Source organism: Nerophis ophidion, linkage group LG04 (genome assembly GCF_033978795.1).
Source record: "Nerophis ophidion isolate RoL-2023_Sa linkage group LG04, RoL_Noph_v1.0, whole genome shotgun sequence".
NCBI classification, from domain to species: Eukaryota; Metazoa; Chordata; class Actinopteri; order Syngnathiformes; family Syngnathidae; genus Nerophis; species Nerophis ophidion.
In genome coordinates this window covers 76,142,213-76,198,986 of record NC_084614.1, presented here as the reverse complement: position 1 = coordinate 76,198,986, position 56,774 = coordinate 76,142,213, and the positions used below count along the sequence as shown (strand labels likewise).

The 56,774-nt window shown below is 39.3% G+C and overlaps 1 protein-coding gene across 1 annotated transcript; it reads left to right on the top strand.

The window, feature by feature from the left end:
- Positions 1-2,445: 2,445 nt before the first annotated feature.
- LOC133550459 (fibroblast growth factor receptor 4-like) lies at positions 2,446-47,091 on the top strand. Its single transcript, XM_061896442.1, has 19 exons — positions 2,446-2,584; positions 5,182-5,357; positions 5,433-5,601; positions 11,089-11,358; positions 14,814-14,903; positions 14,987-15,153; positions 19,185-19,308; positions 21,670-21,860; positions 23,493-23,631; positions 23,716-23,909; positions 28,172-28,317; positions 30,370-30,491; positions 32,000-32,110; positions 32,198-32,388; positions 33,159-33,281; positions 38,394-38,464; positions 38,529-38,666; positions 38,734-38,839; positions 43,562-47,091. Exons 1-19 carry the CDS (start codon positions 2,446-2,448, stop codon positions 43,703-43,705), a joined length of 2,811 nt encoding a protein of 936 aa, XP_061752426.1. The 3' UTR covers positions 43,706-47,091.
- Positions 47,092-56,774: the final 9,683 nt, after the last annotated feature.

Genomic DNA, 56,774 nt, shown 5'->3' with positions numbered 1-56,774 from the left:
GGATTTGCTACAATGAACAGCTTTTCGAAGCAGGCATTATCCCAGCAGGCTCAAAACTTTGAAACAACGTTGAAAACTTGGGGCGGTATAGCTCGGTTGGTAGAGCGCCCGTGCCAGCAACTTGAGGGTTCCAGGTTCGATCTCCGCTTCTGCCAACCTAGTCACTGCCGTTGTGTCCTTGGGCAAGACACTTTTACCCGCCTGCTCCCAGTGCCACCCACACTGGTTTGAAAAATGTAACTTAGATATTGGGTTTCAGGCTTGAGGTGAAGGTTAATTAGCTTTTAGCATTTTGGGACGGCGTGGCGCAGTGGGAGACTGGCTGTGCGCAACCCGAGGGTCCCTGGTTCAATCCCCACCTAGTACCAACCTCGTCACGTCCGTTGTGTCCTGAGCAAGACACTTCACCCTTGCTCCTGATGGGTGCTGGTTGGCGCCTTGCATGGCAGCTCCCTCCATCAGTGTGTGAATGTGTGTGTGAATGGGTGAATGTGGAAGTAGTGTCAAAGCGCTTTGAGTACCTTGAAGGTAGAAAAGCGCTATACAAGTACAACCCATTTATCATTTAACGTTAGCTCATTTTGCAGGGTGTGTGTGAATGTGTGTATGTGTGTGTGTGTGTTTTACGGACAGAAACGCTTTGAATGGCAGCGTCCCTGCTATCACATGTTGATAAAGATATAACATATACATAATAAAAGTCAACTGCAGGCTTCCCAAATGCTGTGATAAATTAAACATGATGAGTTGACTTGAAACTGTTTAATGTTGCACTTTTTATATGTAGAAGACATTTTTTGTCATTTTATTTAATCTGAGCAACAATTTGAAGCAGTTTTATGTTGATTAATGTGGGCAGAGTTATTATAGTGTTCCCAATGTTAAAAGGATAAAGCCATTGTTTACAAATTTGGTAAATAAATAACCAAAATATTTATATTTTGTTGTTTTCTTTCTGTACCTAAAATGAACCAAACCGTGACCTCTAAACCGAGGTACGTACCGAACCAACATTTTTGTGTACCGTTACACTCCTATTATTAGTAGATCATTAGTCTGTGCCGGACCGAGAGGCCGCCGACGTCCACGGGGGAACGTTTTGGCAAGGAGTTAAAATCATTTCATGTCTTAATCAAAAGAGACGTTATCCTGCCAAAGACTCTTCAATGCTGTGCTGGCATATTTGGAAAGGGGGGGGGGGGGGGGCATGCTGGTGGTCAACGCATTCAGCGAGACCACGGAGAGGGCGGGCAGCTCGACTTCAAAGCCGCTCTCCTGACGCAGATTGATCTGACGCTCGGCGGTCTCCACATTTGAATTCATGCACAATTTGGTTCTTTCAGCTTGTGCCGCTCTGACCGGGCCAGACAAGCGCCTTGTTTGTGTTGTGCTTGTTTGTGTTTGCCCCCTCGCCTCGGGGGGTGACGATTCACACTCTGCCGCGAGTTCAACGGCGGGGCATGTCCGTCTCTGTCCCGCTCGCAAGTTCATTAGCACCGGTCCTCGGACTGCAGACAGGTTTTCTAAGCGGTCCCGTTTTTTTTTGTTTTTTTTTGTCTCTCTCGTCTCCAGACTCAATGTTGCAATTGTGCGTTCGTTCCTGAGCGTATGAACGGTTTGTGTACTTTGGGGCAGTTACTGAAAGAAAAATGCAGCACTTCACTCCCGACAGGGGAACAGATTGCCTTTTCACTAAGCGCTCGCAGGAAGCAATCAAACCGAAAATTGCCCTGGAAAATTGCTGGTTCTGAGTGACTGAGCGGTAATGGAGGTCCCCAAACATATGCTGCTCGTAGAGCGAGTGGGCGAGCCCATGAATGGGCGAGCGACCCAATGAATGGAGGCCACTGTGGCCCACGGTGACATGATAGCCGCCAGGTTATCTGGGCATTCATCGCCATTTCCTGAAACGGTCTAGGAACAAGATGTTCGATGTTCCAGGATGTGTTAGTGTAACCCGCGTGGTTAAGTCCCTTTTTCCGGTCCTGCATGAGAGACGCGCATGCCAGCTACCATGCTAAAAGCCCGGGCTATCGAACCCGATCAGGGAGTGACGTTTACCAACGTACACACGGCCCTGCTCTGTTACAAACACCCCACTAAACCTCCCTCTCATCCGGGTCACGGCACCACAGTAACCCGTCTGGTTCAGTCTTGTGTTCCGCCTGGGACTCAAAACTTGAGATGTTCGGCTTGAGAGAAGATTGTGCAAGCTACTGAGCTAAAATTTTAGCCTGTGCTAGCAACACGACACTGTTCATGAAATTGTCAGGGAATGAGGTTTACCAACAAGATTGATTGGTTGATTGATTTAGACTTTTATTAGTAGATTGCACAGTACAGTACATATTCCGTACAATTGACCACTAAATGGTAAATCCCGAATAAGTTTTTCAACTTGTTTAAGTCGGGGTCCACGTTAATCAATTCATGGTAAACGTACACATGGGTTTGGCCTCCGTTACAAACACCCCAGTAAACCTCACTCTCATCCGGGTCACGGCACCACTGTTACCCGTCTGGTTCGGTCTTCTGTTCCGCCTGGAACTCAAACTTGAGATGTTGGGCATGAAGGAAGAAGAGCGTGCTTACTCCCGAGCTAAAAGCCTGTGCTAGAAACACGATACTGTTCACGAAATTGTCAGGGAGGGAGGTTAACCAACGTTTTTGATTGATTTATTGAGACTTTTATTAGTAGATTGCACGGTATAGTACATTTTCCGTACAATTGACCACTAAATGGTATGACCCGGATACATTTTTGAACTTGTTTAAGTCGGGGTCCACGTTAATCAATTCATGGTAAACGTACACATGGGTCTGGTCTCCGTTACAAAGACCCCAGTAAACCTCACTCTCATCCGGGTCACGGCACCACTTTAAACCGTCTGGTTCAGTCTTCTGTTCCGCCTGGAACTCAAAACTTGAGATGTTCGGCTTAAGAAAAGATTGTGCAAGCTACTGAGCTAAAAGCCTGTGCTAGCTACATGATACTGTTCATGAAATTGTCAGGGAGTGAGGTTAAGAAACGTTTTGGATTGATTGATTGATTGAGACTTTTATTAGTAGATTGCACAGTACAGTACATATTCCATACAATTGACCACTAAATGGTAAGACCCGAATACGTTTTTCAACTCGTTTAAGTCGAGGTCTACGTTAATCAATTCATGGTAAACGTACACATGGGTCTGGCCTCCGTTACAAACACCCCAGTAAACCTCCCTCTCATCCGGGTCACGGCACCACTGTTACCCGTCTGGTTCGGTCTTCTGTTCCGCCTGGGACTCAAAACTTCAGATGTTCGGCTTTAGAGAAAATTGTGCAAGCTACTGAGCTAAAAGCCTGTGCTTGCAACACAATACTGTTCATGAAATTGTCAGGGAGTGAGGTTAACCAACGTTTTTGATTGATTGATTGATTGGTTTATTGATTGACACTTTTATTAGTAGATTGCACAGTTCAGTACATATTCCGTACAATTGACCACTAAATGGTAAGACCTGAATAAGTTTTTCAACATGTTTAAGTCGGGGTCCACGTTAATCAATTCATGGTAAACGTACACATAGGTTTGGCCTCTGTTACAAACACCCCAGTAAACCTCACTCTCATCCGGGTCACGGCACCACTGTTACCCGTCTGGTTCGGTCTTCTGTTCCGCCTGGAACTCAAACTTGAGATGTTGGGCATGAAGGAAGAAGAGCGTGCTTACTCCCGAGCTAAAAGCCCATGCTAGAAACACGATACTGTTCATGAAATTGTCAGGGAGGGAGGTTAACCAACGTTTTTGATTGATTGATTGAGACTTTTATTAGTAGATTGCACAGTTCAGTACATATTCCATACAATTGACCACTAAATGGTAAACCCGAATAAGTTTTTCAACTTGTTTAAGTCGGGGTCCACGTTAATCAATTCATTGTAAACGTACACATGGGTCTGGCCTCCGTTACAAACACCCCAGTAAACCTCACTCTCATCCGGGTCACGGCACCACTGTAACCCATCTGGTTCGGTCTTCTGTTCCGCCTAGGACTCAAAACTTGAGATGTTCGGCTTGAGAGAAGATTGTGCAAGCTACTGAGCTAAAAGCCGGTGCTAGCAACATGATACTGTTCATGAAATTGTCAGGGAGTAAGGTTAACCAATGTTTTGGATTGATTGATTGATTGACACTTTTATTAGTAGATTGCACAGTACAGTACATATTCCGTACAATTGACCACTAAATGGTAACACCCGAATAAGTTTTTCAACATGTTTAAGTCGGGGTCCACGTTAATCAATTCATGGTAAACGTACACGTGGGTCTGGCCTCCGTTACAAACACCCCGCTAAACTTCACTCTCATCCTGGTCACGGCACCACTGTAACCCATCTGGTTCGGTCTTCTGTTCCGCCTGGGACTCAAAACTTGAGATGTTCGGCTTGAGAGAAGATTGTGCAAGCTACTGAGCTAAAAGCCAGTGCTAGCAACATGATACTGTTCATGAAATTGTCAGGGAGTAAGGTTAACCAATGTTTTGGATTGATTGATTGATTGAGACTTTTATTAGTAGATTGCACAGTACAGTACATATTCCGTACAATCAACCACTAAATGGTAAGACCCGAATAAGTTTTTCAACTTGTTTAAGTCGGGGTCCACGTTAATCAATTCATGGTAAACGTACACATGGGTCTGGCCTCCGTTACAAACACCCCAGTAAACCTCACTCTCATCCGGGTCACGGCACCATTGTAACCTGTCTGGTTCGGTCTTCTGTTCTGCCTGGGACTCAAAACTTGAGAAGTTCGGCTTGAGAGAAGATGGTGCAAGCTACTGAGCTAAAAGCCGGTGCTAGCAACATGATACTGTTCATGAAATTGTCAGGGAGTAAAGTTTATCAACGTACACATGGGTCTGGCTTTCGTTACAAACACCGCAGGAAACTTCAGTCTCATCCGGGTCATTGCACCACTGTAGCCCGTCAGGTTCGGTCTTCTGTTCCGCCTGGGACTCAAACTGTACGGCACTAGAGAATTTTGTGCAAGCTACTGAGCTAAAAGCCTGTGCTATCGTTAAGTTGTCGGTGAGGTTTACTAACTTACACATGCCCCAGCCACCGTCTGGCCTCTGTAACGCCAGGATTGTTCTGCTTTTGTTAACTCCACTCTCCTCTCCGTTTGTCCTTGCAGATCTCCGAGCCTCCAAGCCTCTGATCGCGCCTGGTTACCCAGAAAACGTCACGGCGCTGGTTTACAGTCAGGCGACGCTGTTGTGTAAAGTCCACCGGCCGGCGTCCACCAAAGTGCAGTGGCTGAAGGCGGAGCTGGGAGAGCCCGGAGGAAGTCCACACTTCAGAGCTCTAACGGTAGCGCCTTAAAGTCCCGGAAAAAACGTTACTCTTTTGTCAAGTCGACTGGCTAAACGTCTACGTTGTGCGCAGGCATTGCAGACCAACGCCTCGAAGGTGAACACCCTGCATCTGTCCAACATCAGTCAGGAGGATGGCGGCGAGTACATCTGCATGGCGGAGCGAACGCACGGCGGAAAAACTGTACAAGCCATGCAGTCGGCGTGGCTGGACGTCCTTCCAGGAACCATCCTTGCCTCAGGTCTACTTTCAAACCTTTTTCCCAATGCCGAGCACAATGGTCGCCAATGAGCTTAAGTGTAAGCTGATACTGTCGTTAGAAACCTGAGAAGAGGGCCAGAAAGTGAGCTCCTCTCCTCCGTCCACCGTCACATGTTCATTAACTCGCCACCTCCCGAGGTCCTCCTCGGGTTTTGTTGGCTCTGCTTGATCACTTTGTCTGACAATCATCCATCAAAGGGACGGCAAAATGAAACAGCTCAGGGGAGGCGAGGGTGTGTGCGGAGGAGGGTCAGTCCTGCTGGTCTCCATGGGGATGTCATTGTTCACGTGAAACATAAAGGAGTGGGGGGTGCATTTAGCATGTTGGATGAAGAAGTGCCCTGATGACCGCTCTCTTAGGTTCAAACACAATCCGAGGAAAGACATTCCTGGCTTGGATGGACAGCGACTTGGTCTAGGGGTGTCCTCATTCATTTCTGTCATTTCAGGGCATTCAGTCCATCGCAACTGTTCAGTTGGTCTTAGCAGATAGTTGAGGCTCATAGACTATAACACAGGTGTACGGCAAGCCAAAACGTAGAAAAATTGGACCAAAAATACAAGAAAAACGATCAGTCTGGAGCCGCAAAAAATGAAAAGCCGTACATTAATCTTATATTGAAGGCAACACATGACATAACTGTCTATATTAGAGCTTTAGTAGCCTACTATCATGAATTGATTAACGTGGACCCCGACTTAAACAAGTTGAAAAACTTATTCGGGTGTTACCATTTAGTGGTCAATTGTACGGAATATGTACTGAACTGTGCAATCTACTAATAAAAGTATCAATCAATCAAATCAAAATGACTACGCAGGCTGAAGCAAATCTTCGTTGACGTAAATGTTGAAATGTAACATTTACTCTACACATTTTTACAACATTAGAAATGGTTTAATCAATGTCGGGTTGTTACGTTGATTTGACCATTGAAATTTGGTCATTTCCCCAACCAATATTCTACAACACAAATACAATGTTGAATTTTGAAACATGCTTTTTGACGGTTTTCATTTAATGTCAGGTTTTGACGTTGATAAGACCATTGAAGTTTGGTAATTTCCCTAACCAATACTCTACAACACAAACCTACCGTTGAAACAACATGCTTATTGACAATGTTTTAATCAATGTCGGGCTCTGACGTTGATTTTACCATTGAAATTTAGTCATTTCCCTGACCAATATTCTATAACCCAAACCTAACGTTGAAACAACATGCTTTTTGGCTATGTTTTAATCAATGTCGGGTTCTGACGTTGATTTGACCATTGAATTTTGGTCATTTTCCCAACCAATATTCTACAACACAAATACAATGTTGGAACAACATGCTTTCTGACGACGTTTAATCAATGTCGGGTTCTGACGTTGATTTGACCATTATAAATTTGGTCATTTCCCCAACCAATATTCTACAACACAAATACAATGTTGGAACAACATGCTTTCTGACAACGTTGATTTGACCATTGAAATTTGGTAATTTCCCCAACCAATATTGTACAACATAAATACAATGTTGAATTTTGAAACAACATGCTTTTTGACGGTTTTCATTTAATGTCAGGATCTGACGTTGATAAGACCATTGAAGTTTGGTCATTTCCCTAACAAATATTCCACAACACAAACCTACCGTTGAAACAACATGCTTTCTGACAAGGTTTAATCAATGTTGGATTCTGGCGTTGATTTGACCATTGAAATTTGGTCATTTCCCCAACCAATATTCTACAACACAAATACAATGTTGAATTTTGAAACATGCTTTTTGACGGTTTTCATTTATTGTCAGGTTTTGACGTTGATAAGACCATTGAAGTTTGGTAATTTCCCTAACCAATATTCTACAACACAAACCTACCGTTGAAACAACATGCTTATTGGCAATGTTTTAATCAATGTCGGGCTCTGACGTTGATTTTACCATTGAAATTTAGTCATTTCCCTGACCAAAATTCTATAACCCAAATCTAACGTTGAAACAACATGCTTTTTGGCTATGTTTTAATCAATGTCGGGTTCTGACGTTGATTTGACCATTGAATTTTGGTCATTTTCCCAACCAATATTCTACAACACAAATACAATGTTGGAACAACATGCTTTCTGACGACGTTTAATCAATGTCGGGTTCTGACATTGATTTGACCATTGAAATTTGGTCATTTCCCCAACAAATATTCTACAACACAAATACAATGTTGAATTTTGAAACATGCTTTTTGACGGTTTTCATTTAATGTCAGGTTTTGACGTTGATAAGACCATTGAAGTTTGGTAATTTCCCTAACCAATACTCTACAACACAAACATAACGTTGAAACAACACGCTTTTTGACAACGTTTAATCAATGTCAGGTTCTGACGTTGATTTGACCATTGACATTTTGGTCATTTCCCCAACCAATATTCAACAAAACAAATCTAACGTTGAAACAACATGCTTTTTGACAACGTTTAATCAATGTCGGGCTCTGACGTTGATTTGACCATTGAAAATTGGTCATTTTCCCAACTAATATTCTACAACACAAACCTAACGTTGGAACAACATGCTTTCTGACAAGGTTTAATCAATGTCGGATTCTGGCGTTGATTTGACCATTGAAATTTGGTCATTTCCCCAACCAATATTCTACAACACAAATACAATGTTGAATTTTGAAACATGCTTTTTGACGGTTTTCATTTAATGTCAGGTTTTGACGTTGATAAGACCATTGAAGTTTGGTAATTTCCCTAACCAATATTCTACAACACAAACATAACGTTGAAACAACATGCTTTTTGACAACGTTTAATCAATGTCAGGTTCTGACGTTGATTTGACCATTGACATTTTGGTCATTTCCCCAACCAATATTCCACAAAACAAATCTAACGTTGAAACAACATGCTTTTTGATGATGTTCAATCAATGTCGGGTTCTGACGTTGATTTGACCATTGAAAATTGGTCATTTTCCCAACTAATATTCTACAACACAAACCTAACGTTGGAACAACATGCTTTCTGACAAGGTTTAATCAATGTCGGATTCTGGCGTTGATTTGACCATTGAAATTTGGTCATTTCCCCAACCAATATTCTACAACACAAATACAATGTTGAATTTTGAAACATGCTTTTTGACGGTTTTCATTTAATGTCAGGTTTTGACGTTGATAAGACCATTGAAATTTGGTAATTTCCCTAACCAATATTCTACAACACAAACATAACGTTGAAACAACATGCTTTTTGACAACGTTTAATCAATGTCAGGTTCTGACGTTGATTTGACCATTGACATTTTGGTCATTTCCCCAACCAATATTCAACAAAACAAATCTAACGTTGAAACAACATGCTTTTTGATGATGTTCAATCAATGTCGGGTTCTGACGTTGATTTGACCATTGAAAATTGGTCATTTTCCCAACTAATATTCTACAACACAAATCTAACATTGAAACAACATGCTTTTTGATGATGTTCAATCAATGTCGGATTCTGGCGTTGATTTGACCATTGAAATTTGTTCATTTCCCCAACCAATATTCTACAACACAAATACAATGTTGAATTTTGAAACATGCTTTTTGACGGTTTTCATTTAATGTCAGGTTTTGACGTTGATAAGACCATTGAAATTTGGTAATTTCCCTAACCAATACTCTACAACACAAACATAACGTTGAAACAACACGCTTTTTGACAACGTTTAATCAATGTCAGGTTCTGACGTTGATTTGACCATTGACATTTTGGTCATTTCCCCAACCAATATTCAACAAAACAAATCTAACGTTGAAACAACATGCTTTTTGACAACGTTTAATCAATGTCGGGCTCTGACGTTGATTTGACCATTGAAAATTGGTCATTTTCCCAACTAATATTCTACAACACAAACCTAACGTTGGAACAACATGCTTTCTGACAAGGTTTAATCAATGTCGGATTCTGGCGTTGATTTGACCATTGAAATTTGGTCATTTCCCCAACCAATATTCTACAACACAAATACAATGTTGAATTTTGAAACATGCTTTTTGACGGTTTTCATTTAATGTCAGGTTTTGACGTTGATAAGACCATTGAAATTTGGTAATTTCCCTAACCAATATTCTACAACACAAACATAACGTTGAAACAACATGCTTTTTGACAACGTTTAATCAATGTCAGGTTCTGACGTTGATTTGACCATTGACATTTTGGTCATTTCCCCAACCAATATTCAACAAAACAAATCTAACGTTGAAACAACATGCTTTTTGATGATGTTCAATCAATGTCGGGTTCTGACGTTGATTTGACCATTGAAAATTGGTCATTTTCCCAACTAATATTCTACAACACAAATCTAACATTGAAACAACATGCTTTTTGATGATGTTCAATCAATGTCGGATTCTGGCGTTGATTTGACCATTGAAATTTGTTCATTTCCCCAACCAATATTCTACAACACAAATACAATGTTGAATTTTGAAACATGCTTTTTGACGGTTTTCATTTAATGTCAGGTTTTGACGTTGATAAGACCATTGAAGTTTGGTAATTTCCCTAACCAATACTCTACAACACAAACATAACGTTGAAACAACACGCTTTTTGACAACGTTTAATCAATGTCAGGTTCTGACGTTGATTTGACCATTGACATTTTGGTCATTTCCCCAACCAATATTCAACAAAACAAATCTAACGTTGAAACAACATGCTTATTGACAACGTTTAATTAATGTCGGGCTCTGACGTTGATTTGACCATTGAAAATTGGTCATTTTCCCAACTAATATTCTACAACACAAACCTAACGTTGGAACAACATGCTTTCTGACAAGGTTTAATCAATGTCGGATTCTGGCGTTGATTTGACCATTGAAATTTGGTCATTTCCCCAAACAATATTCTACAACACAAATACAATGTTGAATTTTGAAACATGCTTTTTGACGGTTTTCATTTAATGTCAGGTTTTGACGTTGATAAGACCATTGAAATTTGGTAATTTCCCTAACCAATACTCTACAACACAAACATAACGTTGAAACAACACGCTTTTTGACAACGTTTAATCAATGTCGGGCTCTGACGTTGCTTTGACCATTGACATTTTGTTCATTTTCCCAACCAGCAACGTGGATCCAACGTTAGACATCAGCGTTGTCTCATTTTACCAATACAACTATTTTGCAACGTGCGCAATAATTCCATCCAGAAGATATTAACTTTGATTGTGCAAAATACTTGAAGTAGCCACAATTGCTCCAGGACTGAGATCTACGAGAATCGTAGCCATGTTAACTTCCGTAAACACAGGGCAGGTTTTTTTTTTTTTTTATGTGAACGACTACATAAAAAGGTGGGATTTGACCAAAAACTCCGACCCTGCAGTGTGAACGTAGCCTTCGATTGGTCGCCTCTGGATGACGATTTCAAGCATTTCTACTTTTTTGCCCCCAATAGACGTTCGTGAGGACCCCAGCAAGGAGACGGTGGAAAATCTCTTCGTAGACTTTGGCAACGTCCTGAACCTTCGCTGCGATGCCAGCGCTCGCCCCGGCATGGCGGTTGTCTGGTACAAGGAAGGAAGCCGGTTGGCGGCCACACCCCGCACCCACATCCATGGCGCCGTCATAGAGATCAAAGACGTTACGGAGGAGGATTCGGGGGTTTATGTGTGCGTTCTTCGTGGAACTCGAGAAGTTTTGAGGAACTTTACCGTCACGGTGACCGGTAAGGATGCAATACGACAGGGGTGTCCAAAGTGCGGGCCGGTGGCCCATCCTAAAAACACTATTATAAAGACAAATATAACAATTGGAATGAAAAAGCAAACAGGTGTAATGTAATCAGAAAATGTTGCAATATTGAGAAAAATAACTATTATTGCTCCCAAAAATATATTTATTTATTTTATTTTATTTATGTATTTATTTGACAGGGACTGTACAAGAAAACTTAGCTTCCCATAGGTAACTGATGTCAAAGTACATAATCCACAGGTTGATTTGCAACCCTTGTCCTTGGTTAGGCTTTTAAAGAAGAGTTGAAAAAAGTGTAAAATACATACAAAAAGGTTTAAGACAAGTACAAAAATAAATATACATTGAAAATAATTGGCCCCATTTGTCCATTACTGCACCAAGTTCTAGTGCTCACACTTCAGTTTTGTGGAGAAAAGTTTAATGTCCGACTGTGACTTTAACTCCATTAAAAAAATGTTTTTATCAATGGATTGATCGGAAGTTGGTCTAGAAATATAAGCGTTGAAAGTAAAAGTAAAATATATTGATATACCATTCATTTTTAGTACTTTTATGATCAGGTGCGTTTCGGATCCCCAAGAACTTTGGTCTGATTTTTTTTAAGCTGCCATTGTTCAAAAAATAATAATGTATCAAAAGCAATGTTGTTATGAATTTTTTATCTATTTTAAGGCTCCAATTAAATATTCCATTTCGAAAAATATTTGGTGAAAGATATGACATATTTTGTGTTTTTGCCATTAAAAAATAAAAAAAAAAATCCCCAAAAAAGGCAAAAAACATTTTTTGAAAATGTATATTGATATTTAACACTTTTATGATTCGGGGTTTTTTGGATCCCCAGGATCTTTAGTCAGATTTTTTTTTTTAAACTGCCATTGTTCAAAAAATAATTATGTATCAAATGCAACGTTGTTATGAATTATTTATCTATGTAAGGCTACAATTAAAATATAAAATTTTTAAAAATATTTGGTGTAAAATATGGCATATTTTGTGTTTTTGCCATAAAAAAATACAAAAAAAATTCCCCCAAAAAGGCAAAAAAACATTTTTTTTTATATATATATTGATATATGACTAATTTGTTATACTTTTACCATTGGGATTTGGATCTTCAAAACCTTTACTTTCGTCAGTTTTTTTTAAAACTGCCACTGTTCAAAAAATAATAGTGTATCAAAAGCAATGTTGTTATAAATTATTTATCTATTAAGGCTCTAATTAAAATATTCCATTTTGAATATTTGGTGAAAAATATGGCATATTTTGTGTTTTTGCCATTAAAATTTTATTTAATTTTTTTCCCAAAAAAAAGGGAAAAAACATTCTTTTATATATTAATTTTTTAATACTTTTATGATTGGGGGAGTTTTGATCCACAAGACCTTGAGTCTGATTTTGTTTTTTAAACTGCCATTGTTCTAAAAATAAGTTGTTATGAATTATTTATCTATTTAAGGCTCCAATTAAAACATTACATTTTGAAAAACATTTGGTGAAAAATATAGCATATTTTGTGTTTTTGCCATACATTTTTTTTTTTTTTTTTAAAGGTGAAAAAAAAAAGTTATTTAAATTTACATTGATCCAATATATATGATACATTTTTGATACTTTAAAAATTGGCGGCATTTTGGATCCCGAAGATCTTTAGTCTGATTTTTTTTAACTGACATTATTCAAAACATAATAATGTATCAAAAGCAATGTTTTTAGGAATTATTTATCCATTTAAGGCTCCAATGAAAATATTCCAGTTTGAAAAATATTTGGTGAAAAATATGGCATGTTTTGTGTTTTTTGCTAATAAAAAAAATAAAAAAAAATCCCCAAAAAAAGGCAAAAAAACTTTTTTTTTAAATATATATAGATTTTTTTAAATACTTTTATGGTTGTGGGAGTTTTGATCCACAAGACCTTGAGTCTGATTTTTTTTTTAAACTGCCATTGTTCAAAAAATAATAAAGTATCAAAAGCAATGTTGTTATAATTTTTTTTATCTATTTAAGGCTCCAATTAAAATAATACATTTTGAAAAATATTTGGTGAAAAATCTGGCATATTTTGTGTTTTGCCATAAAAAATATTATTATTATTAATTTATTTTTTTTAAAGGCGAAAAAAAATAGTTTAATTGTATATTGATATATGGCAAATTTTTAATACTTTTACGATTGGCTGCGTTTTGGATCCCCATGACCTTTAGTCTGATTTTGTTCTTAACTGACATTGTTCAAAACATAATATTGTATCAAAAGCAATGTTGTTAGGAATTATTTATCCATTTAAGGCTTCAATGAAAATATTCCAGTTTGAAAAACATTTGGTGAAAAATATGGCATATTTTGTGTTTTTGCCATTAAAAAAATTATTTTATGAATGGGGGAGTTTTGATCCCCAAGACCTTGGGTCTGATTTTTTTTTTAACTGCCATTGTTGAAAAAATTATAATGTATCAAAAGCAATGTTGTTATGTATTATTGATCTATTTAAGGGTCCAATTAAAATATATATATTTTTTAAATGTTTGATGAAAAATATGGAATATTTTTTTGTTTTTGCCATCAAAAAATATTATTTACTTTTTTAAAAGGGGAAAAAAATGTTATTTAAATATATATTGACATATGACAAATTTTTGATACTTTTAAAATTGCCGGCGTTTTGGATCCCTAAGATCTTTAGTCTAACGTTTCTAAACTGACATTATTCAAAAACCTAAAAATGTATCAAAAGCAATGTTAGGAATTATTAATCCATTTAAGGCTTCAATGAAAATATTCCAGTTTGAAAAATATTTGGTGAAAAATATGGCATATTTTGTGTTTTTGCCATTAAAAAAAAAAAAAAAAGGCAAAAAACATTTCCTGAAAATGTATATTGATTTTTTTAATCCTTTTATGATTGGGGGAGTTTCTATCCCCAAGACCTTGGGTCTGATTTTTTTTTTTAATGGCAGTTTTAAATAGATTATTTATAAATTTAAAGCTCCAATTAAAATATTCAATTTTGAAAAATATTTCGTGAAAAATATGGCATATTTTGTGTTTTTTGCCATAACTTTACTTTTAAAAAAAAAAGGCCAATTTTTTTTTCTTTTTTAAACTTTATGGCAATGGATAGCTCTAACGATCGATGGATGGTTAATTGTTGAAAGTAAAAAATATTAAAATATATATAGATTTTTTTAACTTTAATTGCTTTAATGACGGGTCCCCGAGACCTTTAACATTCACCATAACTGAGGGGAGCCCTCATGGTTTTGATAATAATAAAATATCACAAAAGCCTCCGCATGCTTTTGCTTATTAGTGTTTGACCCTCGGTGGAAAAAGTTTGGACACCCCTGCAACAAGTTAAGAAAAACTGCATTTTTAAAGGCCCAAAAAAAAAATCAATCTGACTTTCCCCACATTGAAGACTCCTTGGGCTCGGGGGACGACGACGAGGACAACGGCTTGGAGGACTCATCATCGGAGGTGGAAAACGACCAAGTTTACATTTCCAGAGGTGTGTTGGTGGTTTGCTTTTGTAGTTTAGCAGCCAACTGGACCTGGAGGCAATGCCATACATGTCTGGTGTGGTACTCACAGGTCCCTACTGGACCCACACCCAGCGTATGGAGAAGAAGCTTTATGCCGTCCCGGCGGGCAACACGGTGAAGTTCCGCTGCCCGGCCATGGGCAGCCCGGTGCCCACCATTCGTTGGCTGAAAAACGGGCGGGACTTTCGAGGAGAGCACCGCATTGGAGGCATCAAGGTAGGAACATTTTCCAAATTCTTATTTCCTTGTTGGTGCGTTATCGAAGTGAAACAGGGACCGGACCGTGTGCACTTTGGTAAACCTCGCTTCAAGAACTGTGCTGGCTATCCAGTTGATAGCTTGGGTTTTTAGCTCGGTAGTCAACAGGCTCGGGACAGGAAAAAAAAACAAGGCAGCCGAACGAGTGAAGTACACGACCAATACAATGGTGCCGTGACCCGGATCGTAGTGAGGTTTAAGGGGGGGATGAGTGTAACGAAGCCCAGCCAGCCAGTCTGGCTGGGCTTTGTGTACGTTGGTAAACTTCACTCCCTGACAGCTTCAAGAGCATTGCTGGCTATCCAGTCGATAGCCCTGGGCTTTTAGCTCAGTGGTCAGCAGACTTGCCTCTCATGCTGGCGACACGGGTTTGAGCCAAACGGGAAAAAACGTGGCGTCGGAAAGAGTGAAGTACACGACTGTTACAATGGTGCCGTGACCCGGATCGGAGAGAGGTTTAGGGGGAGTAGGTGAGTAACAGGGCCATGTCTACGTTCATAAACCTCACTTCAAGAACAGTGCTAGCTATCCAGTTTAAGATCGGTAGTCAGTAGACTGGCCTCTCATGCCGGCGACAGGTTTGAGTGGAACAGAAAGAAAACCAGGTGCCGTGACCCGGATCGGAGAGAGGTTTAGGTAGTCAGCGGACTCGCCTGTCATGCCGGCGACACAGGTTTGAGCGAAACGGGAAAAATGGTGGCATCGGAAAGAGTGAAGTACACGACTGTTACAATGGTGCCGTGACCCGGATCGGAGAGAGGTTTAAGGGGAGTAGGTGAGTAACAGGGCCATGTCTACGTTAGTAAACCTCACTTCAAGAACAGTGCTAGCTATCCAGTTTAAGATCGGTAGTCAGTAGACTGGCCTCTCATGCCGGCGACAGGTTTGAGTGGAACAGAAAGAAAACCGGGTGCCGTGACCCGGATCGGAGAGAGGTTTAGGTAGTCAGCGGACTCGCCTGTCATGCCGGCGACACAGGTTTGAGCGAAACGGGAAAAATGGTGGCATCGGAAAGAGTGAAGTACACGACTGTTACAATGGTGCCGTGACCCGGATCGGAGAGAGGTTTAAGGGGAGTAGGTGAGTAACAGGGCCATGTCTACGTTAGTAAACTTCACTTCAAAAACAGTGCTAGCTATCCAGTTTAAGATCGGTAGTCAGCAGACTGGCCTCTCATGCCGGCGACAGGTTTGAGTGGAACAGAAAGAAAACCAGGTGCCGTGACCCGTATCGGACAGAGGTTTAGGTAGTCAGCGGACTCGCCTGTCATGCCGGCGACACAGGTTTGAGCGAAACGGGAAAAATGGTGGCATCGGAAAGAGTGAAGTACACGACTGTTACAATGGTGCCGTGACCCGGATCGGAGAGAGGTTTAAGGGGAGTAGGTGAGTAACAGGGCCATGTCTACGTTAGTAAACTTCACTTCAAAAACAGTGCTAGCTATCCAGTTTAAGATCGGTAGTCAGCAGACTGGCCTCTCATGCCGGCGACAGGTTTGAGTGGAACAGAAAGAAAACCAGGTGCCGTGACCCGGATCGGAGAGAGGTTTAGGTGGTCAGCGGACTCGCCTGTCATGCCGGCGACACAGGTTTGAGCGAAACGGGAAAAATGGTGGCATCGGAAAGAGTGAAGTACACGACTGCTACAATGGTGCCGTGACCCGGATCGGAGAGAGGTTTAGGGGGAGTAGGTGAGTAACAGGGCCATGTCTACGTTAGTAAACTTCACTTCAAGAACAGTGCTAGCTATCCAGTTTAAGATCGGTAGTCAGCAGACTGGCCTCTCATGCCGGCGACATAGGTTTGATGGGGAACAGAAATGAAAACCAACATATATGATCGCTACAAAGGTGCCGTGACCCGGATCGGAGAGAGGTTTAGGGGGAGTCTGAATAACGGGGCGATGTGTACGTTGGTAAACCTCACTTCAAGAGCAGTGCTGGCTGGCTATCCAGTTTTAGATCGGTAGTCAGGAGACTGGCCTCTCATGCCGGCGACATAGGTTTGAGTGGAACAGAAAGGAAAACCAACGTATACGACCGCTACAACGGTGCCGTGACCTAGATGAGAGAGAGGTTTAGTGGGGTTAGGTGCGTAACGGAGGCCAGCTGGTGTGGCTGGGCCAAGCTTACGTTGGTAAACTTCACTCCTTGCCACCTTAAGAGCAAGGCTGGCTATCCAGTTTTCGATCGGTAGTCAGCAGACTGGCCTCTTATGCCGGCGACATAGGTTTGAGTGGAACAGAAAAAAACAACAACATACACGACCGCTACAAAGGTGCCGTGACCCGGATCGTAGAGAGATTTAGGGGGAGTAGGTGAGTAACGGGGCCATGTGTACATTGATAAATCTTACTTCAAGAAAAGTGCTGGCTATCTAGTTTAAGATCGGTATTCAGCAGACTGGCCTCTCATGCCGGCGACATAGGTTTGAGTGGAACAGAAAGGAAAGACAACGTATACGACCGCTACAAAGGTGCCGTGACCTGGATCGGAGAGAGTTTTAGTGGGGTTAGGTAGTCAGCGGACTCTCCTTTCATGTCGGCGCCACGCGTTTGAGTAGAACGGGAAAAAATGTGGCATCGGAAAGAGTGAAGTACAAGACTGTTACAATGATGCCGTGACCCGGATCGGAGAAAGGTTTAGTGGGGTTAGGTGCGTAACGGAGGCCAGCCGGTGTGGCTGGGCCAAGCTTACGTTGGTAAACTTCACTCCTTGCCACCTTAAGAGCAAGGCTGGCAATCCAGTTTTCGATCGGTAGTCAGCAGACTGGCCTTTTATGCCGGCGACATAGGTTTGAGTGGAACAGAAAAAAACAACAACATACACGACCGGTACAAAGGTGCCGTGACCCGGATCGTAGAGAGATTTAGGGGGAGTAGGTGAGTAACGGGGCCATGTGTACGTTGGTAAACCTCACTTCAAGAACAGTGCTGGCTATCCAGTTTTCGATCGGTAGTCAGCAGACTGGCCTCTCATGCCGGCGACATAGGTTTGAGTGGAACAGAAATTAAAGACAACGTATACGACCGCTACAAAGGTGCCGTGACCTGGATCGGAGAGAGTTTTAGTGGGGTTAGGTAGTCAGCGGACTCTCCTTTCATGTCGACACAGGTTTGAGTGGAATGGGAAAAAACGTGGCATCGGAAAGAGTGAAGTACACGACTGCTACAAAGGTGCCGTGACCCGGATCGGAGAAAGGTTTAGTGGGGTTAGGTGCGTAACGGAGGCCACATGCTTACGTTGGTAAACTTCACTCCTTGCCACCTTAAGAGCAAAGCTGGCTATCCAGTTTTAGATCGGTAGTCAGCAGACTGGCCTTTTATGCTGGAACAGAAGAAAAACAACGTACACCATCGCTACAAAGGTGTCGTGACCCAGATCGGAGAGAGGTTTAGTGGGGTTAGGTGCGTAACTGAGGCCAGCCGGTGTGGCTGGGCCATGTGTACTTTGGTAAACCTCACTCCCTGACAACTTCAGGAGCAGGGCTGGCTATCCAGTTGATAGCCTGGGCTTTCAGCTCAGCTGTCAGCGGACTCGCTTCTCATGCCGGCAACGCGGGTTTGAGCGGAACCGAACCAAAAGCAGGGCAGCTGAAAGAGTGAAGTACACAACCACTACGTCAGGGGACGGCGTGGCGTGGCGGGTGGAACGACTCGAGGGATCCAGGTTGGATCCCCGTCACTGGCTATCCAAGTCCTTGGGCAAGACACTTCACCCTCGCTCCCAGTGCCGCCAACACTGGGGAATTAATAATAGGAGGTGGTCTGGCGGACCATAGCCACGCGTCCGTCAGTCTACCCCAGGGCAGCCGCGGCTACAAATGTAGCTCACCACCACCTTGTGGAGTGAATGAATAATGGATTCTCACTTCTGTGAGCGCTTTGAGGATCTTGTCGATAGAAAAGTGCTATATAAATCTAATCCATTATTATTATTATTATTATTATTATGACCGCTATATCCGTATCTGGTCTGCTTTGTTTGCCAGCTGCGACATCAGCACTGGAGCCTGGTGATGGAGAGCGTCGTGCCGTCAGACCGAGGAAACTACACCTGCGTGGTGGACAACAAACATGGCTCCATCACTCACAGCTACGTCCTCGACGTCCTGGGTAAGCCACACAAGAGTCTCCCGTCTGTTTTTAGCCCCAACCTCCAGGCTGGAAAAAACTGCACCGGGCGAGAAAAACCCAAGAGTAATAAAATCCTAAAAGTTAGAACTGAACTGAACGTGTTCGTCGGCTCTCGCGGGAAAAGCATCTCAGCTTCGAATGAAATCCTCCAGCTGGAAGGAGAGGTGGTGTAATCAGGGGGTTGAGCGAATGGTGACGGGGCGCCTGGATGTGGACGGTCCGGCGTCCAGAGCGGTTTTCTACCTGACCTGTGACTGCAGATTGAAGCTTTTTTTTTTTTTTTGTGTTCTTTTTTTTTTGGGCTGCCCGTCCACAGCGGGGTCAGTTTCCGTTCCCGATTTACAGGGAGGCTAACGAGACGGCTAACGAGATCAGAGAGCGAGAATAAGCACTGATCAAAGAGACCCCCGTGGCCGGCTGACAATAGCGACGCTGATGTAACTCATTTCTATCGGAAAATGACATTTCTTCTTTTGCCAGCATCCGTGGGACAACTGTCGGCTCCTGTAATGCTCCATAAATACTTTTTTTTTTGTATTTAGCCGGCAAATTATCAATCAATCAATCAATGTTTACCACCATAGACTTAAATATTAATTAGGTGCCACCATAATGACAGCATTAAAATACAATACTGTAGTAGACCTAAGTATTCATTAAGTACCACCATAATGACAGCATTAAAATACAATACTGTAGTGGACCTAAGTATTCATCAAGTACAACCATAATGACAACATTTAAATACAGTAGTGTAGTAGACTTAAGTATTCATTAAGTACCACCATAATGACAACATTAAAAACAATGGTGTAGTAGACCTAAATATTAATTAGGTGCCACCATAATGACAGCATTAAAATACAATACTGTAGTAGACCTAAGTATTCATTAAGTACCACCATAATGACAGCATTAAAATACAATACTGTAGTGGACCTAAGTATTCATCAAGTACAACCATAATGACAACATTTAAATACAGTAGTGTAGTAGATTTAAGTATTCATTAAGTACCACCATAATGACAACATTAAAAACAATGGTGTAGTAGACCTAAATATTAATTAGGTGCCACCATAATGACAGCATTAAAATACAATACTGTAGTAGACCTAAGTATTCATTAAGTACCACCATCATGACAGCATTAAAATACAATACTGTAGTGGACCTAAGTATTCATCAAGTACAACCATAATGACAACATTTAAATACAGTAGTGTAGTAGACTTAAGTATTCATTAAGTACCACCATAATGACAACATTAAAAACAATGGTGTAGTAGACCTAAATATTAATTAGGTGCCACCATAATGACAGCATTAAAATACAATACTGTAGTAGACCTAAGTATTCATTAAGTACCACCATAATGACAGCATTAAAATACAATACTGTAGTGGACCTAAGTATTCATCAAGTACAACCATAATGACAACATTTAAATACAGTAGTGTAGTAGACTTAAGTATTCATTAAGTACCACCATAATGACAACATTAAAAACAATGGTGTAGTAGACCTAAATATTAATTAGGTGCCACCATAATGACAGCATTAAAATACAATACTGTAGTAGACCTAAGTATTCATTAAGTACCACCATAATGACAGCATTAAAATACAATACTGTAGTGGACCTAAGTATTCATCAAGTACAACCATAATGACAACATTTAAATACAGTAGTGTAGTAGACTTAAGTATTCATTAAGTACCACCATAATGACAACATTAAAAACAATGGTGTAGTAGACCTAAATATTAATTAAGTACCACCATAATGACAACATTAAAATACAGTCATGTAGTAGACTTAAGTATTCATTAAGTACCACCATAATGACACCATTAAAATACAGTAGTGTAGTAGACTTAAGTATTCATTAAGTACCACCATAATGACACCATTAAAATACAGTAGTGTAGTAGACTTAAGTATTCATTAACTACCACCATGATGACAACATTAAAATACAGTAGTGTAGTAGACCTAAGTATTCATTAAGAACCACCATAATGACAACATTAAAACACAATAGTGTAGTAGACCTATGTATTCATTAACTACCACCATAATGACAACATTAAAATACAGTTGTGTAGTAGACTTAAGTAGTCATTTACTACCACCCAAAAAATCGCAAGTTGAAAAATAAAATCCTGACAAAAATGGCAACTTTTTCCGCATTTTTCTGAAAAAGCTGCCGTAAAGTCCGTCAGTTTAGGCCGCAACAATCACAAAAAAAATCCCGTCTTGGACTTTCAAAGAGATCAAGGATTGTGGTTTGTTCCAGAACTGTGATGACCTGCGTTCTTCCCTCCGCCCCGCACAGAGCGTTCCCCCCACAGGCCCATCCTGCAGGCCGGTCTACCCGCCAACACCACAGCCGTGGTGGGCAGCGACGTCCAGTTCCACTGTAAAGTCTACAGCGACGCTCAGCCGCACATTCAGTGGCTCAAACACGTCGTGAGGAACGGCAGCCGCTACGGTGCCGACGGGACGCCGTACGTCCAGGTTCTCAAGGTGGGTCGGATGCTGGGTCTTATCAACTACGGAACGTGGTGTCTCGTGTTCTGATGTCTTGTTTTTTTTGCTGTTTGGTGCAGACGGGCAGTTTGAACTTTAAACATCAATGATGAAATATTAAAATTGCAACACATGCCAATACGGCCGGTTTAGTTTACTAAATTGCAATTTTACATTTCGCTAAAACGTCACGGGATGATGACGTCACGCATTGTTGTGGACATTTTGGTCCAGCACCGTTTTCATCGCATAATTGCACAGTATTTCTGACATCTGTGTTGCTGAATCTTTAGCAATTTGTTCAATTAATAATGGAGACGTCAAAGAAGAAATATGTAGATGGGAAGTTGTGTATTGCGGCCGCCTTTAGCAACACAAACACAGCCGGTGTTTCCTTGTTTACATTCCCGAAAGATGATGGTGAAGCTTTACTATGGAGCAGAGCGGTCAAGCGAACATGGTTCCCTACCACATGTCAACCGGCAGGTTTCGGTGAGAAAATGGTGGTAGTAAGTCGGCTCTTACCTTAGACATGAGCGGAGAGCTTGCGTCGTCCTGCACCTGTCAAAGAGGCAGCTGCGGACTCTCTTGCCTCGTCCCACCGACCGTCGGATGCTTCCAACGTCGAGAAACGTAGCTTCCCTCGGAGACACTGGCGGTGTCCTACTTTGTAACACTTTGTGTTACTAGTGTTACAACAACACTAGTAACACAAAAAGCAGATAAGGGATTTTCCAGAATTATCCTAGTAAATTTGTCTAATAACATCTAAGGTGGGTCGGATGCTGGGTCTTATCAACTACGGAACGTGGTGTCTCGTGTTCTGATGTCTTGTTTTTTTTGCTGTTTGGTGCAGACGGGCAGTTTGAACTTTAAACATCAATGATGAAATATTAAAATTGCAACACATGCCAATACGGCCGGTTTAGTTTACTAAATTGCAATTTTACATTTCGCTAAAACATCGCGGGATGATGACGTCACGCATTGTTGTGGACATTTTGGTCCAGCACCGTTTTCATCGCATAAATCCACGGTATTTCTGACATCTGTGTTGCTGAATCTTTTGCAATTTGTTCAATTAATAATGGAGACGTCAAAGAAGAAGGTTGTAGATGGGAAGTGGTGTATTGCGGCCGCCTTTAGCAACACAAACACAGCCGGTGTTTCCTTGTTTACATTCCCGAAAGATGATGGTGAAGCTTTACTATGGAGCAGAGCGGTCAAGCGAACATGGTTCCCTACCACATGTCAACCGGCAGGTTTCGGTGAGAAAATGGTGGTAGTAAGTCGGCTCTTACCTTAGACATGAGCGGAGAGCTTGCGTCGTCCTGCACCTGTCAAAGAGGCAGCTGCGGACTCTCTTGCCTCCTCCCACCGACCGTCGGATGCTTCCAACGTCGAAACGTAGCTTCCCTCGGAGACACTGGCGGTGTCCTACTTTGTAACACTTTGTGTTACTAGTGTTACAACAACACTAGTAACACAAAAAGCAGATAAGGGATTTTCCAGAATTATCCTAGTAAATTTGTCTAATAACATCTAAGGTGGGTCGGATGCTGGGTTTGATCAACTACGGAACGTGGTGTCTCGTGTTCTAATGTCTTGTTTTTTTGCTGTTTGGTGCAGACGGGCAGTTTGAACATGACAGAGGTGGAGGTCCTCTACCTGTCCAAGATCACCATGGAGGACGCGGGACAGTACACCTGCCTTGCCGGGAACTCCATCGGCTTCGCCCACCAGTCGGCTTGGCTCATCGTCCTCTCCGGTGAAAAGAACTTCTTGACTTCGTACTGTGTGATATTTGTGGTAGTCACCTTTTGACTAAGAAAGTGGTGCCTGGTTCCTGCAGAGGAAGAGGCCTCAGACTCCCTGGACACCATGGAGACCAAGTACACCGACATCATCATCTATGCCTGTGGCTTCCTGGCGCTGATCATGGCCACCATCATCGTGGTTTTATGTCGGATGCAAGTCCACCCGAGGCGGGAGCCTTTCGATGTCCTTCCGGTTCAGAAGCTTTCCAAGTTCCCGCTGCGCAGACAGGTGCGTCTTTCTTTTAACCGATCTAGTCCGGCATTTCTTAAAGACCTACTGAAACCACACTACTACCGACCACGCAGTCGGATACTTTAAACATCAATGATGAAATATTAACATTGCAACACATGCCAATACGGCCGGTTTAATTTTACTAAATTGCAATTTTAAATTTCGCTAAAACGTCGCGGTATGATGACGTCACGCATTGTAGTGGACATTTTGGTCCAGCACCGTTTTCATCGCATAATTCCAAAGTATTTCTGACATCTGTGTTGCTGAATCTTTAGCAATTTCTTCAATTAATAATGGAGACGTCAAAGAAGAAAGATGTAGATGGGAAGTGGTGTATTGCGGCCGCCTTTAGCAACACAAACACAAGTCCGGCATTTCTTAAAGGCCTACTGAAACCACACTACTACCGACCACGCAGTCGGATACTTTAAACATCAATGATGAAATATTAACATTGCAACACATGCCAATACGGCCGGTTTAGTTTACTAAATTGCAATTTTAAATTTCGCTAAAACGTCGCGGTATGATGACGTCACGCATTGTAGTGGACATTTTGGTCCAGCACCGTTTTCATCGCATAATTCCACAGTATTTCTGACATCTGTGTTGCTGAATCTTTAGCAATTTCTTCAATTAATAATGGAGACGTCAAAGAAGAAAGATGTAGATGGGAAGTGGTGTATTGCGGCCGCCTTTAGCAACACAAACACAAGTCTGGCATTTCTTAAAGACCTACTGAAACCACACTACCACCGACCACGCAGTCTGATACTTTAAACATAAATGATGAAATATTAACATTGCAACACATGCCAATACGGCCGGTTTAGTTTACTAAATTGCAATTTCAAATTTCGCTAAAACGTCGCGGTATGATGACGTCACGCATTGTTGTGGACATTTTGGTCCAGCACCGTTTTCATCGCATAATTCCACAGTATTTCTGACATCTGTGTTGCTGAATCTTTAGCAATTTCTTCAATTAATAATGGATACGTCAAAGAAGAAAGATGTAGATGGGAAGTGGTGTATTGCGGCCGCATTTAGCAACACAAACACAAGTCCGGCATTTCTTAAAGGCCTACTGAAACCACACTACTACCGACCACGCAGTCGGATACTTTAAACATCAATGATGAAATATTAACATTGCAACACAAGCCAATACGGCCGTTTTAGTTTACTAAATTGCAATTTTAAATTTCGCTAAAACGTCGCGGCATGATGACGTCAAACATTGTAGTGGACATTTTGGTCCAGCACCGTTTTCATCGCATAATTCCACAGTATTTCTGACATCTGTGTTGCGGAATCTTTAGCAATTTCTTCAATTAATAATGGAGACGTCAAAGAAGAAAGATGTAGATGGGAAGTGGTGTATTGCGGCCGCATTTAGCAACACAAACACAAGTCCGGCATATCTTAAAGGCCTACTGAAACCACACTACCACCAACCACGCAGTCTGATACTTTAAACATCAATGATGAAATATTAACATTGCAACACATGCCAATACGGCCGGTTTAGTTTACTAAATTGCAATTTTAAATTTCGCTAAAACGTCGCGGTATGATGACGTCACGCATTGTAGTGGACATTTTGGTCCAGCACCGTTTTCATCGCATAATTCCACAGTATTTCTGACATCTGTGTTGCTGAATCTTTAGCAATTTCTTCAATTAATAATGGATACGTCAAAGAAGAAAGATGTAAATGGGAAGTGGTGTATTGCGGCCGCATTTAGCAACACAAACACAAGTCCGGCATTTCTTAAAGGCCTACTGAAACCACACTACTACCGACCACGCAGTCGGATACTTTAAACATCAATGATGAAATATTAACATTGCAACACAAGCCAATACGGCCGGTTTAATTCACTAAATTGCAATTTTAAATTTCGCTAAAACGTCGAGGTATGATGACGTCACGCATTGTAGTGGACATTTTGGTCCAGCACCGTTTTCATCGCATAATTCCACAGTATTTCTGACATATGTGTTGCTAAATCTTTAGCAATTTGTTCAATTAATAATGGGAGACGTCAAAGAAGAAAGATGTAGATGGGAAGTGGTGTATTGCGGCCGCATTTAGCAACACAAACACAAGTCCGGCATATCTTAAAGGCCTACTGAAACCACACTACCACCAACCACGCAGTCTGATACTTTAAACATCAATGATGAAATATTAACATTGCAACACATGCCAATACGGCCGGTTTAGTTTACTAAATTGCAATTTTAAATTTCGCTAAAACGTCGCGGGATGATGACGTCACGCATTGTAGTGGACATTTTGGTCCAGCACCGTTTTCATCGCATAATTCCACAGTATTTCTGACATCTGTGTTGCTGAATCTTTAGCAATTTCTTCAATTAATAATGGATACGTCAAAGAAGAAAGATGTAAATGGGAAGTGGTGTATTGCGGCCGCATTTAGCAACACAAACACAAGTCCGGCATTTCTTAAAGGCCTACTGAAACCACACTACTACCGACCACGCAGTCGGATACTTTAAACATCAATGATGAAATATTAACATTGCAACACATGCCAATACGGCCGGTTTAGTTTACTAAATTGCAATTTTAAATTTCGCTAAAACGTCGCGGGATGATGACGTCACGCATTGTAGTGGACATTTTGGTCCAGCACCGTTTTCATCGCATAATTCCACAGTATTTCTGATATCTGTGTTGCTGAATCTTTAGCAATTTCTTCAATTAATAATGGATACGTCAAAGAAGAAAGATGTAAATGGGAAGTGGTGTATTGCGGCCGCATTTAGCAACACAAACACAAGTCCGGCATTTCTTAAAGGCCTACTGAAACCACACTACTACCGACCACGCAGTCGGATACTTTAAACATCAATGATGAAATATTAACATTGCAACACAAGCCAATACGGCCGGTTTAATTCACTAAATTGCAATTTTAAATTTCGCTAAAACGTCGCGGTATGATGACGTCACGCATTGTAGTGGACATTTTGGTCCAGCGCCGTTTTCATCGCATAATTCCACAGTATTTCTGACATATGTGTTGCTAAATCTTTAGCAATTTGTTCAATTAATAATGGGAGACGTCAAAGAAGAAAGATGTAGATGGGAAGCGGTGTATTGCAGCCGCCTTTAGCAACACAAACACAGCCTGTGTTTCCTTGTTTACATTCCCGAAAGATGACGGTGAAGCTTTACTATGGAACAGAGCGGTCAAGCCAACGTGGTTCCCTACCACATGTCAACCGGCAGGTTTCGGTGAGAATAAGTCTGCTCTTACCGTAGACATGAGCGGAGAGCTTGCGTCGTCCTGCCCTGCACTTGTCAAAGAGGCAGCTGCGGACTCTCTTGCCTCCTCCCGCCGGCCACCCCCGACCGTTGGATGCTTCCAACGTCGAGAAACGTGGCTTCCCTCGGAGACACTGGCGGTGTCCTACTTTGTAACACTTTGTGTTACTAGTGTTACAAAAACACTAGTAACACAAAAAGCAGATAAGGGATTTTCCAGAATTATCCTAGTAAATTTGTCTAATAACATCTGAATCGCTCTGCCGTCTAGTTTTTTTTTTCTTTTTTTTTTTCTAGTCCTTCACTCTCTTTTTTTTTGTCCTGTCCAGCTTCTCAGGCAAATCACATAGTTGATGTAGATGCCCATATCGGCTGTTCAGATTTACTTTACAAAAGAGAAGTGTAGGATACTTCTCTTGTTGCCTTAATTGAATTTGACTTTATTAAACGTATTTATATTATCATTTGGTGCAGCCGGGCCGGAGCAGGAGGGGATAGAAAGAGAAAAAAAGGAAGACAGAGGGGGAAATTGTGGGGACAAGAGGGGGATTTTTTCTTTTTTTTTCTAGTCCTTCACTCTCACTTTCCTCATCCACGAATCTTTCATCCTCGTTAAAATAATGGGGAAATCGTCGCTCTCTCGGGCCGAATCGCTCTCGCTGCTGGTGGCCATGATTGTAAACAATGTTCAGATGTGAGGAGCCATACAACCCGTGATGTCACGCGCACATCGTCTGCTATTTCCGGTACAGGCAAGGCTTTTTTATTAGCGACCAAAAGTTGCAAACTTTATTGTGGATGTTCTCTACTAAATCCTTTCAGCAAAAATATGGCAGTATGGCGAAATGATCAACTTTGACACATAAAATGCACCTGCTATCCCCGTTTAAATAAGAACATCTCATTTCAGTAGGCGTTTAAAGACTGAATTTTTTTCCTCCATTTCTTGTTTCAGTACTCTGTGGACTCCAACTCGTCCGGGAAGTCCAGCGCGTCTTTAATGAGAGTGGCTCGTCTTTCCTCCAGCTGCTCTCCCATGCTGGCCGGAGTGATGGAGTTTGAATTGCCCTATGATCCGGACTGGGAGTTCCTCAGGGACAAGTAAGCCCACTGAAACTAAACAATCTCAGTAGATCAGGGGTGTCCAAACTTTTTCCACTGAGGGCCGCGCACTGAAAAATCAAAACAAGCGGGAGCCATTTTCATAATTTTTATTTTAAAAACCAATACAATATATGTATAAAAAATATACATTTAGGCCTCCACTCGGTTATGATCCCGGGGACCCCAAAGGGTTTTGGTCCAAAAAAATATTAAAAATGGGTCATTATTCAGTATTATTATTTTCATTACTATTCAAGTTTTAAATCTCTAAATCAGGGGTGTCAAACTCAAATACAGAGTGGGCCAAAATTAAAACTGAACAAAGCCGCGGGCCAAGGTTGAACAAATTAACCTTTTAGGTGTAGCGTCCCGGAGGAGTTAGTGCTGCAAGGGGTTCTGGGTATTTGTTCTGTTGTGTTACAATGCGAATGTTCTCCCGAAATGTGTTTGTCATTCTTGTTTGGGGTGGGTTCACAGCGTGGTGCATATTTGTAACAATGTTAAAGTTGTTTATACGGCCACCCTCAAGTGTGACCTGTATGGCTGTTGACTTGTGAGTGTGTGGAAGCCGCTTATATTATGAGGCTTGGTCGGCACGCTGTTTGTATGGAGGATAAGCGGACGTGACGACAGGTTGTAGAGAACGTTAAAGGCAGTGCCTTTAAGGCACGGCCCCCAATATTGTTGTCCGGGTGGAAATCGGGAGAATGGTTGCCCAGGGAGATTTTCGGGAGGGGCACTGAACTTCGGGAGTCTCCCGGGAAAATCGGGAGGGTTGGCATGTATGAATATTAGCGGTGAATGCAGTGTTAGAGCGGCACAGACACTGTATAATACCGGCGGGCCAGCTCTAATGTTAATTTGACATTGCCTCAAGGGCCAAAGGAAATTACATGGCGGGCCAAATTGTTTGACTCTAGATCAACTTTAGGAAAAAAATGGAAAAAACACAAAATATGCAATATTTTCACCCAATAACATTTTTTTAGGTGGAATATTTGAGATTATATAATAATTGGAGCCTTAATTTTGGATTCTGATTCATTATTATTTTATGACACTTAAAAACAAATCACATTGGGGATCCACTCATTAAAGTGTTAAAAAATAAATGATATATTTTTTTTTTACCGTTTACTTTTAGCACAATAATCTCGAGATCTACTTCAGATCCATCCGTCAATTATTAGTTTTATTGTTGTTTATGTTTTTTGTTTGTTTTGTTTGTTTGTTTTTTGTTTGTTTGTTTTCCAAAGACATGCACCTGGGGATGGGTTGATTGGCAACACTAAATTGGCCCTAGTGTGTGAATGTGAGTGTGAATGTTGTCTGTTTGTCTGTGTTGGCCCTGTGATGAGGTGGCGACTTGTCCAGGGTGTACCCCGCCTTCCGCCCGATTGTAGCTGAGATAGGCGCCAGCGCCCCCCGCGACCCCAAAAGGGAATAAGCGGTAGAAAATGGATGGTTTGTTTTAGGCCCTTCTTTAAAAAAAAAAAAAAAACACAGCTCAGTTTTTTTATATGGCAAAACACAAAATATATGCAAGATTTTCCCCCCCAAAAATATTTCAAAGTGGAATATTTAATGTGACGTAATCGGAGCCTTGAATAGGTGAATGATTCAAAATGACATTGATTTTGATTCATTATTATTTTTTAAAGAAAGAAACAGCCTGCATGGCAGCTTTGTGTTATAAGAGTAAGCATTGCAACAATTTCTTGTTACATTTCACCTGTTTGCTCTTTTATACCACTTTTTATGTTTTGAATTTTTTTCAATTCTATTCTTAAATTGTGCCGTGGGGCCGTTAAAAAATAACCCGCGGGCCGCAAATGTCCCCCAGGCCGCATTTTGGACACCCCTGTAATAGATAATCCTCAATAACAGGCCGGGTTCTTTTAAGCTTCTGTTTAGTTCCCAGGGTTGAAACATAAAACTGTATCACTCTAGTCATGCGGGAACCTAAAAAGAAACCTATGTTTGACGAAATCAGAGCCCCAAATTATGGCTGCGTATTTATTTTTAACCGACTGCCCGTACTTTCACCAGCCTAACTCTGGGGAAGCCTCTGGGCGAAGGCTGCTTCGGCCAAGTGGTTAGAGCCGAGGCCTACGGCATCAACAAGGACTCTTCAGACCAAGCCACCACCGTGGCGGTCAAGATGCTCAAAGGTAAGAATTATGCGACTTGAAACACAACCTTTAAGATGCTAATCCAGGGGTCACCAACGCGGTGCCCGTAAGGACCAGATGAGTCGCCCGCTGGCCTGTTCTAAAAATAGCTCAAATAGCAGCACTTACCAGTGAGCTGCCTCTATTTTCTAAATTGTATTTATTTACTAGCAAGCTGGTGTCGCTTTGCTCGACATTTTTAATTCTAAGAGAGACAAAACTCAAATAGAATTTGAAAATCCAAGAAAATATTTTAAAGACTTGGGCTACACTTGTTTAAATAAATTCATTTATTTTTTTACTTTGCTTCTTATGACTTTCAGAAGGACAATTTTAGAGAAAAAATACAACCTTAAAAGTGATTTTAGGATTTTTAAACACATACCTTTTAAATTCCTTCCTCTTCTTTCCTGACAATTAAAATCAATGTTCAAGTATTTTTATTTTTTTTATAATTGTGAAGTTAAGTGAATTATATTTATATAGCGCTTTTCTCTAGTGACTCAAAGCGCTTTACATAGTGAAACCCAATATCTAAGTTACATTTAAACCAGTGTGGGTGGCACTGGGAGCAGGTGGGTAAAGTGTCTTGCCCAAGGACACAACGGCAGTGACTAGGATGGTGGAAGCGGGAATCGAACCTGCGACCCTCAAGTTGCTGGCACGGCCACTCTACCAACCGAGCTATACCGCCCCCATTGTAAAGAATAATAAATACATTTTAATTTAATTCTTCATTTTAGCTTCAGTTTTTTCGACGAAGAATATTTGTGAAATATTTCTTCAAACTTATTATGATTAAAATTCAAAAAAATTATTCTGGCAAATGCAGAAAAACCTTTAGAATCAAATTTAAGTCTTTTGAATTTATTTTTAAATTTTTGTTTTGGAAAAACTAGAAGACATAATGATTTGTCTTTGTTAGAAATATAGCTTGGTCCAATTTGTTATATATTCTAAAAAAAAAAAAAGTGCAGATTGGATTTTAACCTATTTAAAACATGTCATCATAATGGTAAAATTAATCTTAATCAGGAAAAATTACTAATGATGTTCCATAAATTCTTTTTTTTTTTTTTCTTTTTAAAAGATTCAAATTAGCTAGTTTTTCCATTCATTTTTTTCGGTTGAATTTTGAATTTTAAAGAGTCAAAATTGAAGATAAACTATGTTTCAAAATTTTGATTTCATTTTTTTTCGTGTTTTCTTCCCTTTTAAACCGTTCAATTAAGTGTTTTTTTCATCATTTCTTCTCTACAAAAAACCTTCCGTAAAAGGAAAAAAAAAATGTACGACGGAATGACAGACAGAAATACCCATTTTTTATATATATATATATATAGATTTATTTATTAAAGGTAAATTGAGCAAATTGGTTATTTCTGGCAACTTATTTAAGTGTGTATCAAACTGGTAACCCTTCGCATTAATCAGTACCCAAGAAGTAGCTCTTGGTTTCAAAAAGGTTGGTGACCCCTGTACTAACCAATCCTTATTTTTTGCTGTAGACGACGCTACAGACAAAGATCTTGCGGACCTGATCTCGGAGATGGAGCTGATGAAGGTGATGGACAAACACAAGAACATAATCAACCTGCTGGGAGTCTGCACTCAGGACGGTAAGTTAGACACAGGCTTCTCGCATCGAGTCGGAAAGTTCCAAGAATCGCTGGTTGAAACAATGAACTAACCCGACTCAAAACCAGGGCCTCTGTACGTACTGGTGGAGTACGCCTCCAAAGGCAGTCTGAGGGAGTACCTGAGGGCGCGGCGGCCTCCCGGCATGGACTACACTTTCGATGTGACCAAAGTGCCCGAGGAGCAGCTCACCTTCAAGGACCTGTTGTCCTGCGCCTACCAGGTGGCTCGAGGAATGGAGTACCTGGCCTCCAAACGGGTACGTTCAGCCTCTCGACTTCAGTAAAGGATGACTTGAAATATATCGAGCACTTCCTCGGTTTCTCAGGTAAAACGATCATATTCCGTGTTGGTTTATCTGGACCGGAGACAAATTTTCCAGTTCTTGGATGTGATGAAGCCGAGTAACTGCGGTGTTGGAACCGGCAAAGTGAATATGATCAAATGTATGAATGCATGTGAAGAGGTCAATATCAACATAGTTCTGGTTTTCATGGAATTCAATTTGGTTTTACGAGCACATATAGTCCAGATGGGTCTCTTTGCGACCTCTTTTTCTTTTCTTCCCCTTTTCCCAGTGTGCTCTCTGCTCTCACTTATCAACACTCTTCTTTGTCTGGCAGCCGGCGTCTCAGACAGTCCAGCTCCAAGTCCTGTTTACTCTCCTCCATCCATCTGTCCGTCCCTTGCCGTCTCGCAGGCTTTGTCCCCTTTTAGCGCCACCGTAAATCTGTTAGCAAACAGACAGCGGAGCGGCCGTCTGGGTGAAGGCATCAGGTTTCTGGCTGCGAGGCGTCCTCGCTCTAACCCTCCATTATGGGGGGAAAGACCCGCAAAAACCAAACGCTCGGTCCGTTCAGCCCAAAGTCTATTTCGAACCAAACCAAAATGAGCTTTAATGACAGTCATTCAGTCCGGGTAAACAGACCCTAAAACATTCCCTTCCAACCTTTCTATATTTAGACCACGGACGTTTAGCTTCAGCTACGGGAATAAAGAACTTCAACGTCCCTTGTCCTTTGTTTGCAGTGCATCCACAGAGATCTGGCAGCCAGGAACGTTCTGGTGACCGAGGACAACGTCATGAAGATCGCCGATTTCGGTCTGGCCAGAGGCGTCCACCAGATCGACTACTACAAGAAAACCACCAACGTGAGCACGCTTTAAATGCCTTCGTCACATGTTCAGCTCTTGATTGGCGGGGGACTTAATGAGACGTAAATACAAACCCCGTTTCCATATGAGTTGGGAAATTGTGTTAGATGTAAATATAAACGGAATACAATGATTTCCAAATCCTTTTCAACCCATATTCAGTTGAATGCACTACAAAGACAAGATATTTGATGTTCAAACTCATAAACTTTATTTTTTTTTTTGTAAATAATATTTAACTTAGAATTTCATGGCTGCAACACGTGCCAAAGTAGTTGGGAAAGGGCATGTTCACCACTGTGTTACATCACCTTTTATTTAAACAACACTCAATAAACGTTTGGGAACTGAGGAAACTAATTGGGGCTTCACGGTGCGTCTGCCTCACAATACGAAGTTCCTGCAATTCTGGGTTCAAATCCAGGCTCGGGATCTTTCTGTGTGGAGTTTGCATGTTCTCCCCATGAATGCGTGGGTTCCCTCCGGGTACTCCGGCTTCCTCCCACTTCCAAAGACATGCACCTGGGGATAGGTTGATTGGCAACACTAAATTGGCCCTAGTGTGTGAATTTTGTCTGTCTATCTGTGTTGGCCCTGCGATGAGGTGGCGACTTGTCCAGGGTGTACCCCGCCTTCCGCCCGATTGTAGCTGAGATAGGCGCCAGCGCCCCTCGCGACCCCAAAAAAAAGGGAATAAGCGGTAGGAAAATGGATGGATGGATGGAAACAAATTGTTGAAGCTTTGAAAGTGGAATTCTTTCCCATTCTTGTTTTATGTAGAGCTTTAGTTGTTCAACAGTCTGGGGTCTCCGCTGTCGTATTTTACACTTCATAATGCGCCACACATTTTCGACGGGAGACAGGTCTGGACTGCAGGCGGGCCAGGAAAGTACCCGCACTCTTTTACTACGATGTCACGCTGTTGTAACACGTGGCTTGGCGTTGTTTTGCTGAAATAAGCAGGGGCGTCCATGATAACTTTGCTTGGATGATAACATCCATTTACTACCGCTTATTCCCTTTTTTGTGGTCGCGGAGGGGCGCTGGCCCCTATCTCAGCTACAATCGGGCGGAAGGCGGGGTACACCCTGGACAAGTCGCCACCTCATCGCAGGGCCAACACAGATAGACAGACAACATTCACACTCACATTCACACACTAGGGCCAATTTAGTGTTGCCAATCAACCTATCCCCAGGTGCATGTCTTTGGAAGTGGGAGGAAGCCGGAGTACCCGGAGGGAACCCACGCATTCACGGGGAGAACATGCAAACTCCACACAGAAAGATCCCGAGCCCGGATTTGAACCCAGGACTGCAGGAACTTCGTATTGTGAGGCAGACGCACTAACCCCTCTGCCACCGTGAAGCCGGATGATAACATATGTAATAATAATTATAATGGATTAGATTTATATCGCGCTTTTCTATTGTTAGATACTGAAAGCGCTCACAGAGAAGTGGGAACCCATCATTCATTCACACCTGGTGGTGGTAAGCTACATCTGTAGCAACAGCTGCTCTAGGGTAGACTGACGGAAGCGTGGCTGCCAGTTTGCGCCTACGGCCCCTACCACCACCACCAATCATTCAGTCATCATTCATTCACCGGTGTGAGCGGCACCGGGGGCAAGGGTGAAATGTCCTACCCAAGGACACAACGGCAGCGATTTGGATGTCAATAGGTGGGAAGCGAACCTGCAACCCTCAGGTTTCTGGCATAGCCGCTCTACCCACTACGCCATGTTGCTCCAAAACCTGTGTAGACCATACAGCATTAATGGGGCCTTGATAGATGTGTAAGTTACCCATGCCTTGGGCACTAATACACCCCCATACCATCACAGATGCTGGCTTTTGAACTTTGCGCCTATAACAATCTGGATGGTTCTTTTACTCTTTGTTCCGTAGGATACCATGTCCACAGTTTCCAAATATAATTTGAAATGTGGACTCGTCAGACCACAGAACAGTTTTCCACTTTTCATCAGTCCATCTTAGATGAGCTTGGGCCCAGCGTTCCTGGGTGTTGTTGGTAAATGGCTTTGGCTTTGCATAGTAGAGTTTTAACCTGCACTTACAGATGTAACGACCAACTGTAGTTACTGACAGTGGTTTTATGAAGTGTTCCTAAGCCCATGTGGTGATATCATTTACACACTGATGTCGTTTTTTGATGCAGTACCGCCTGAGGGATCAAAGGTCCGTTATATCATTGCTTACGTGCAGTGATTTCTCCAGATTCTTTTGATGATTTTACGGACCGTAGATGGTAATATCCCTAAATTCCTTGTAATAGCTCGTTGAGAAATGTTGTTCTAAAACTGTTCGACGATTTGCTTACAAAGTGGTGACCCTCGCCCCATCCTTGTTTGTGAATGACTTAGCATTTCACGGAAGCTGCTTTTATACCCAATCATGTCACCCACCTGTTCCCAATTAGCCTGCACACCCGTGGGATGTTCCAAATAAGTGTTTGATGAGCATTCCTCAACTTTATCAGTATTTATCGCCACCTTTCCCAACTTCTTTGTCACGTGTTGCTGCCATCAAATTCTAAAGTTAATGATTATTTGCAACAACAAAAAAAATGTTTATCAGTTTGAACATCAAATATGTTGTCTTTGTAGCATATTCAACTGAATATGGCTTGAAAATGATTCGCAAATCATTGTATTCCGTTTATATTTACATGTAACACAATTTCCCAACTCATATGGAAACAGGGTTTGAGACTCGGAGCGCGGCCGAGGGAAGGACTATGCCAGCCAGACTTTGGTCAGGAGTGGGTCCTTTAAAGGGGAACATTATCACCAGAACTAAGTAAGCGTCAATATATACCTTGATGGTGCAGAAAAAAAGACCATATGTTTTTTTAACCGATTTCCGAACTCTAAAAGGGTGAATTTGGCGATTTAAACGCCTTTCAATTCTTCGCTGTCGGAGCGATGACCTTTCATCCGTGACGTTACATCGGGAATCAATCCGCCATTTTCTCAAACACATTACACACACACAAGTCAAATCAGCTCTGTTATTTTCCGTTTTTGCGACTGTTTTCCGTACCTTGGAGACATCATGCCTCGTCGGGGTGTTGTCGGAGGGTGTAACAACACGATCAGTGACGTATTCAAGTTGACTTACGTGGAGTGTGCATCGATTAGCACGGCATGCTAATCGATGCTAACATGCTATTTGGGCTAGCTGTATGTACATATCGCATAGTTATGCCTCATTTGTAGCTATATTTGCATCCAGCCTTTCCCTCCACCCACATTTAATGCCAAACAAACACTTACCAATCGACGGATTCAAGTTGCACCAGTGTCAAAAGATGCGAAAGTCCCTCGTTTGTTCTGCATATTTTACCAACGATAGCGATGCTACGACAGAGATGTGTGGATATCCTGCGACACTCAAAGCAGATGCATTCCCAACGATAAAGTCAACAAAATCACAAAGGTGAGTTTTGTTGATGTTATTGACTTATGTGCTAATCAGACATATTTGGTCACGGCATGACTGCAAGCTAATTGATGCTAACATGCTATTTAGGCTAGCTGTATGTACATTTGTAGCTATATTTGCATCCAGCCTTTCCCTCCACCCACATTTAATGCCAAACAAACACATACCAATCGACAGATTCACGTTGCACCAGTGTCAAAAGATGCGAAAGTCGCTCGTTTGTTCTGCACATTTTACCGACGATAGCGATGCTACGATAGAGATGTGTGGATACCCTGCGACACTCAAAGCAGATGCATTTCCAACGATAAAGTCAACGAAATCACAAAGGTGAGTTTTGTTGATGTTATTGATTTACGTGCTAATCAGACATATTTGGTCACGGCATGACTGCAAGCTAATCGATGCTAACGTGCTATTTAGACTAGCTGTATGTACATTTGTAGCTATATTTGCATCCAGCCTTCCCCTCCACCCATATTTAATGCCAAACAAACGCATACCAATCGACGTATTTAAGTTGCACCAGTGTCAAAAGATGCGAAAGTCCCTCGTTTGTTCTGCACATTTTACCGACGATATCGATGCTACGACAGAGATGTGTGGATATCCTGCGACACTCAAAGCAGATGCATTCCCAACGATAAAGTCAACAAAATCACAAAGGTGAGTTTTGTTGATGTTATTGGCTTATGTGCTAATCAGACATATTTGGTCACGGCATGACTGCAAGCTAATCGCTGCTAACATGCTATTTAGGCTAGCTGTATGTACATTTGTAGCTATATTTGCATCCAGCCTTTCCCTCCACCCATATTTAATGCCAAACAAACGCATACCAATCGACGTATTTAAGTTGCACCAGTGTCAAAAGATGCGAAAGTCCCTCGTTTGTTCTGCACATTTTACCGACGATAGCGATGCTACGACAGAGATGTGTGGATATCCTGCGACACTCAAAGCAGATGCATTCCCAACGATAAAGTCAACAAAATCACAAAGGTGAGTTTTGTTGATGTTATTGACTTATGTGCTAATCAGACATATTTGGTCACGGCATGACTGCAAGCTAATTGATGCTAACATGCTATTTAGGCTAGCTGTATGTACATTTGTAGCTATATTTGCATCCAGCCTTTCCCCCCACCCACATTTAATGCCAAACAAACACTTACCAATCGACGGATTTAAGTTGCTCCAGTGGTCAAAAGATGCAATCGTTGGTTAGAAGGCTTCTTCAATTTCGTTTTCGCTATCTGCTTCCACACTCCAACCATCCGTCTCAATACATGCGTAATCTGTCGAATCGCTTAAGCCGCTGAAATCCGAGTCTGAATCCGAGCTAATGTCGCTATATCTTGCTGTGCTAACCGCCATGTTTGTTTGTATTGGCATCATTAGATGACGTCACAGGAAAATGAACGGGTGGATTTACAGATAGCGAAAATCAGGCACTTTAAAGCCTTTTTTCGGGATATTCCATGATGAGTAAAATTTTGAAAAAACTTCGGAAAATAAAACAAGCCGCTGGGAACTGATTTTTATTGGTTTTAACCCTTCTGAAATTGTGACAATGTTCCCCTTTAAACGTGTGCGACCAGAGGGGCGTGTCTCTAACCGTGTCTCCCCCCCCCCCCCGCAGGGACGGTTGCCCGTCAAGTGGATGGCGCCCGAGGCCTTGTTTGACCGAGTCTACACGCACCAGAGCGACGTGTAAGCGCAAACGCCGCCTCCGACCCGTCCGCCACCGAGCTAACCTGGACTTCCTCCCTCTCAGGTGGTCGTTTGGCGTCCTCATGTGGGAGATCTTCACGCTGGGCGGGTCCCCCTACCCCGGCATCCCCGTGGAGGAGCTCTTCAAGCTGCTGAAGGAAGGACACCGCATGGACAAACCCTCCAACTGCACGCATGAACTGTGAGCACGAGATCGCCGTCTCAGTCGCGGCGTCCGAGGTCGTTAATTGTCGTTTTGTCCGCCAAAGCTACATGATGATGCGCGAGTGCTGGCACGCTGTTCCCACCCAGAGGCCCACCTTCAAACAGCTGGTGGAGGAACTGGACAAAGTGCTGCTGTCCGTCTCGGACGAGGTAAGCGCGACATGCAAACGGCTAATTCGGGGGTCACCGACCTTTTTGAAAGCAAGAGCTACTTCTTGGGTACTGATTAATGCGAAGGGCTACCAGTTTGATACACACTTAAATAAATTGCCAGAAATAGCCAATTTGCTCAATTTACCTTTAATAAATAAATCTATATATATATATATATAAAAGGGGTATTTCTGTCTGTCATTCCGTCGTACTTTTTTTTTCCTTTTACGGAAGTTTTTTTTGTAGAGAATAATTGATGAAAAAACACTTAATTGAACGGTTCAAAAGAGGAGAAAACACAAAAAAAATTAAAACTAAATTTTGAAACAGTTTATCTTCAATATCCATCCATCCATCCATCATCTTCCGCTTATCCGAGGTCGGGTCGCGGGGGCAGCAGCCTAAGCAGGGAAGCCCAGACTTCCCTCTCTCGTCTAGCTCTTCCCGGGGGATCCCGAGGCGTAGTCTTCCCAACGTGTCCTGGGTCTTCCCCGTGGCCTCCTACCGGTTGGACGTACCCTAAACACATCCCTAGGGAGGCGTTCAGGTGGCATCCTGACCAGATGCCCGAACCACCTCACCTGGCTCCTCTCGATGTGAAGGAGCAGCGGCTTTACTTTGAGTTCCTCCCGGATGGCAGAGCTTCTCACCCTATCTCTAAGGGAGAGACCCGCCACACGGCGGAGGAAACTCATTTCGGCCGCTTGTACCCGTGATCTTATCCTTTCGGTCATGACCCAAAGCTCATGACCATAGGTGAGGATGGGAACGTAGATCGACCGGTAAATTGAGAGCTTTGCCTTCCGGCTCAGCTCCTTCTTCACCACAACGGATCGATACAACGTCCGCATTACTGAAGACGCCGCACCGATCCGCCTGTCGATCTCACGATCCACTCTTCCCTCACTCGTGAACAAGACTCCTAGGTACTTGAACTCCTCCACTTGGGGCAGGGTCTCCTCCCCAACCCGGAGATGGCACTCCACCCTTTTCCGGGCGAGAATCATGGACTCGGACTTGGAGGTGCTGATTCTCATTCCGGTCGCTTCAATATCGACTGAGCGGCACCGGGGGCAAGGGTGAAATGTCCTGCCCAAGGACACAACGGCAGCAATTTGGATGTCAATAGGTGGGAAGCGAACCTGCAACCCTCGGGTTTCTGGCATAGCCGCTCTACCCACTACGCCATGTTGCTCCAAAACCTGTATGGACCTTTTCAGCATTAATGGTGCCTTCACAGATGTGTAAGTTACCCATGCCTTGGGCACTAATACACCCCCATACCATCACAGATGCTGGCTTTTCAACTTTGCGCCTATAACAATCTGGATGGTTCTTTTCCTCTTTGTTCCATAGGACACCATGTCCACAGTTTCCAAATATAATTTGAAATGTGGACTCGTCAGACCACAGAACAGTTTTCCACTTTGCATCAGTCCGTCTTAGCTGAGCTCGGGCCCAGCGAAGCCGGCGGCGTTCCTGGGTGTTGTTGATAAATGGCTTTTGCTGTGTATAGTAGAGTTTTAACTTGCACTTACAGATGTAGCCACCAACTGTAGTTACTGAAACCAAGAGCTACTTCTTGGGTACTGATTAATGCAAAGGGCTACCAGTTTGATACACACTTAAATAAATTGCCAGAAATAGCCAATTTGCTCAATTTACCTTTAATAAATAAACCTATATATATATATATATAAAGGGTATTTCTGTCCGTCATTCCGTCGTACATTTTTTTTCCTTTTACGGAAGGTTTTTTGTAGAGAATAAATGATGAAAAAAACACTTTATTGAACGGTTTAAAAGAGGAGAAAACACGAAAAAAAATTAAAGTAAAATGTTGAAACATAGTTAATCTTCAATTTCGACTCTTTAAAATTCAAAATTCAACGGAAAAAAATGAATAGAAAAACTAGCTCATTCGGATCTTTTTGAAAAAAATATTTTATGGAACATCATTAGTCATTTTTCCTGATTAAGATTAATTTTAGATTTTTGATGACATGTTTTAAATAGGTTCAAATCCAATCTGCACTTTGTTAGAATATATAACAAATTGGACCAAGCTATATTTCTAACCAAGACAAATCATTATTTCTTCTAGATTTTCCAGAACAAAAATTTTAAAAGAAATTCAAAAGACTTTGAAATAAGATTTAGATTTGATTCTAAAGATTTTATAAATTTGCCAGAATAATTTTTTTGAATTTTAATCATAATAAGTTTGAAGAAATATTTCACAAATATTCTTCTTCGAAAAAAACAGAAGCTAAAATGAAGAATTTAATGAAAATGTATTTATTATTCTTTATAATAAAAAAATTTTAAAATTACTTGAACATTGATTTAAATTGTCAGGAAAGATTTAAAAGGTAAAAAGGTATATGTGTTTAAAAATCCTAAAATTATTTTTAAGGTTGTATTTTTTCTCAAAAATGGTCTTTCTGAAAGTTATAAGAAGCAAAGTAAAAAAAACCCAAAAACAATTATTTAAACAAGTGAAGACCAAGTCTTTAAAATATTTTCTTGAATTTTCAAATTCTATTTGAGTTTTGTCTCTCTTAGAATTAAAAATGTGGAGCAAAGCGAGACCAGCTTGCTAGTAAATAAATACAATTTAAAAAATAGAGGCAGCTCACTGGTAAGTGCTGCTATTTGAGCTATTTTTAGAACAGGCCAGCGGGCGACTCATCTGGTCCTTACGGGCACCGCGTTGGTGACCCCTGGGCTAAGATAAGCTGCGCTAAGATTCATCTTTGCTAACACGTGCGCATGGAAGAATGGGGTCAGCGTATTAGCTAAGCGCTAAATTGAACACAATAACAATCCTCCTGCTGCCTAATAAGCATATGCAAATGGACAAACGAGGAAAGTAAACCTAAGTTAGCTAAGCTTTATTGCAGCAAAAATTACTTATGATGTTCCATAAATTATTTTTACATTTTTTTCAAAAAGATTCGAATTAGCTAGTTTTTCTCTTAATTTTTTTCGGTTGAATTTCAAATTTTAAGAGTCGTGTCTGCTGGCTATAGCGGTGCTAAGCTAAACGAAAATAACCATGAGTTAAAATACTGTTACTAACTCATGGAAAACAAAAATAATCATGAGTTAACATACTTTTAGCAATGTATGCTAACTCATGGTAAATGAAAATAACCATGAGTTAGCATACTGTTAGCAATGTATGCTAACTAAGGTAAACGAAAATAACCTCAAGTTAGCTCATGGTAAACGAAAATAACCATGAGTTAGCATGCTGTTAGCAATGAATACTAACTCAAAGTAAGTAAAAATAACCCTGAGTTAGCATGCTGTTAGCAATGCATGCTAACTTATGGTATATTAAAATAACCATGAGTTAGCATGCCATTAGCAATGCATGCTAATGCATGGCAAACGAAAAATAACCATGAGTTAGCATGCTGTTAGCAATGCATGCTAACTCATGGTAAATTAAAATAACCATGAGTTAGCATTCTGTTAGCAGTGCATGCTAATGCATGGTAAACGAAAATAACCATGAGTTAGCATGCTGTTAGTAATGTATGCCAACTCAAGGTAAACGAAAATAACCTTGAGTTAGCATGCTGTTAGCAGTGCATGCTAATGCATGGTAAACAAAAATAACCATGAGTTAGCATGCTGTTAGTAATGTATGCTAACTCAAGGTAAACGAAAATAACCTTGAGTTAGCATGCTGTTAGCAATGAATGCTAACTCAAGGTAAATGAAAATAACCATGAGTTAGCATGCTGTTACCAATTAATGCTAACTCAAGGTAAATGAAAATAACCATGAGTTAGCATGCTAACTCATGGTAAATGAAAATAAGCACGAGTTAGCATTCTGTTAGCAGTGCATGCTAATGCATGGTAAACAAAAATAATCATGAGTTAGCATGCTGTTAGTAATGTATACTAACTCAAGGTAAACGAAAATAACCTTGAGTTAGCATGCTGTTAGCAATGAATGCTAACTCAAGGTAAATGAAAATAACCATGAGTTAGCATGGTGTTAGCAATGAATGCTAACTCAAGGTAAATGAAAATAACCATGAGTTAGCATTCTGTTAGCAGTGCATGCTAATGCATGGTAAACAAAAATAACCATGAGTTAGCGTGCTGTTAGTAATGTATGCTAACTCAAGGTAAACAAAAATAACCTTGAGTTAGTATGCTGTTAGCAATGAATGCTAACTCAAGGTAAATGAAAATAACCATGAGTTAGCATGCTCTTAGCAATGAATGCTAACTCAATGTAAATGAAAATAACCATGAGTTAGCATGCTATTAGCAATGCATGCTAACTTATGGTAAATGAAAATAACCATGAGTTAGCATGCTGTTAGCAATGAATGCTAACTCAAGGTAAATGAAAATAACCATGAGTTAGCATGCTATTAGCAATGCATGCTAACGCATGGTAAACAGAAAATAACCATGAGTTAGCATGCTGTTAGCAATGCATGCTAACTTATGGTAAATGAAAATAACCATGAGTTAGCATGCTGTTAGCTATGTATGCTAACTCAACGTAAATGAAAATAACCTTGAGTTAGCATGCTGTTAGCAATGAATGCTAACTCAAGGTAAATGAAAATAACCACGAGTTAGCATGGTGTTAGCAATGTATGCTAACTCATGTTTTGGTTCTTAACCACAAAGTCAGCATGCGAGCATGTCCTTAAAGCCGCCATTCTCGTGTCCTCCCACCCCGCAGTACTTGGATCTGTCCACGCCCTTCGAGCAGTACTCGCCGTCCTGCGAGGACACGTCCGGCTCCTGCTCCTCGGACAACGACTCGGTCTTCACCCACGACGCCATGTCCGGCGAGCCACGCCTGCTGGACTACCAGGAAACCTAGACGGACAAAAGTTGTCGTCTTTTTTTTTTTTAAAGAAAAAAAAAAAACCTTCTCAAACCTGGAGAGGACGCCGACAGGACCAGGACCAAAACCAAGGACGTCTTCGCCAACCCTGGGAAAAAAAAAAAAAAAGGATTTATTTTGCTAGGTTGCTCATGCTAAATATCTCTATATTATAAGATTATTTTACTTTTGTCTCGCTTATTTAAAAAGAAAAAAAAAACTCAGGAACTCAGAAGGACTTTTCTGTTGTCATTTCCTGTTGTTATATATTAGAATATTACCGGCGCTAAAACACATAAATTATTTTCTATGCTGCGAAAAAAAAAAATGTGTGAAAAGTTCGGGACCGAAACCACAACATTTCTTATAAGGTCCCTGTCAGGTTCAAACACTGATGACTTCTATTAAACGAGACAAAAAGCAAGGAATCCCGTGATCTCTGCAGTGGACATTTTCCTGGCTTCTGTTACGCGTAGGAAAAAAAACATCAAATACCGATTAAAAACGTCCACACTGTAAAGGACGGTGCAGGTTTATGAATTGATTAACGTGGACCCCGACTTAAACAAGTTGAAAAACTTATTCGGGTGTTACCATTTAGTGGTCAATTGTACGGAATATGTACTGAACTGTGCAATCTACTAATAAAAAATTCAATCAATCAATCAATATCGGGACTTTCAGGTTCAAACACTGATAACATCTATTAAACAAGACAAAAAGCAAGGAATTAAAGAGAAACAGAATTAAATTTGGCTCAATTTGAGGAGAAACGTCTGGGTTAATTGTACAGAATATGTACTGAACTGTGCTATCTACTAATAAAAGTCTCAATCAATCAATATCGTGACTTTCAGGTCCAAACATTTATCTATTAAATGAGACAAGAAGCAAGGAATTAAAGAGAAACAGAATTAAATTTGGCTCAATTTGAGGAGACACGTCTGGGTTAATTGCACAGAATATGTACTGAACTGTGCAATCTACTAATAAAAGTCTCAATCAATCAATATCGGGACTTTCAGGTCCAAACAATTATCTATTAAACGAGACAAGAAGCAAGGAATTAAAGAGAAACAGAATTAAATTTGGCTCAATTTGAGGAGACACGTCTGGGTTAATTGTACAGAATATGTACTGAACTGTGCAATCTACTAATAAAAGTCTCAATCAATCAATATCGTGACTTTCAGGTCCAAACATTTATCTATTAAACGAGACAGAAAGCAAGGAATTAAAGAGAGACAGAATTAAATTTGGCTCAATTTGAGGAGAAACGTCTGGGTTAATTGTACAGAATATGTACTGAGCTGTGCAATCTACTAATAAAAGTCTCAATCAATCAATATCGTGACTTTCAGGTCCAAACATTTATCTATTAAACGAGACAGGAAGCAAGGAATTAAAGAGAAACAGAAATAAATTTGACTCAATTTGAGGAGAAACGTCTGGGTTAATTGTACAGAATATGTACTGAACTGTGAAATCTACTAATAAAAGTCTCAATCAATCAATATCGTGACTTTCAGGTCCAAACATTTATCTATTAAACGAGACAGGAAGCAAGGAATTTAAGAGAAACAGAATTAAATTTGGCTCAATTTGAGGAGACACGTCTGGGTTAATTGTACAGAATATGTACTGAACTGTGCAATCTACTAATAAAAGTCTCAATCAATCAATCAATATTGTGACTTTCAGGTCCAAACATTGATCTATTAAACGAGACAAGAAGCAAGGAATTAAAGAGAGACGGAATTAAATTTGGCTCAATTTGAGGAGAAACGTCTGGGCTGTACTCTTGTCCACTCTCCAGCACGCTCTGGCGGAAGATTGTACGCCACCTCTTTTTATTTGGCCTTTCCCTGTTTACATAACAACAGCTGTTTCTAAAGGATTGTAAACAGGGAAAGTCCAAATAAAAAGAGGTGGCGTACAATCTTTCGCCAGAGCGTGCTGGAGACTATACAGTAGAATAGAATGGACTTTATTGTCATATTTGCATATAACGAGATTAAAGACTCCAATTTAAGGTGTGGTAGTGGGAACAAATATGGGGTGAAATAAATAACACAAAAGGTAATAAAGACAAAAAACTAACAATTGTGAAGTGAATTATATTTATATAGCGTTTTTTCTCTAGTGACTCAAAGCACTTTACATAGTAAAGCCCAATATCTAATTTTTACATTTAAACCAGTGTGGGTGGCACTGGGAGCAGGTGGGTAAAGGGTCTTGCTCTAAGACACAACGGTAGTGACTAGGATGGTGGAAGCGGGAATCGAACCTGCAACCCTCATGTTGCTGGCACGGCCGCTCTACCAACCGAGCTATAACGCCCTAACAATTGGGGTAAACAGACTACTATCCAATAAAAAATAATAAGCAATCCTGTACAACAGTGGTCCCCAACCACCGGGCCGCAGAAGAATTTTTTATAAAAAAAAAATATATATATATATTTTATTTTATTAAATCAACATAAAAAACACAATATACACTTACAATTAGTGTACCAACCACAAAAACCTCCCTTTTTCATGACAAAAACGTCCCTTTTTCATGACAAAGAATTAAAAAAAATAAAGATAAAAAAAAGGACCCCACACCCCCCACACCCCAGGGCCGTGGGACAAATTATTAAGCGTTGACCAGTCCGCGGATACAAAAAGGTTGGGGACCACTGCTGTACAATATACAAAACACTAGAAATACAAAATACTGTACAGACCAGACGTTTCTCCTCTAATTGAGCCGAATGTAATTATTTCTCTGTTCAATTCCTTTCTTCTTGTCTGGTTTAATAGATGTCATCAGCGTTTTCATTTTTATTAGATTTGTATTTTCCCCCCCCCCCCCCCCACACGTGACCGAAGCCAGGAAAATGTCCACTGCAGAGGTCGCGAGACTGAGGAGTGACCCCCACTCCTTCTGACAACAAAGTCCCGGTCAGAGACGTGCTGGAGGGGGGTCTCGGTGGGACGCCAAGCCCACTGTCACTGCTGAGGGCCAAGTGGGGGGACGCCGAATGTGAAAAGCAGTGTGATTGATTTCAAATGGAGGACGAGCCAGGGGAGGGGGGGGGGGGGGGGGCGGCAAGAGGATCCGGGGTTGTCTCCTTTGTGAGAGGCGGTCACCCCTTCACCCCGCCCCGAGTGCCGCTGAGGGTCCCCCCCGCCCCCCTCCACTCCGACCCCCCGCCCCTGGTCCGCAGCCGGGACGGACAATGAGGGCCTTTTTTTGGGGGGGACAAAAAAAACGGGTGTGTCTGTTTGCCCGCTGGCGCTTGTGTGCAAATGAAGAGGCTCTTATTATGTTAATAAAACACACACACACACACACACACACACACACACACACACACACACACACACACACACACATCCCAGGACGCCATCTTTGAAATGAAAAAAGTCTTAATTCGACATTTGCCACCAAGAGCAGCTGCAGACCACCCCCCCCTCCACCACCACCCCCTTCGCCCGAGCCCCTCCCCCGAGAGAGGAACATCTCAAACGTAAACAAAACAGTTTAAAAGTTGTTTTTTCTTTTTTTTTTTTTTAGTTTGAACACATTTGTGTGAAGTTTGTTCGGGTCGAAGCTCTTAAGGTTTTCATGCTCCATCATTCCAGGGTCCCCCCACCCCCCTCCCCCCCTTTCCGAGAAAACTTATTCTAGAAATATCTAATTTATTTGCTTATTTTCCTGTTTTTATAAGAAATAAAGTATAATTTTAAATAGATGATGTGTTTGTGTCTTTTAATGTTTCAGTGTTTTTTTTTTTGCCGTCTTCACATTTTTTTTAATAAAATTGTTTAAAACATTTTTATTTCATGTTTTTTGTGGTTTTTCAAATTAAATTATAGACAAAAAAATAAATATATATATATATGTATATTTATTTATTTTTATTTCCTTTATTATTATATTTAGTAAATAATATCCTTTAATGAACATGTTTTTAAAACTACTTTTAATCTTATAAATAACATTCTGTACTTTGTTTTTGCAGTTAAAAAAAAAAATTAAAAATATAATTAAATTTGCAATCTTTATATCGTATATTTTTTGTTGTTTTTTAAATGATTTGTAAACTTTTTTTTTTTTTTTAACTTTTTTAAAATTGATTTTCTTTATTCAAAAAACAGTATGGTGTATTTTCTTTACATTTGGCAAATAGTAGCCTTTAGCATTCTATACTTTTTTTGCAGTTTTTTCTTTCAATTTAAAAATAGAATTAAAGTTTCTATCTTTATTTTGTGTATTTTTTGTTGTTTTTAAAATAAAATCATAAACAAAAAAATTTTTACTCTTTTTGTGTGTTTTTTAATATATATTTTTTTTTTTTCAAAATACAGTATAGTGTTTGCTGTATTTTTTTTAATTGGCAAGAAAAGAGTCTTTAATGAAAAATAGCATTCTGTAATTGTTTGGGCAGATTTTTAAAAATTAAAAATATAATTAAAATTGTAATCTTTATTTCATGTAGTTTTGGTGTTTTTAAAATAAAATTATAAACAAAAAATATTAAAAACATTTTTTTGGTACTTTTTAATTTATTTTCTTTATTCAAAATACAGTATGTTGTATTTTTTTTTTATTTTGCAAAAAGTATCCTTTAATGAATATGTTATAAATACTTTTGATCTTAAAAATATCATTCTGTACTTTTTATTTGTCATTATTAAAAAAAAAAAAAGTATAATGAAAATTGCAATCTTCATTTCGTGTAATTTTTGTTGTTTTTAAAATAAAATTATAAACCAAAAAAAAACAAAACTTTTTTGTGTGTTTTTTAATTTATTTTTTTAATTCAAAATACAGTATAGTGTTTGCTGTATTTTTTTTTATTTTGGCAAAAAAAAGTCTTTAACGAAAAATAGCATTCTGTAATTTTTTGGGCAGATTTGTAAAAATTAAAAATATAATTAAAATTGTAATCTTCATTTCGTGTAGTTTTGGTGTTTTTAAAATAAAATTATAAACAAAAAATATATTAAAAACATTTTTTTGTACTTTTTAATTTATTTTCTTTATTCAAAATACAGTATGTTGTATTTTTATTTTTTTGGGATTTTGCAAAAAGTATCCTTAAATGAATATGTTTATATAAATACTTTTGATCTTAAAAATATCATTCTGTACTTTTTTTTGTCATTATTAAAAAAAAAAAAAGTATAATGAAAATTACAATCTTCATTTCGTGTAATTTTTGTTGTTTTTAAAATAAAATTATAAACCCCCCCAAAAATTTTTTTGTTGTTTTTTGATTTCTTTTCTTTTATTCCAAATACATAATGGTGTTTGCAGTATTTAAAAAAAGGCAAATGGTAGCATTTAATGAGAATGTTTTTAAAACTAATTTTGATCTTAAAAAACATCATTCTGTACTTTTTTTTGTCAGTTTTTTAAAAATATAAGTATAATGAAAACTGCAATCTTTATTTCATGTAATTTTTGTTGTTTTTTTAAATGAAATTATAAACCCCCCAAAAAATAAAAACATTTTTGTGTGTTTTTTAATTTATTTTCTTTTATTCCAAATACAGTATGGTGTTTGCTGTATTTAAAAAAAAAAAAAATTGGCAAATAGTATCTTCTAATGAAAATGTTTTTATAACTAATTTTGATCTTAAAAATATAATTCTGTGCTTTTTTTTTGTCAGTTTTTTAAAAACAAAAGTACAATGAAAATTGCAATCTTTATTTTGTGTAATTTTTGTTGTTTTTAAAATGAAATAATAAACAAAAAAAGGTAAAAAAAAATGTGGGTATGTTTTTTAATTTATTTTCTTTTATTCAAAATCCAGTTTGGTGTTTTGCTGTATTTAAAATTTTTTGGGCAAATAGTAGCTTCTAATGAAAATGTTTTTAAAACAAATTCTGATCGTAAAAATACCATTCTGTACTTTTTTTTGTTGTTTTTAAAAAAAACAAAAGAATAATGAAAATTGCAATCTTTATTTTGTGTACTTTTTGTTGTTTTTAAAATGAAATTATAAACCAAAAAAAATGTTACATTTTTTTTGTGTTTTTTAAATTTCTTTTCTTTCATTAAAAATACAGTATGGTGTTTGCTGTATTTAAAAAAAAGGCAAATAGTAGCTTCTGATGAAAATGTTTTTAAAACTGATTTTGATCTTAAAAATATCATTCTTTACTTTTTTTGCAGTTTGTATGTATGTATGTATGTATATATATATATATATACATATATATGTATATATAATTAAAATCTAAATCTTTATTTTGTGTATTTATTGTTGTTTTTAAAAAAAAATTATAAACAAAACAAAAACTTTTTTTCCCATTGTTTTTGAATGTATTTTCTTATTCAAAATACAGTATGTTGTTTGCTGTATTTTTAATATTTGGCAAATGGGAGCCTTTAATGAATATGTTTTTACAACAACTTTTGATCTTAAAAATAGCATCCTGTACTTTTTTTTGCATTTTTTAAATTTAAAAATATCATTAAAATTGCAATCTTTTTATTCATACTTAGAGTATTTCAACACTTTTAGATTAGAAAAAATAGTACTTTTATATAATTTTATATTTGGAAAATAGCATCCTTTAAGAATACATTTTTAAAACTATTTTTTAGCTTAAAAATAGCATTCTTTATTACGTGTACTTTTTTTTGCAGTTTTTTAAAATTAAAAATATAATTAAAATTGCAATTTATATTTAATGTTTTGCTGTTTTACTCATTATTTATACATATAATATTTCAAAATGTTTACATACATCATACTTTTTTATCTTTAAATGTAGTTAATACATATATTATTCAAACTTTTTATTTAAAATATACTTAAGCATTTTTTTGTAATGCACTTTTGAGAGTAGTTTTTAGATCCAAAAAAGAGTTACAAAAAAAAGATATTTAATGTTTTTTCAGCTGTTTGTAAAACAATTTTACAGTTAAAACAACATTTCTACTGAATGCATTTTAGTCTTTTTAAAAAATGTTTCCATAAATAACACCCTCAATTAGATAAATTGATTTCTGGTTTAGTATTGTTTAATTTGGGAAACAGTATCCTTTGAAAATAAACATTTTGAAACTGGGTTTTATCTTAAAAAATAGCATTCTTTAATATGTGCCCTTTTTTTCTCTGCAGTTTTTAAAATTTAAAATATAATTAAAATTGCAGTCTATATTTTATGTTTTGCTCTTTTAAAAAATATAAAATAAAAAGTTGTACACATTATTTAAACATACAATATTACAACATTTTTAAATAAATAAATCACTTTTTTATTTTAATTTGGAAAACAAAATTAGTTAATATATTCTTCAAACTTTCTTATTTAAAAATTACCTAACAATTTTTTGTAAAGTACTTTTTAGAGCATTTTTTAGATCCTAAATACAATTTAAAAATTTCTATTGTAAACAAAAGTTTAACAAGTTTAATAAAGTTACAATGATGCCATGTCTACATTGGCACAATTTCACATGTCCGAAAAGGACTAACAAGAAGTAACTCCTATTTAATGAAATAATAATTTTGATTTTAACGTTTTTTTTCTTCTTTTTTTTTTCTTTTTTTACAACTCCAGTCTTTATTTTCCCACGTTTCCAAAATAAGGTTGTAAATCACGTTCAAGTAAGAGGACGCAGCAACTGTGCCATGTGAGGCCCATGAGAGCCAGACTGAAAAGGAGACGCAGCGAGATGAGGCGGGGGTCAAGGGTCAAGAGGAAAGGAGAAGAGAGAGCAGTGGCGATCTCAATCAGACACTGCTTTTGAAGAGTGTGTGTGTGTGTGTGTGTGTGTGTGCGTGCTGTGTGGTCTGTACGTGCACATGTGTGTGGTTGTATATGGATTTCTGCGTGCGTGTGTGTTTGTGTGTGTGTGTGTGTTTTATCACTCATGAACAATACATCTTTGTCAGTCAGGAGGTTGACGACGATGAAGGACTCTGGGCTGGTCTGGGATCTGCTTGATTTCAAAGAAAACAATAAGAAAAAAACAAAAAAAAACGAAAACCAAAAGAAAGCAACAAGAAAAAAAGGCCGAACGCAAGAAGAAATTTATATTAAAAACAAACAAACAAAAAAAAAACCCTCCTAATCACAGAAAACAACAACAAAGCAATTAGGAAAAAAAGATTAAAACAACAGAAAACCACAAAACAACAACAACAAAAGAGTAACAAGAAAAACAGGAAAAATACTATAAGAAAACTGAAAACAGCAGGAAAGCCCAAAAAAGAAAGAAAATATAACAGAAAGCAACAAGAGAACAAGAAAAAAACAAGAAAACAAAAAAAAAAGCAAAAACTATAGAAAAGAAAAAAACGAAAACAACAGCAAATAACAACAAAATAAGATTACAACAACAGAAAACAACAAAAAACAACAACTAGAAAAACAGGCAAAATACAATAAAAACATTGAAAACAGCAGGAGAGCAAAAAAAAAATGAAAACCATTGGAAAGCAACAAGAAAAAAAGTCAGAATGCAACAAGAAATCATCAAAACACAAGGAAAAAACCCAAGAAAAAACAGAAAATAACAAAGCAACAAGAAAAAAAGGTTGAAACAACAGAAAACAACAGCAAAAACAAAACAAAATAGTAACAAGAAAAAAACTGGAAAAATACAAGAAGACTGAAAAAATCAGGAAAGCCAAAAAAAAAGAAAATATAACAGAAAGCAACAACACAACGAGAAAAAAACTAGAAAACAAGAAAAAAAGCAAAAAACATTTGAAAGCAACACAAAAAAAGACAGAACGCCACAACAAATCGACAAAAAAACAAGAAAAGAACAAAAACAACAGCAAAGCAACAAGAAAAAATTATTGAAACAACAGAAAACAACTAAAATCAACAACAAAAGAGTAACTAGAAAAACAGGAAAAATACAATAAAAAAACTGAAAACAGCAGGAAAGCAAAAAAAAGGAAAATCATTCAACAGGAAACAAGAAAAAAAGGTTGAAACAACAACAACAAAAAATAGTAACAAGAAAAAAACAGAAAAAATACAATAAGAAAACTGAAAAAATCAGGAAAGCCAAAAAAAAAGAAAATATAATAGAAAGCAACAACACAACGAGAAAAAAACTAGAAAACAACAAGAAAAAAAGCAAAAACCATTCGAAAGCAACAAGAAAAAAAGTCAGAACGCAACAAGAAAAAAAGTCAGAACGCAACAAGAAAAAAAAACAAGACAAGACAGAACACAACAAAGCAACAAGAAAAAAAGGTTGAAACAACAAAAAAAACAAAAAAATAGTAACAAGAAAAATACAGGAAAAATACAATAAGAAAACTGAAAAAAATCAGGAAAGCCAAAAAAATATATATATAACAGAAAGCAACAACACAACGAGAAAAAAACTAGAAAACAACAAATAAAAAGTGAAAACCATTTGAAAGCAACAAGAATAAAAGGCAGAAAGCAACAACAAATGGACAAGAAAACAAGAAAAAAAAGAGAAAATATAGTGAACAACAAGAAAAAAAGATTAAAACAACCAAAAAACAACAACAAAAGAGTAAAAAACAAAACAGGAAAATACAATACAAAACTGAAATTAGCAGGACAGTAAAAATAAATGAGTAAATATAACAGAAAGCAACAAGACAACAACTAGAAAACAACAAGGAAAAAAGCGAAAACCATTCGAAAACAACGAGAAAAAAAGACAGAACGCAACAACAAAAGAGTGACAAGTAAAACAGGAAAAATACAATGAAAAAACTGAAAACAGCAAGAAAACAAAAAAAATGAAAACCATTCAAAAGCAACAAGAAAAAAAGTCACAAACGCAACAAGAAACCATTAAGAAAACAAGAAAAAAAAAACAAGACAAAACAAAAAACAACAAAGCAAAAAGAAAAATGGTTGAAACAACAGAAAACAACAAAAAACAACAACAAAAGAGTTACACGAAAAATATGAAAAATACAATAAAAAAAACAACTAAAAACAGCAAGAAAGCAAAACATTTTTTAAATACAAACCCCGTTTCCAAATGAGTTGGGAAATTGTGTTGGATGTAAATATAAACGGAATATAACATATTTGATGTTCAAACTCATAAACATTTTTTTTTTGCAAAATAACAATTAACTTAGAATTTCATGGCTGCAACATGTGCCAAAGTAGTTGGGAAAGGGCATGTTCACCACTGTGTTACATCACCTTTTATTTTAACAACACTCAATAAATGTTTGGGAACTGAGGAAACTAATTGTTGAAGCTTTGAAAGTGGAATTATTTCCCATTCTTGTTTTATGTAGAGCTTCAGTCGTTCAACAGTCCGGGGTCTCCGCTGTCGTATTTTACGCTTCATAATGCGCCACACATTTTCCATGGGACAGGTCTAGACTGCAGGCGGGCCAGGAAAGTACCTACACTCTTTTACCACAAAGCGACGCTGTTGTAACACGTGTCTTGGCATTGTCTTGCTGAAATAAGCAGGGGCGTCCATGATAACGTTGCTTGGATGACAACATATGTTGCTCCAAAACCTGTATGGACCATTCAGCATTAATGGTGCCTTCACAGATGTGTAAGTTACCCATACCTTGGGCACTAATACACCCCCATACCATCACAGATGCTGGCTTTTCAACTTTGTGCCTATAACAATCCGGAAGGTTATTTTCCTCTTTGTTCCGGAGGACACCACGTCCACAGTTTCCAAATATAATTTAGAATGTGGACTCGTCAGACCACGGAACACTTTTCCACTTTGCATCAGTCCATCTTAGATGAGCTCGGGCCCAGCCAAGCCAGCGGCGTTCCCGGGTGTTGTTGATAAATGGCTTTTGCTTTGCATAGCAGAGTTTAACTTGCATTTACGGATGTAGCGACCAACTGTAGTTACTGACAGTGGTTTTATGAAGCTCCTGAGCCCATGTGGTGATATCCTTTACACACTGATGTCGGTTTTTGATGCAGTACCGCCCGAGGGATCGAGGTAATGGGTCCCATTTTTATAGTCTTTGGTATGACTCGGCCGGGGTTTGAACTCACAACCTACCCATCTCAGGGCGGACACTCTAACCACTAAGCCACTGAGTTGGTTAATAAATGATCATCTACATCTACTATATGAGTGTCTTTAAAGAAAAGAGAGAGAGAGAGAGAGAGAGAGAGAGAGAGAGAGAGAGAGAGAGAGTGTGGTGATGCATTCAGGTGACAAATGTTGCAGTGTTCAGGCCAGACTCAGTGACTCGCCCTGGAACATGAATGCAACAGAAGAAGCTTTGAGTGGACTATAAACCACCCCCAGAAACCTTTTTTTAGACCTTGTGGTCCTGAACACAACTTGCATTTTCTCCAACTTTGTCACTCAGGCCAGAGCAAAACCTCCACCGACGCTAAAATGCATCTCAATAGTCTGAAGGCGACACCTAATGACGGAAGATCTTCTTCCAAGTATCACTAGTCAAAGGTTGCACACTTGTGGAGTTTCTCGGCACACTCCCAAACCTCCATACATTTCTCCAGCCGTGGTCAAGTTGTAATTCGCCAAAATCAGGAAGCCTTACCCGGACAACGGGGCAATCATCGGTTCTCACTTTTTTTTGAAGCTCACAAAGAAAACGTTCAAATATTCTACGTATTTATTTTTCCACATTTAATATGTTCTTTACAATTATTTGAACCTTGACAGTACCCCGTAAGATATGTTTTAAATGCTGTCGCGGGTGCATTGATTTTCAAATGTGCCAAAATATAGCCTGTTTTGTACACTGTTGAGGTGATTCAATACAAAATTTATCGAAAGGTTTTTATTTTATTTTAAAAGACATGTTACAAGTTGAAACGTGACTGTGATTGGATTTTTGCTAGTGAGAATCCAATCACAAGTTGTAATTCGCGAAAAGCAGGAAGGGGCACCGAAGCCATACCCGGACAACGGAGAAATCATCGGTTCGCACTTTTTTTTAACTCACAAAGAAAAAGTTCAAATATTCTAATTATTTATTTTCCCACATTTAATATGTTCTTCACAATTATTTGAACTTTGACAGTACCCCGTAAGATAAAGTACTTACTCAGCTATATTTGGGTGTTAGCTAGCAAAATATGAAACTTCACAAACAGATGGACGCTACATCAGCATTCGGGGGAATCGTTGTAAGTGTGGGGGGAAACATATTTGTATTAGATTTTGATCAAATTGATTAGTTTGTGCCAACCCTCCACAAAGAGCTCACCAAGCAAAGGTTGCACATGTGACTTTCAGGTAGAGTGAATCTGACTTTTATCGCACTAATTGTCGGATCAGGAGTTGTTGACAGTAGCCCATCTAAGTAGCCTTACGCTAAATGTGACTGTGATTGGATTTTTACTAGTGAGAATCCAATCACAAGTTGTAATTCGCAAAAAGCAGGAAGGGGCACCGGAGCCATACCCGGACAACGGGGAAATCATCGGTTCGCACTTTTTTTTAACTCACAAAGAAAAAGTTCAATTAGTCTACTTATTTATTTTCCCACATTTAATATGTTCTTCACAAATATTTGAACTTTGACAGTAACACGTAAGATATGTTTTAAATGCTGTCGCGGGTTCATTGATTTTCAAATGTGCCAAAATATAGCCTGTTTTGTACACTGTTCAGGTGATTCAATACAAAATTTATCGAAAGGTTTTTATTTTATTTTAAAAGACATGTTACAAGTTGAAACGTGACTGTGATTGGATTTTTGCTAGTGAGAATCCAATCACAAGTTGTAATTCGCGAAAAGCAGGAAGGGGCACCGAAGCCATACCCGGACAACGGGGAGATAATCGGTTCTCACTTTTTTTTAACTCACAAAGAAAAAGTTCAAATATTCTAATTATTTATTTTCCCACATTTAATATGTTCTTCACAAATATTTGAACTTTGACAGTAACACGTAAGATATGTTTTAAATGCTGTCGCGGGTGCATTGATTTTCAAATGTGCCAAAATATAGCCTGTTTTGTACACTGTTGAGGTGATTCAATACAAAATTCGTCGAAAGGTTTTTATTTTATTTTAAAAGACATGTTACAAGTTGAAACGTGACTGTGATTGGATTTTTGCTAGTGAGAATCCAATCAC

What these genes read in the sequence shown, in the direction of transcription:
- LOC133550459 (XM_061896442.1), top strand. Translation starts at nt 2,446, where the DNA reads ATGGGTTTGGCCTCCGTTACAAACACCCCAGTAAACCTCACTCTCATC. An exon ending in CCAAGTTTACATTTCCAGAG is followed by an intron (nt 14,904 to 14,986) that starts GTGTGTTGGTGG and finishes TGGTACTCACAG; the next exon opens with GTCCCTACTGGACCCACACC. An exon ending in CGTACGTCCAGGTTCTCAAG is followed by an intron (nt 21,861 to 23,492) that starts GTGGGTCGGATG and finishes TGTTTGGTGCAG; the next exon opens with ACGGGCAGTTTGAACATGAC.